Here is a 72,089-nt window from a genome sequence, read left to right as displayed (position 1 = left end):
ACCCCTTTTTTATGTATTATTTCATGTTGTTCAAAAGAATGTTATACCTAGCTCGAGTAAATTGTCTCATTTACAACTCTCTAGGGCCGGTTAATTTTATGGGTCATGTTCGAATAATAAAAGTGGTCCCTTTTATATACATGTAACTATAATTTTTTAATTATTACCTATAAATTGATGAAATCGATGTCGGAGTATTGGAGCTGAGTATTGGATTACGAAATATTCGACATTGATTATGTATATTATTTTTTTAAAATTTTAAATTATTAATCAACAAATGAACCTATGTATATAAAATGGGCATAGGTATGTAATGTTAGAATATATTTTTTGGGCCCTTATAATTATTACGTCTTGCACGCCCCAATATCCGGCCTTGCAACTCCCCTAAATATAAACTTTGGGTGTGTTTGGTAGAGAAGCTTATGGGAGCTTATGGGAGCTTATAGGAGCTTGAGCTTATGATTTTAATAAGCTCTAAGTAATAAGCTTTGTTTGGTAGACATAAAAAGTAGATCTTATGAAAATCATATGCTCTAGAAAAATAAGCTACTTCTAGTAGCTTATGAAAAAAAGTAGAGCTTATGAACTAGAAAATAAGCTCCAGCTAATTTACCAAACACTTATAAAAAATAATAAGCTCCAGCTACCAACTTAAAAAATAAGCTCCAGCTCTAGTCCATAAGCTCCAGCTCCAGCAGTAAGCTCCAGCTCCAGCTAGTTTCATCCAAACACACCCATTGTTAGAGATAATTTTACTAATTTAGAAATGAATTTTGCCAAAATACATTAGTGAACTTGCGAAATGACATTTTATTGTACTTTAATAAATGTTGCAATGTAATGTACAACATTCAAAGCAATATGTATAATAAATACAATACAAAACAATCAAGACTCAGGTTCGCAAATAATCTCCTACAATGTTTTTTTTTTTTCTTAATTTTTTTTTTTATTTTTTTTTTTGCAAAAAAACTATAACTTTATATAAACGGAACACGTTTCTAAAAAGAAAACGAATTCAACAAGAAGAACAAAAAGGGTTTTGATGAAGCTCGTACATAGAAAGCAACTACCAACGAACTATCTATACCGAGATTCACCTACCTAAGACATTACTAACCAAAACTATAAGCATACGAATATAACAAACTACAAAATCGAAAAAAATACAACAATAAGTAACATTGACCAAACTAAAGGACTCAAATGTCCTTAATGAAGATGCCGAATTTTGTCATTTCAGCACCTTGAACCACTCTATCTTTTCGCTTTTGGGGTTTCTTGTTCTTAACCGAATGACGCGGGATTTCACTAGAATTAATAGGGTTAAGCTTTACCGGTTCACTTTCGGCCACACATGTCATCATGTTATCAAAAGCCACAAAAGCCTCGTCGGATATAATAGGAATTTTTGGGCCCGTAATGCCATTTTTGTTATCAACCTTGTCCGCCGTGAACAAACTTTGAATGGCGTCGCCGTAGTCCAAATTTTCGACGTGATCAATCAATTTCAATGAACCCGAAGTAGGAGCAACGTTCCTTCTTAATAATAGCAAATTCACTTCTTCAAATTGATCCCTAAAACACTTTTATCTAAAACAAACCACCACTTGCAATCTCCTACAATGTTTATTTTTGTTTGGTAGAGTAATTTAAATACTCTGTAATCTGTGTTATACAACTTCGCCACCATTCACCGCCGCTAGCTCACTTCTTCTCCGAATACTTTCGGATCTCATCATCTGTATCTATACATTGTAAGTATCTAACTAATTAAGTAACGCGTGCTCATTTCAATTTACCATTAAGCTTCATGCCCGTTGTTTTTTAATCCTTTTATTTCTAATTTTGATTATTGTATGTGTAAGTCATGTTCTATGATCGATGTGACTAACTTAGGGTTTTAATTTATCTATTTCTTCGATTTTGGATTGGAAGCATAATTTACATACTGAAAGTCCTCATCCCTAATTTATACTTAGATTAACTGTCTATTTCAATCATAGGTTATATACATTTTTTTAATTCTGGATTTGTGCTTGATTTTAGGGTTCTGAACTTCTGATGTAATAATATTAATATCTTTAGCTGTTCAAAAATTAAAATTAAAATAAAAATTGTTGTATATTACCTCCTAGTTTTAGGTTTTCAATGACTGGTAACTGGTGCCGATCTTAATGAGTCCTTATATCTTATTATAGTCAGTCCATTGCTAATTTATGATGATGTTCTTTTTTAAGATCAGTCATTCAGTCACACTTGATTGTGTGTGTATAAATAGTAAGATTAGGTGGAAAATATTTGTGGTTTATGCATTTTTTGCTATGTGTTGTTTGCTAGTTGCTAGTAAGTATTGGATTTGTTTCTTTCGAAAACCATATCTACGTAGGAAATGGTTCTTTTAAGTTAAACTTTTGATGTTGTAGCTTCAACCTTCATTGCTTAATTTGTCTTCAAATATATATCGTATAACACACATATTAATTTATAGACGATTTGTATATAGCAAACTGAAATACAGGAGTCCATCTCTGTGGTTTCAAGAAGTTTCTTATCCCAAAGTTGATCATTAAAGGAATGGCAAATCAAGAAAAAGCAAAGCATATTGAGGATTGCTCTGTTTCCAAGTAAGTACTTCAACTAATGAATGAAAATGTAGTATTCGACACTTGTGTTTCCTTGAGGTAGCTTATATTTTGTTATACATGTTACATAGCATGGGAATGTGTTTGTATTTGGTTTACCAATCTGATGTTACTAAAAGATGCTAATATTTAGATGTGACAGATGTGCATATGTTAATATGGATATGGATATTCATCAAATAAAACATCATACAACTTATATAAAGTATATTTCTCATATATATCCTTATTAGGCGCGGTGATAGTCTTTTTTATTTGGGGTATGTGTGATAGATGGCTTACGAAGTTCATATAAACATGTCTTTATGTTTTAATCTTTGGTCTTCAAAGACTTGCGACTTGCATATTCTTCAATCCTTATCTTTTTCCCCATGCAAGTACCTTGCTTAATTGCTCAAGAAGATGTGCACGGTGCACATATCAAATTTTGATTACTCTTAACGGTTAAAAGTATTGTGTATGAAAAATATTATCTTATCAAATATGGATATTTGCAGTGCATTGGGTACGTGGGTGTTTTCTGTGGCAGGTGCTTTGGTTGCAATACCTGTTGGAATAAAGAGGAAATCACTTGCACCACTTGTGTTTTTTGGGACTACCGGTACCATGCTTGATATTATTTTGGGCATTAGTGCCTGTGAGAGAGAACATGCTGAACGCCAAATGAAAATACTTGAAGAACAGAATGCTGTTACGGTTACTACTACCACTGCTTCCGACGATGCGTTCTGAGTCTCAAGGGTACAGTTGATCAAGTTATATGAGTCTTTCGCTCTAATTTCGAGACAATAATGGATAGAAAGGATCGTGACTAAAACAATAGTATGAGATATATGTAAACCTTCTCGGTTTAACGAATAACAACGCTAACCTTCTCGGTTTAGCAAAAGATAAAAAGGCTACGGCCTTTATTAACTTCAACTTTTTTTATTAATAAAAAATCCCGCCCCTAAAAATAAACAAAGCAAGCCTATTTAAACACCAAAAACAAAGATACGAAAATAACAAACTAATCAAAATTAAGTTTGGATAAACACATGCATTCCATATTATTCTCCAATTTGTTGAATTGTAGCAAGCCTTATCCTTGGCCAGATTGTTGTTGCTACCCTACACCCACACGCACATTTAGAACGATATACAAATTAATTTGATAAGCCCAAAAGTCTTGTAAACCAAACTTGGTCAGCCCATTATTCTTCACGGAATATGCATCATCATCTCCTTCTTCGAAAAGACTCGTCCTTGAGTCTACAAAATCGCCGCTACAATCGATAAATGGTGACAAATTAGCAACACTAAAAGTGGTGAATACATGATAATGACCCGGGAGTTCACTCGTGTATGCGTTTGCAATAATCTTAAACGTGTAATCATTAACGTTTTCTAACACACGAAAAAGACTATCAACTGTCTCATCTTCACTCTCATGACCGATTGGCATGTTCAAGCCATCCTCTTGTGACTCGTCTTCCTCTTCCTCAACGTCAGTATCATAAACCGGGACGGTATCTTCAACCACACAAAGTTCAGAAACATACTCCATGTTAAAAACTTGATCAACGGAATCAACAAAGTCATCCGGTTGAAGCTTTCTTGAAAATTCAAGATTTTCAAGCTTCATCTCTATATTACGCAAGAGATGTTGCATGTCTTCTAACTCTTGAATCTTGCGATTCAATCTCTCGAACTCAGTTTGTTTCTCAGCTTGTTTAGTCATGCCTGGAATCTGATACCACATAATGGATAGAAAGGATCGTGACTAAAACAATAGTATGAGATATATGTAAACCTTCTCGGTTTAACGAATAACAACGCTAACCTTCTCGGCTTAGCAAAAGATAAAAAGGCTACGGCCTTTATTAACTTCAACTTTTTTTATTAATAAAAAATCCCGCCCCTAAAAATAAACAAAGCAAGCCTATTTAAACACCAAAAACAAAGATACGAAAATAACAAACTAATCAAAATAATAACAAACTAATCAAAATTAAGTTTGGATAAACACATGCATTCCATATTATTCTCCAATTTGTTGACTTGTAGCAAGCCTTATCCTTGGCCAGATTGTTGTTGCTACCCTACACCCACACGCACATCAAGAACGATATACAAATTAATTTGATAAGCCCAAAAGTCTTGTAAACCAAACTTGGTCAGCCCATTATTCTTCACGGAATATGCATCAGACAATATATACATTGCCTTACCCTTTACATACTAAACCCCATGAGGGTTTTGGTCGTTTTGACCACAACCCCCAAAAAAAAAAAAAACCTCAAAACGACAATAGTGCAAAAGGAGTAGACAAAAAACAAACACCCCTCAACTTTTTCCCAACTTTCAAATCCAACCCCTCTTTCAGGGTTTAAACATGAAACTTAATATTTTAATTAAAAATCTAAATTAAACTTCACCCATATTTTCAACGGGACATATCTTTCCGCTCGCCTCGCGTTAAATTTTTTCGAACACACCGTTCAACTCAAAAAAACCTTATGAACACAACGGGACTAACTATACGCGAAACGGACACTTCTAAAAAAAACGCTAAATATCTCAGATATATTTAATACATACACACACCTAGGTACTATCTATTCTGTAAATACATAACGCTCCGTTATCTATGAATGCGCAACCCAGAAGCCCCGCAGCATCGTGCGGGCCCATTTTGCTAGTTACTTAATAAAACATGTGTTTTCTGGCTTGATCACATATCTTTTTGCCCATTCAAGCATGCATTTTGCTGTTTTATTGTAAATGACTTGGTCTGCTGCTAAGCACTCTTTGTTAAAAAGACCCAATTTTAATAGGTTATATAACCTTACCCTTATATACTAAACCCCACGAGGGTTTTGGTCGTTTTGACCACAACCCCCCAAAAAAAAAAACTCAAAACGACAATAGTGCAAAAGGAGTAGACAAAAAACAAACACCCCCTCAACTTTTTCCCAACTTTCAAATCCAACCCCTCTTTCAGGGTTTAAACATGAAACTTAATATTTTAATTAAAAATCTAAATTAAACTTCACCCATATTTTCAATGGGACATATCTTTCCGCTCGCCTCGCGTTAAATTTTTTCGAACACACCGTTCAACTCAAAAAAACCTTATGAACACAACGGGACTAACTATACGCGAAACGGACACTTCTAAAAAAACGCTAAATATCTCGGATATATTTAATACATACACACACCTAGGTACTATCTATTCTGTAAATACGTAACGCTCCGTTAACTATGAATGCGCAACCCAGAAGCCCCGCAGCATCGCGCGGGCCCATTTTGCTAGTTAGTTAATAAAACATGTGTTTTCTGGCTTGATCACATATCTTTTTGACCATTCAAGCATGCATTTTGCTGTTTTATTGTAAATGACTTGGTCTGCTGCTAAGCACTCTTTGTTAAAAAGACCCAATTTTAATAGGTTAAACATATAACATATCTTAAATTTATAGTTAAATTTGAATCTAATTAAAATGGTTTATGTCCCCAATGATAACCGCTATGTGTGAAAAAATATAAGTACCAACATTCAATCTCTAGAAATTCATCTAATGATGAAATACATATTAAGAAAAATTAATCAAATCTGAAATATAGATGAAAAAGTTGAAACATTTTGTTGTTCAAAGCTTTCTTATGCTGTTCTTGAGCTGAGTGAAATAGTCAGAAGCTAATCAGATCTGGCAAAGGACCATCTCTGACATTGTTCTTAACAGGAGCGCTAAATGTATCGATCAGATTAATCGATTGGTTCTGTTCTTCGTCAAAAACCTCCCAATTATCGGTAATTACTACAGGCTTCAAACTTGACATTGAATTATTGTGATCACATGTTTTCATTACATTGTGTTGCTCAACAACGATAACCGGTTTCATCTGTTCTTCTGGAGATTGATCAGTTTTCAATTGCTCTGGATCTCTCTTTATTCTTTGCTCGAGTTCTTGAAATACTTCTTCGGGAATTTCTTCCATCTTAGGGCATTCGAACGCGTTACCCACTCCAATATCCTTACAGAACTTGAAGAAACCCGATACTTCGTCATCTTGAATTTTGGCTTTTTGCATAATCGACAAGGCCATTTTAGCCTCGTTTTCGCCACAAGAGGTAATCCTTGCAAGCACATTTCCAATTCCGTTACTAATTCGACTGTAGATATCATATAGCTCAATAACGATGCAGTCCATGGCTTCAAGAATGAGCACGCTGACCATTTGACTTGAGTTCGGTTGGGTTTCGAGCAATGTATCGAGCAGGCCTTGTAGGTGTTGTAACCAAACAAAATCGTGTATCGTTGAGTTCTGTTTTTCTTCATCATTTGTTTCTTCTAGTGACAAAACCGCCAGTTTTCTCTGTTCCTGCGAATGAAGAAATATGAACCTTGATTTCGCATCCAAATATGCATAATACGCATGAATAAACGCATTCAAACCCGAAAATTTCCTATGCTTAATACCCATATCCTTAAGATTCAACACGTCATATGGTAACCGTCCGATATCTTGAATCCCAGAAACCTTGCAACAGAAAATTCCGTGCAAAAGCATGATTCCTTTCAAAGCTACCGCCCAGTTGTGGGTCCTTTTCATCCTGCCAAAAAGGGCCCACAACACACGGTATAAACAGTCATCGGAGATCCTAACCCATGCGAATATGCGTTGAGCACTTTGATAATCAACGCGTGATTCATCATGGCTAGTCGCTCTAATGACTGCTTTTTCTATATTTGGATTTCGGAGTGCAGATCGATAAGTCAGACTCGCTTTGAGAAGACTTTTTTGATCTTTTAGGGCACCTGATGCCCTCTTCCATAGTTTCATTTTTGATTGTTTGAATTTTTAGAAACTTTGTTTCAATGATTATTATAGTGACAAATGGTGGAGTGGGGATTGAGTGCCGGCCTGTTTGGTTGTTAAAATGGTAGTCAAATTTTGGTTGGAAAAAATTATGTATTGTTTGGTTAAATGAAGTTGACTTTGACGAACTTGTCATTAGAGTCGTGCCTTAAGTTTTGGGTTTCAACTCTTCTAGTTAAAGTGTAAAAGCACCCATTTAAAAAACGGGTAAACGGATAATAGTTTTTCTGTTTAAACTATCCAGAGAATAAAAGTATTTTTACTCAGATGTAGATGTAGAGAGCTTAAATCCGGCTATTCATAATTGTTGTTAGCTTCTTTTTTTTTTCTGATCATCTCAAGATACATTGCTAGTGAGGTTTGAACCTTACCTCTTGTGAGGACATCAAAAGCCCAACTATTAGGTTATCTTGTTCTAATTCAATCATACTGTTCTAAACGTAAAGAATATGGCATATTATTCTTGCTAATGTACAATATATAAAACATATAACATATAATATATAATAGTAGTAGTATATAAAAGAGTGATGCTTAAATTAAAAATAGTATGTGCTAAAAGAAACGTTAGTATCCTTTAAAATAATTGTGTTATGCTATGCATACGCTAGCTCTTTAAATTCACAAATATGTTCATGATAGGGTTTGAACCTCCAATCTCTTTAGTTGAAAGGCTTATCGAATACGGGTAGGCTCGAAGTCATTTGGTCATACAAGCTACTTTAACACGCAAATAAAAGTCTTGTCGTTCGCTTGTTTCATATTATATTTTAAATTCTTTTTATGTATTTAAAATTAGAATTAACAGTTGTGACTCTTGGAACTAGTTTATTCATATAAGTGCTTGAGGTTATGTTTTATACTCTTGGATGTTACTATTAGTAAATTCACAAAGTGCTTAAAGTGAATTAACAGTTGTGACGGGTGGTGATCAACAAATTGCTTGGTCAAAACTGGTGGTAGCTTTGCACTTTAGTGATTATATTTAGTTTATTTATAATAATAATAACTATTAAAAACTAACCATGATGCCACCATCCATCAAGCATACCATTTAATTTAATAAGTTCACAACGTCAAGGTTAATAAGTTTTATTTGATAACTTCACAAGGTCAAGGTTAATAAGTTTTCTTGATACTACTAAGCCAAACGCTCTTTAATAAAAGAATTTATATATGATATTTTGAAAGATGATTAAATTAAATCTCTTTATCTATATTGTTAAAAACTTAAAATCTATTTGGCATGTTTTTCTAAATGTTTCTTTTTTCTTATGGTGCATTTGATAAAACAAAATTATTAAATTTTGAATGGTTTATGAATAAAATGATTCAAAACTTTTATTTAAACTTCGTTCTAACAATAACCTATTTGATAATAATTTTTAATAAACACTAAAATATTATTTATTATTTAAATTATCATATTAACCTTTTAAAAATTGATAATTATTAAATATAAGAGTATAGTTGTTCAATAACTATTTTTGATATAATTTGGAATGTTTTAAACAAAATGTTTAACAATACCCTTAGATATACTATTTTGATACGTGTTTAATAATGAACTTAAAAGAATGAACACATGTATACATTTTCAAGTGGTTACAATTTTACAAAGCCAGCCTAGGATTTATAACCTGTTTGAACTCAAGTTGTCATCTACAATGGTTGTCGAACAAAAGGTAACATCATGTTACTAACATGGAAGATTAAAAACACATATCGCAACAAATATAGAAACATAAGCATTACCTAAAGAGAGTACAAACAAGTTCTCATGACCATAAATAACCAAGTAACTAGATTCGGAAGCCCGCGCGTTGCTGCGGTTCTCAATGTTTTTGTCATAATGTTTTTGCAATAACGTGTTTTGACAAAACATTTGTTGTACGCATTTAGCGTTGATTATTTACTCATTTATCCCCACTATAAATTTATAGACATTTATTTTTATTATGTTTTTGAGAGCAAAATATATGAAAAATGAAAGGATTTATACTCCGTAATATTGCAGTTTTTTTTTGATTAAAAAAAGTTGGAAGATGTAACGGCCAACTGGACTTCGTATTTGGTAGCCACATGATTTGGTCAACAATTACTTTACTACTTTGTCTTACCCCTTTACTCTCAATTAATCGAATAGTTGGTTTCGGTCGTGAGATAAAAAATTAGTTTTCCAACCCGATATCATATTTCGCTGCGGGATGATTTTGATCGGTTAACGATAAGTTAATTATACGAAAAAAGAAAACGGTTACCGGTAATATTAACATACTCTAAAGTTTATATAGAGTATAATATAAGAATTTAATTTAATTGATGTTCGAAATATAAATCTTTACAATTTTATGTAGGTTCAATGTTTTGTGTAACACATATTGAAGCTAAAAAAAAGAATTTAAAGTGGTAATGTTTATAACTTAGAGGTTCAGTTGTGACGACCCGGGAATTTCCGACTAAATTTAAACTTAATCTTTATATGATTTCGATACGATAAGAAAAGTCTGTAATGTTGAGTCTTAAAACTTTTGAACTGTTTACATTGATTCAATTGACCTTCGACTGTTCTCGATGAATCACGAACAATTATTTGTAAATAGATATTTATATTTATAAATAAACTTGAAACATGTTAAAGAAATATTATTAAATTTATTATTACTATCACCAATAATATTATTATTATTATTATCAGTTTTATAATTATTATTATTAATTATTAATAATTATTATATTATTAATATTATTATTAGGGATCATTATTAATATTATCACAAAAATAATACAATTTATCTCTAATATTATTAATTAAATCATTCTTAATACCGAATATTATTATTATCATAGATGTTAATATTATTATTATTACATAATTATTATTATTATTATTAGTAATAAATTTATTATTAACATATTTATCTACTTATTAATACATATTCTACATATAGATGGATTCAGTAAGCATCCCAATCAACTGTACTAGATTAGTACTATATGTCTTCAAATTATTTTTCATATCTTTATCATTGTACAAATTAAGCGTAAGCAGATTCGATCTTTATTGTTTTATATATTTTGTTCTGTCCTTCTTTTCGTCTTATTGAGAAAATTACAACCACCACTTCTCTTCTTTCTCTCTCTCAAACTAAAACCTGCTTCTGTTTCCATTCTATATTCAAACAAGGTCACCAAAAACAAACCTCCTTCAAATTCTTACTGCTACGTTACTGTTTCTGCTATATTCCTGTTCGAATGAAACCACGAACACCATCACCATGTCACCTATTCTCTCTCTTTTCTCTCTCTGTCATGCCTATTATTTTTTCTGTTTCTGCAACCCCCGAAATTATCAACCAAACCCAATTGAAGAATTCATTACCTGCTACCTCCTGTTTTGCTTTGTTTCATTTGAAAAACCAAACGAAACCACTACTTTTCTTCCTCTCTCTCTTACAAATTCTGTCTGTACGTATTGATTGATCAAAACAGCTACAACGGAAGGAGTTAATAAAGTATGAAGATGATTGCACGTCTTTTTCTTTTTCCCCTTGTGGCCGACATCTATTAAAATAATTAACCCACTTGTGCTATTTTTTTTTTTATTCGCATGCTAAGTCTTCTTTTACAATCGCCAGCAAATCCGATAACCCTACCACTTATTGAATTATTTAATTTTTTTTTTGAAAAGGACTGTGTAAATTGTTGGTCGAAATCTTTTCTCATGTTGGGCCATGTTCCTTTTTCTTGTGGGCCGTGATCCAGCATCTCTTGTTACTTCCTGTTAGAATGTTCGACGACAATGAGTAATTTGATATTGAATCGTAATAAATTATGATGATGATCGTGATAACCGTATATGATTATGATCATGTTATGATTATGATTGTGATATGAATATGGTTATGATTATAATTTGATCATAATTCATGATGAATCGTTGATGATGTAATGAAAATAGAACAGAAACCCTTACATTTTGTTTATGATCAGTATTTCGTAAATGTATCTGGGCAAAGAAACTTTAATCAATCTTGGGCCAAATATACTACAAATGAATTGGGCTTATGAATTGTTATTGAGTTGTCATGATTTCCTGTTGAACCGAAAGCAGCTGAACCACACGAGTAATATACATTTAAGTCAAGAATTAATCAGATAAAGAGAGACAGATGGATGGTTATGTGTATTGTTGAGTTAACAGGAGGTTGTAGGTTCAATCTTGATCTGTGGCGTTTTTTTTTTTTAATGAAGAAGAAGGAGAAACAGATTTGGGTAAATAAAAATTTAGTTACGAATTATAACATAAAAGGATAAGTGGAGCAGTTGGTTAAAGTGGTGTTGAGTTAACGAGAGGTCGTGGGTTCGAGCCTAGGCAAGGGCATTATTTTTTTTAAAGACCTACTCTTGTGAGGTAATTTCCTTATTGTTATCATTATTAGTATTTTTTATTATTAGTATTGTTATTAATAATATGATGGATATTTAATATTATGACTAATATAAAAGATAATTAAAATTATGAAATATTAAGATGAATAAGATTATGGTTATGATCACGAATATAGTTAAGATAATTATAATCGAGAAGTGTAAATATATGTACGATTATGATTAAGATGATATAAAGATATATGATTATGAATATGATTATAATTAAGTCATGATTAAATGAATTATCATTATCATTGTCATTATTATGATTATTATTATTATTATTATTATTATTATTATTATTATTATTATTATTATTATTATTATTATTATTATTATTATGAAAATGATTAACCCTAAAACTTATTTATGATTTAAATGAACTATTAATATCATTATTATTATTATCATAAGTATTAGTATTAGTATTAGTAGTATTATTATCATTTTCATTATTATTATAAGTACTATCATTAAAAATATCATTAAAAATATCATTTTTAATATTATTATTATTATTATTTTAACATTATTATTATTGTTATTATTATAATTATTATTATTATAAAAAGATACAACTTCTTATTTATCATTATTTTATCAAATAAATATTAGTTATATAAAAACTAAACTTAATACATATAACATAACCATACTTTCTATATTTAAAATCCATAAAATGAATATATTTATGAAACATATAAGTTATTAATATAAAAATGATATCACTAATAATACATAAATTTATTCGATTACCATTATATGTGTTAATATATATATATATATATATATATATATATATATATATATATATATATATATATATATATATATATATATATATATATATATATGTGTGTGTGTGTGTGTATACATGATATAGGTTCGTGAATTCGAGGACAACCCTACACTTGTTCAATGTCGTTATATGTATTTTTACTATAAAATGCATTATGGTGAGTTCATTTGATTCCCTTTTACTCTTTACATTTTTGGGACTGAGAATACATGCGCTATTTTTATAACTGCTTTATTAAATGCTTTTGAAATATATTTGGAACTGCGAATACATGCAAATGCTTTATTAACTGTTTTACAATATTTATATACGTGAGTTTCATTTGCCTTTTCACCCTTTATATTTTTGGGCTGAGAATACATGCGCAATTTTTATAAATGTTTTACGAAATAGACACAAGTAATCGAAACTACATTATATGGTTGAATTATCGAAATCGAATATGCCCCTTTTTATTAAGTCTGGTAATCTAAGAATTGGGGAACAGACACCCTAATTGACGCGAATCCTAAAGATAGATCTATCGGGCCCAACAAGCCCCATCCAAAGCACCGGATGCTTTAGTACTTCGAAATTCATATCATGTCCGAAGGAGGATCCCGGAATGATGGGGATATTCTTATATGTAAATTGTGAATGTCGGTTACCAGGTGTTCAATCCATATGAATGATATTTTTGTCTCTATGCATGGGACGTATGTTTATGAGAAATGGAAATATAAAATCTTGTGGTCTATTAAAATTATGAAATGATTATGTATGTTAAACTAATGAACTCACCAACCTTTTGGTTGACACTTTAAAGCATGTTTATCCTCAGGTACGAAAGAAATCTTCCGCTGTGCATTTGCTCATCTTAGAGATATTATTTGGAGTCATTCATGACATATTTTAAAAGACGTTGCATTCGAGTCGTTGAGTTCATCAAGATTATTGTTAAGTCAATTATAGTTAGATATATTATGAAATGGTATGCATGTTGTCAACTTTCGATGTAATGAAAGATTGTCTTTTCAAAAACGAATGCGGTGTTTGTAAAATGTATCATATAGAGGTCAAGTACCTCGCGATGTAATCAACTGTTATGAATAGTTTATAATCGATATGGACTTCGTCCGAATAGATTAGGATGGGTCTCTACAGTTGGTATAAGAGCGGTGGTCTTAGCGAACCAGGTCTTGCATTAGTATGTCTAACTGATAGTTGTTTAGATGCATTAGTGAGTCTGGACTTCGACCGTGTCTGCATGTCAAAAGTTTTGATTATCATTCGTGTCGAAAATCATCTACTTATCCTTAGGAAATTACCTGCTTATCATTCCTAGTCTAGACACATCTTACTGCATTGATTGCATGAATAGTGTATAGACAAAATCCATATCTTAGCGTATCTGCTAATTCATATCTTAGCGTATCCGTTACTGTAAAATTTATCTGACACGTTTCCTTAATTTCCTCCGCAATTTATGGGATCTTCTGTACTATATTAAATATTCTATATAATTAGAATATTATCCGATAACCGAAAATCATTTCATATCGAAAATCCTCTAAAGAAATGGATCCTACACCTAGCTTGGATTCCATTAGTTCCGGAAGCAATTTTGAAATGCGTATTGAAGTAGACTCCGAAGTCAATGAACCCAAAGTGTCTCCACCGTTTAGCTATTTTTCTTTCTGGAGGAGATGGGGGTGGGTCCGAGACTTACTCACTCGATGGAGAAATGAAGAAGGCGAGCCCTACCGCAAACCAAACATACCTCCTAACATCCGAGAAAACGATGTACTCACCGGTGAACCTATGCGCAACACTGTATTCACCCTTCTTGCTAAAGTTTTCCACCTCGAAGGTCGCATTACTGCAATCTCAGAAAATATTCAACCTCTACTTCCGAATACCAATCGAAGGGGAATATTAGAAGAAGTTAGGGAACTTCGAATTGATAATCAAGATCTATCGAATCAGATGAGTGGATGGATAGATATGATAGAAGGTATGATAGAAAACCTGACAAGATTGGTGCGTGATCTACAAGCTATACTTACTACACCAACATTATCACCAACCTCAGCACCAACAACACTTGTATCACCGACAGCAACAGTACCACCATCAGCAGCACCAGCAGCATAACCAGTACCAACAACAACAACATCATCACACGTCTCAACCTCGCAATCTATACCTCAAGCATAATCATCGTTCTACGAATCATCCTACATAAATTATCTTCGTCCTTCATGGTGATTATGTAATCTCTAATGTTTTAGAGATTATGTACTCTAGTTCTAGCCGTAAATCTGATGAGTTTAATATCACATTGACTCATTAAATCCATGATTACGTCTGAAGAAAATATATATGTATATATGTTTTCATAAAGATTGTAATTAGAATTTTTATTGTACAAACTGTTAATGGTGGAAATATTTTAACGGGTAGGTAATACCCGAAGAATATTTAGATTTCGTATTAATAAGTTACACTGTACATTCTTCGAATCTGATTCAACAGTCATTTACTATCCTACTTACATCTACCGATATACGAATCCGTTCACCATAGAATAACCATTTTCATTCAATTTCATATTTGGATTTTGACTTATCAAGAATCCAACAAGTGGCATAATGAAGAAAACATTTGACAAAATAAAATTGGTTAGAAACAAACAAATTAACTATGAGAAATTTTGTTAAGAATCCACGCTAACTGTTCCTAGCTAATTGTTCCTAGCTAACTGATTACATTTTATTTATCGCAATTTAATTATCGCAATTTACATTCTCGCAATTTTATTTATCGTCATTTAATTTCTGTTATTTACTTTACGCATTTTATTTATCGTCATTTAATTTATGTATTTATTTTTCGCACTTTAAATATCGGGACACGTATACAAGGTTTTGACATATCATATCGACGCATTTATATATATTATTTGGAATAACCATAGACACTCTATATGCAGTAATGATCGAGTTCTCTATACAGGGTTAAGGTTGATTCTCAAATAATATATATAATTTGAGTTGTGATCGAGTCTGAGACGAATACGGGTCACGATACGTATTAATTAATTCGAATATTATATATTAAACTATATATGAATTATTGAATTGCTAAGTGTGGACTATCAACCGTGGACTACCAGCATTGGACAATTAAAATGAATTAAAATATTGACTATAACATATGAAACTAAACAATTCTTCAAGTTTGCCACTTGATTTCATCTTAAACCTCATTTGTATCTTGACGATTACAATCTGCGTTCAAACCTTTTATGATTCTTGAAAACACCTCAATCGAGAGGATGAATCAACCACACTTCATCTACAGAAAGAAAGATTGATGCGTATAGTTATGCACCCGAAAACTCTCAGAAACCGAGTAAACGTTTAACGCGTAACTGTGCTAATTCCTTTAGCGTTATTATTACCGAAAATAACTTTGCAATCTCTTTCCAAATTAGCCAATTTTGTCACAGCTCCAGTAAGCCAACTTCGACTTTTCATTCGAAGTATCCTTACTATAATCCTGATATATACGATTACCCTTTTGATACCGGAGAATTCTTTTATATTCCACCATATTACCAGCAGACTTACCAGCAACCTCGTTGCTTCTTGGCTTAAATCTCTCTTGCAAATCATTATATTTATTCATTGAAACCCTATCGTATAATCATCCGCATCTGGTAACGAGAACTGCCATACCAATTACCGGGAATCAGCAATCAGTACTTTGAAAACTCACAGCATATCTACATCAACAGTTATATGTATGATATTTATCTCTTAGAATTATGATATCTCATTCTGAAATTCTGAAAAGCACTCAGTCACAAATCAATACTCTGAATGTTGAAAAAGCTGAGTGAAGCAGCAGAAACCATAGACAACCGTAAACGACCTTAATCATCAGAAGTTTGATGATAAAGAATAGTATGTTGGAAAAGCTCAGAAAAGTTGGAATTGAAAAACGGATTGAGCTAACCAAGAAGGAGACCAAGGACAAATACAAGGACCATACCCTATATTCAAAGAATCCAGGTAATTCTGGATCCGATGAAATCTTTAGAGAATATCTTGCTCCGAAGTCATGTTAAAATCTTGCGAAAAATTTTTCTTCAGCAACCTTCGAACTTAGAAATTCCAAAATATCTTCGATATTTCTGAGGATATTTTCATAAATATTCTCGTCCGAAATTATATACCTCTTCGTGCTTCTTGTGTTTTATTATATTGGATACCTCTGTAAAATTTAAGTTTAATTTATGAGTGAATTCTGGAGAAATGTAAAGAAATTGATGCATGAATTAAAATAATATAATGACACTTGATCAACGTGATTATATTACAGTAAGTCATGCTGAGTTTCTAAATGGAATGTGATGATTCACAGATCATAACGTCATCATGTGCCATGTTACACGACTCTTACGTTCTGTCTAATCTATAAACATATCAAGAACATATTTTTCTTGATAGTCCTATCTTTCCTTGAATTCTGGTAATTTGACAAGTCAAATTGTGCTATTACCGTTTCTTTCTTAGGACATTAACAATGTTCATTCTGAAACTTATACCTACGAATTCTGGACCATTATTCGCTTGAATTAAATTCGGGAAGAGAAAACAAGAGCATGAAGCTCCGATATATAAGGGAAAATATAAAGCCCAACAACAACACCGAAATTACAAACTGTGGATATCAGTGCGTATAGCAATATAAAGACACGGGAGGATTATAAATACAATAATCCCTAGAGCATAGTAGAAGTAAGCAGATTCTTCTGGTGGAAGATTGAAAAGAAGGAGGACAGAAATGATAATTAGGAAAATATCAAGGATTAGAACTGGATTAAGCATTTTCACAATCTTTTGGATGTATGAACTAAGGAAGAAATTATAGGAATGGTGAGAATAAAGGAACGGAAGAGTTTAAATTATAATGGAAATATCAGACAGAGTAATCAAGGCAGATCACCGTATTTAATTATAGAGATCTTAATTTCCTTATTCGTCGAAGAATCAAATCTTTTAGATTTCGAAGATTTTCTTTAAATCCCTTGAATTCCGGAATTCAAGCAAGACAACGTCAAAAGTTAAGATGCACCTTATTCTCTAAATTCAACCGTGACTACGTCATTGGTTAAGACGAACTTGCATTTACTCATTTCACTCTTTTGTGATAACTTCACTAGTACGCTTCGAATAATCGAATCATTTTATCCAAATTATTCAATGGTGATAAAACTCTATTTATCAACTCATATCCGTCATGAAAACATTTTTATTGTTAGCCATGACCACCTCTCAAATTTCGGGACGAAATTTCTTTAACGGGTAGGTACTGTGATGACCCGGGAATTTTCGACTAAATTTAAACTTAATCTTTATATGATTTCGATACGATAAGCAAAGTCTGTAATGTTGAGTCTTAAAACTTTTGAACTGTTTACATTGATTCAATTGACCTTCGACTGTTCTCGACGAATCACGAATAATTATTTGTAAATAGATATTTATATTTATAAATAAACTTGAAACATGTTAAAGAAATATTATTAAATTTATTATTACTATCACCAATAATATTATTATTATTATTATTATCAGTTTTATAATTATTATATTATTAATATTATTATTAGGGATCATTATTAATATTATCACAAAAATAATACAATTTATCTCTAATATTATTAATTAAATCATTCTTAATACCGAATATTATTATTATCATAGATGTTAATATTATTATTATTATTACATAATTATTATTATTATTATTATTAGTAATAAATTTATTATTAACATATTTATCTACTTATTAATACAGATTCTACATATAGATGGATTCAGTAAGCATCCCAATCAACTGTACTAGATTAGTACTATATGTCTTCAAATTATTTTTCATATCTTTATCATTGTACAAATTAAGCGTAAGCAGATTCGATCTTTATTGTTTTATATATTTTGTTCTGTCCTTCTTTTCGTCTTATTGAGAAAATTACAACCACCACTTCTCTTCTTTCTCTCTCTCAAACTAAAACCTGCTTCTGTTTCCATTCTATATTCAAACAAGGTCACCAAAAACAAACCTCCTTCAAATTCTTACTGCTACGTTACTGTTTCTGCTATATTCCTGTTCGAATGAAACCACGAACACCATCACCATGTCACCTATTCTCTCTCTTTTCTCTCTCTATCATGCCTATTATGTTTTCTGTTTCTGCAACCCCCGAAATTATCAACCAAACCCAATTGAAGAATTCATTACCTGCTACCGCCTGTTTTGCTTTGTTTCATTTGAAAAACCAAACGAAACCACTACTTTTCTTCCTCTCTCTCTTACAAATTCTGTCTGTACGTATTGATTGATCAAAACAGCTACAACGGAAGGAGTTAATAAAGTATGAAGATGATTGCACGTCTTTTTCTTTTTCCCCTTGTGGCCGACATCTATTAAAACAATTAACCCACTGGTGCTATTTTTTTTTTATTCGCATGCTAAGTCTTCTTTTACAATCGCCAGCAAATCCGATAACCCTACCACTTATTGAATTATTTAATTTTTTTTTGAAAAGGACTGTGTAAATTGTTGGTCGAAATTTTTTCTCATGTTGGGCCATGTTCCTTTTTCTTGTGGGCCGTGATCCAGCATCTCTTGTTACTTCCTGTTAGAATGATCGATGACAATGAGTAATTTGATATTGAATCGTAATAAATTATGATGATGATCGTGATAACCGTATATGATTATGATCATGTTATGATTATGATTGTGATATGAATATGGTTATGATTATAATTTGATCATAATTCATGATGAATCGTTGATGATGCAATGAAAATAGAACAGAAACCCTTACATTTTGTTTATGATCAGTATTTCGTAAATGTATCTGGGCAAAGAAACTTTAATCAATCTTGGGCCAAATAAACTACAAATGAATTGGGCTTATGAATTGTTATTGAGCTGTCATGATTTCCTGTTGGACCGAAAGCAGCTGAACCACACGAGTAATATACATTTAAGTCAAGAATTAATCAGATAAAGAGAGACAGATGGATGGTTATGTGTATTGTTGAGTTAACAGGAGGTTGTAGGTTCAATCTTGATCTGTGGCGTTTTTTTTTTTTTAATGAAGAAGAAGGAGAAACAGATTTGGGTAAATAAAAATTTAGTTACGAATTATAACATAAAAGGATAAGTGGAGCAGTTGGTTAAAGTGGTGTTGAGTTAACGAGAGGTCGTGGGTTCGAGCCTAGGCAAGGGCATTATTTTTTTTAAAGACCTACTCTTGTGAGGTAATTTCCTTATTGTTATCATTATTAGTATTTTTTATTATTAGTATTGTTATTAATAATATGATGGATATTTAATATTATGACTAATATAAAAGATAATTAAAATTATGAAATATTAAGATGAATATGATTATGGTTATGATCACGAATATAGTTAAGATAATTATAACCGAGAAGTGTAAATATATGTACGATTATGATTAAGATGATATAAAGATATATGATTATGAATATGATTATAATTAAGTCATGATTAAATGAATTATCATTATCATTGTCCTTATTATGATGATGATTATTATTATTATTATTATTATTATTATTATTATTATTATTATTATTATTATTATTATTATTATTATTATTATTATTATTATTATTATTATTATGAAAATTATTAACCCTAAAACTTATTTATGATTTAAATGAACTATTAATATCATTATTATTATTATCATAAGTATTATTATTAGTATTAGTAGTATTATTGTGACGCCCCGTACTAAATCATCATGTACGGACCATCAACAACAGGATCATTACAAGGTTAAGTACTATATGCGTTTTCAAAACAGAGTTTGTATTCATTAATAAAAGTGACGTCATAACATACGTCAATTGTTTTACAAATCAAAGTATGCTTCACTAAGTAGAAGCATTAAATAAGTGTACGTGACCATAATGGTCGTTACATAACATAAATTCGTAAGCAAAAAGTTTGAATGCAACATAAGTAGTCATGCGATAACAACTCTAGGCAGCGGGTTCTACAGCACGACTAGTAAGATAGCGGAAGCGACTTCAAGCACCTGAGAAAATACATGCTTAAAAAGGTCAACACAAAGGTTGGTGAGCTATAGTTTAAGTATAACAGTAATGTAAGTAGGCCACGAGATTTCAGTGCTCAACGAGCGTTTCAAACGTATGTAAAAGTATATGCTTAACCGTGGGCACCCGGTAACTAACTTAACGTTTAATGTACCCCCTTAAAGTGCACTTGGCAAGTGCGTATAACCTCGAAGTATTAAACACTCGTTAAATGCTAGCGCTACTAGCCCGAGTGGGGATGTCAAACCCTATGGATCCATATCTAAGATTCGCGTTCACGGTTCAAAAACCAATGATTAAACGTTACCGAGCTAAAGGGAATGTTTCTGCCGTTATATAACCCACACATATATAAAGTTTAAGTACTCGTGCCTAGTATGTAAAACATAAAATCCGCATGCATTCTCAGTTCCCAAAATAAGTTAAAGTAAAAGGGAATGCTATAACTCACAATGATTAGTAGTAATGGTAAGGTAGTAGTCGGAAAGTGGTGTGCAAGTAACGGTCCAAACGTCCTCAACCTAAGTCAAATAGCACTAAGTCAATAAGTCGTCTCAAAAGGTTTACAAGTACGTAATTAAGGTCATAAGGGTCATCATCAATCATCATTAAACAAAAGGTAACAAGTAAGACTCGTTTATGAAAGTCGTGTAAAACAAAGGCTGACTTCGGTCAGTCACCACAGCCTCTACCCTTACTGAATTAAGGTGAGACCAGTGGTCATGGCTCCGTCTACGAGTCCCTTAAGTGTGGTAAAATTTACAGAAGCAAACTCGTCTTGGTTTGACCGTGGCGACGGTCTAAGTGCGAGTAGGTCAGAAATTTCTGCACAACGTTAAAGGACATGGTAACGATCGGAGGGCCATAAATCCTAAAACGTAACTCGGATTAAGACGAGTCCTATATGAAAAGTTATCTACTCAAAAAGTTCTATCTAAAAATCAAGGTTAGAACAGCCCAGGTCTACTGGTCTGTTCCAGAAGCAGTAGGTCAGAAACTTTTGGACAGAATGCAGTGGGTTTTGGAGAGTTCCGGTTGTCTCGGTGCTTGATGTTCATCACGGTTCTCATCCTTGATGCGTATAGCTTCAAGTGTACAACTCGTTGATGTGTTAACATCATTTTGACCAAGGTTTGTCCATCATAACTCAAGTGCAAGTGTTGTAAGTGTTTGATGAACCAAGGTTACATGTAAGTTTATGAACAAGTTCATGAATACTAAGAAAGATCACAACCAAGTGTTGGATCCATGATACTTGCACCAAAGTGTAAGCTCTTGTTGGTTTCATGTCCTTGTTCAAATGTGTAGTAAGCAACTAACAATAAGAAATAAAGAAAATGAATGATAAGCCTAAACCAACCATGAAGGTGGTATTCTAGTAACATACAACAAACAAGAACACAAGTAACAATTATAAAGATTATAAACTTTAAATCTTTTGAAACAAAATAAAGTAGAAAACTAACTAAATAAGAAAATGGTTCATAGTTGCTCATACTTTTAAAGATTCAACCCAAGTTGATCTTTAAGTGAAGTAACTTTAAAGTTACTTCAAGAACTACAAGTAATGAGTTTATACAACTATGAACTTTAATCTTTTGAAACAAAATATGTAGAACATAACTAGATAGATTATGTTCTTGATGTTCTTGTTATAACAAGATAAAGATGAAGAATCAAAACTAGAAAGTTTGATCTTGTAACTTAGTAAATAAAGACAAGTAAGTAAGTAAATAATAACTAGTAACTTACAAGTAATCAACCTTAAACAAGAACAAGTAACAATTTAACAACAAAGAATGATGATGAAGATGGATTGGAAATCGGTTTTGGTTGAAGAAAAAGAAGAGAAATAAAGTTCATACACTTACAAGAACTAGAGAAAGTTTGAGAGAAAATGAAGCAAGTTTTGTGTGTGTGTTTGAGTGAGAGATTTCAAGTGAACAAGTAATGCAAAATAATAAGTGTGGACTCCTTTGAAGCCACAAAACCCCACGGCCTGCAGCAAAATCAAGGGGAATGGGTTTGTTTTGTGGTCTCTTGCAAGTAAAGATCATAAAAGGTGGTTAATGCATGGGGTTTCATGGGGATAATGAGCCAACAAGATTCCTAAAGCCTCTAACTAGCTAGTTCCATTTAAATTTGCTACTTACAAGTCATCATGGGCTAACTAATTCATAAATATAAGTAGGGTGGGCTTACACAAGTCCATTAACACTAAAAGGCCCAAGTTTGCAAGTAATCCAATAAAAGTCCAACTTAAGCCCAAGTAACTAACTAATAGCTTTAGTTAAATAAAATGATTAATAAATTTAATCATGAATGTAAATAATATCTAAAAATATTATTCGTGAGAGTTCCGGGTGTCACAAAGACGTTTCGGGCCCTTAAAAGTCAAGTACGGGTAATCAAGGCAACATGTAAATGTAATAACGTACATTCGTTTAATCACACGTATTAATAATAATAATTATTAATAAATAACGTTGGAAAATCTAGGGTCGTTACATTACCCACCTGTTAAAGAAAATTTCGTCCCGAAATTTAAGCTGAGGTAGATGGAGGAGTCGGGAAAAGATGAGGATATTTCCGCATCATTTGATCCTCTCGTTCCCAAGTAAACTCAGGTCCTCGTTTGGCATTCCATCGTACTCGTACAATCGGAATCTTGTTGCGTTTCAAAGTTTTGATCTCACGATCCATAATCTCAACAGGTTCCTCCACAAAGTGGAGTTTGTCATCAATAGTAAGTTCTTCCAATGGTATGATGAGTTCGGGTGCAGCAAGACACTTCTTCAAGTTTGACACATGGAAGGTAGGATGAACTGAGCTCAATTGCGCTGGTAGATCCAAACGGTATGCAACTGGTCCAACACGTTCCAAGATCTCGAATGGACCAATGTATCGTGGGTTCAACTTTCCACGTTTTCCAAAACGGATCACACCTTTCCAAGGTGCAACCTTCAACATTACACGATCACCAACATTAAATTCAAAGTCTTTCCGTTTAAGATCGGCATAGCTCTTTTGGCGATCACGGGCAGTCTTAAGTCTAGCTTGGATCCGAGCAATCTTCTCCGTGGTTTCGTGAACTACCTCGGGTCCGGTGATTTGCTTTTCGCCTACTTCGGCCCAACAAATAGGAGATCGGCACTTACGACCATACAATGCTTCAAAAGGTGCAGCATTAATGCTTGAGTGATAACTGTTGTTGTACGAGAATTCGGCGAGTGGCAAATGCCTTTCCCAGGCCTTTCTAAAATCAATGACACATGCACGCAGCATGTCCTCCAAGGTCTGAATCGTTCGTTCACTTTGCCCGTCAGTCTGAGGATGATAAGCAGTACTCATGTCAAGACGAGTTCCCATGGCTTCTTGCAAAGAACGCCAAAATCTGGAAGCAAAACGGGGATCGCGATCGGAGATGATTGATAAAGGTACACCATGACGAGATACAACTTCTTTGATGTACAGCTGAGCAAGTCTTTCCATTGTATCAGTTTCCTTCATCGCTAGGAAGTGTGCAGATTTGGTGAGGCGGTCAACAATAACCCAAATAGTATCGCATCCGCCCACCGTCTTCGGCAGCTTAGTAATGAAATCCATTGTGATCCTTTCCCACTTCCATTGTGGGATTTCCGGCTGTTGAAGTAACCCAGAAGGTCTCTGATGTTCGGCTTTAACCTTCGAGCAAGTCAAACACTTACCAACATAAGTCGCAACGTCCTTCTTAAGATTCGGCCACCAATACTGTTCTTTAAGGTCGTGGTACATCTTACCTGCACCGGGGTGAATCGAATATCTTGATTTGTGTGCTTCATCAAGTATCAGGCTTCGTAGATCTCCATAGTAAGGTACCCAAATTCTTCCGGCATAACATCGGAGTCCAGACTCTCTATCCTCGAATCGAGAGACAAGTATGTTCAAATGCTCGTGAGATATGTTCTCCTCCTTGAGAGCCTCAACTTGGGCTACTCTGATCTGGTTGTTGAGGTTCGAATGGATGGTGATGTTCAGAGCCCTAACACGGAGAGGTGCCGTCCTCTCCTTTCGGCTTAAAGCGTCAGCTACAACATTGGCCTTGCCAGGGTGATAACGGAGTTCACAATCGTAGTCGTTGAGCGTCTCGATCCATCGACGCTGTCTCATATTCAATTGCTTCTGATCGAAGATGTGCTGGAGACTCTTGTGATCGGTGAAGATAGTGCTCTTAGTTCCATACAAATAATGTCTCCACAATTTGAGTGCAAAGACAACGGCTCCAAGTTCAAGATCATGTGTAGTGTAGTTCCGCTCGTGAATCTTCAATTGGCGGGAGGCATAGGCAATAACCTTTGATCGTTGCATCAGTACACAACCAAAACCACTCTTCGATGCATCGCAATAAACAACAAAGTCGTCACTGCCTTCAGGAAGTGATAGGATAGGTGCGGAGGTTAACTTCTTCTTCAAAATTTGGAATGTTGATTCGTGTGTGGGTTCCCAAATGAACTTCTTGCCCTTGTGAGTCAGTGCGGTCAAAGGACGCGCAATCAGAGAAAATCCTTCGATAAACCTTCGATAATAACCGGCGAGACCTAGAAATTGGCGAATATGCGTTGGAGTAGTGGGGGTCTCCCACTTGCTGATGGCTTCAATCTTGGTGGGATCAACTTTGATACCCTGGTCGCTTACAACATGACCCAAAAATTGTACTTCCTTCAACCAAAATTCGCACTTGGAGAATTTGGCGTAAAGTTGCTCTTGTCTTAAGAGTTCAAGCACTAATCGGAGGTGTTGCTCATGTTCTTCTTCGCTCTTAGAGTAGATGAGGATATCATCTATGAAGACGATAACAAACTTATCCAAGTAAGGCTTGCAGACACGATTCATGAGATCCATGAACACGGCAGGTGCATTTGTCAAACCGAATGGCATCACGAGGAACTCATAATGACCATAACGGGTCCTGAATGCAGTTTTCATCACGTCATTTTCCTTCACCCTCAGCTGGTGATATCCGGATCGCAAATCGATCTTTGAATAAACGCTCGATCCTTGTAGTTGATCAAAAAGGTCATCAATTCGTGGAAGAGGATATCGATTCTTGATAGTCAATTTGTTGAGTTCACGGTAGTCGATACACATACGGAAGGATCCATCCTTCTTCTTTACAAACAACACAGGTGCGCCCCAAGGCGAGAAGCTTGGTTGGATAAACCCTCGATCTAATAGCTCTTGTAGTTGACTCTGTAATTCTTGCATCTCGGAAGGTGCGAGTCTATAAGGTGCGCGAGCTACAGGTGCAGCTCCTGGCACTAAGTCAATCTGAAACTCTACTGCCCTCTGCGGTGGTAATCCAGGCAATTCCTCTGGGAAGACATCAGAAAATTCGTTCACAATTCGTACGTCGTTCACGTTCTTCACCTCAGTTTCTACCGCTTTCACATGTGCTAGGACAGCAAAGCGTCCCTTCTTCATAATCTTTTGCGCTTTCACGCAACTAATGAGGTTCAACTTCGAGGTATATCTCTCTCCATAGATAACCAGTGGTTCGCCATCTCCTTGTGGTATGCGAAGTGCTTTATCTCCACAGATAACATCGGCCTTTATCTTGCTCAACCAATCCATACCGACGATCGCGTCAAAACTTCCCAGTTTGATAGGTATCAAATCAATTTCGAAATCTGCACCAGCTATGTTGATAATAGCTCCACGACTAATATGGTCAACCTTTTCAAGTTTTCCATTGGCGACCTCGACAAGCATACTTTCCTTCAAAGGAACTAACGACCAATCTAACTTATCACAAAAATGTCTACACACATAGCTCCTATCGGCACCAGTATCAAATAGGACAGAAGCTAAAAGATTGTTGATCTTAAATATACCTGTCACCAAGTCGGGGTTGTCGCGAGCGTCCCTTGCATTAACATTGAAGGCTCTAGCACGTGGTGGTCCGCCATCCTTACGCTTGTTAGGACACTCGTTTCTGAAATGGCCCGTCTTTCCACATTCATAACACTTCTTAGGCCCATTGTTGTTGTGGTTTGGCTTCACATTCAAAGTGGTAACCTTGCAATCCTTGCCAACATGTCCAGATCGTTGGCACTTCTCACAGATAACATTGCAATACCCAGTGTGGTGCTTGTAGCACCTATTGCATTGTGGTAAGGTTCCTTTGTAGTTCGGATTGGTGCGGTTGTTGTTGTTGGGGTTGGTGTTGTTGTTGTGTATGTTGTTGTTTTGCCTGAACCCTTCATGTCGTTTTGCCGGGTTTTGATCATAGTTCCTACCCCTGTTGTTGTTGTGGTTGTTGTCCCATTTCCTCTTTTCACCACTAACAGTTTCAAACTTAGCCTTCTCCGGCTCGTCCAGGATGATTTGATTCAAGAGAGTATGCGCCATGCGCATTGCTTCGGGAACGCTTGGTGGCTTGGATGAGGTAACATTACCCTTGATGGACTTAGGAAGTCCCGAGAAGTATTTCTCCAAACGCTTAAATTCGGGGGTGACCATGGTTGGACACATAAGAGCCAATTCCAAAAACCTACGGTTGTAGTTGTTAAGGTCGTTCCCTACGGTTTTCAATTGCATAAATTCGATTTCCATCTTTTGAATCTCGGTTCTCGGACAGTATTCCTCGATCATAGCACATTTAAATTCTTCCCAAGGCGTAGCATACGCCTCATCAATTCCTTTCGCTTGGGCCATGGTATTCCACCATGTGAGCGCGCCATCAGACAGCGTGCAAGATGCAAATTTCATTTTGTTAGCCTCAGAACAATTGCTAACCCTGAATACCGATTCCAACTTTTCGAACCATCTGGTGAGACCGACGGGTCCCTCAGTGCCACTGAAGTAGTGTGGCTTGCAGTTTTGAAATTCCTTGTAAGTACACCCATCTCGGACGACAGGTGGATTGACAGGCGGTGGTGGTGGAACTTGGGGTTGTCTTTCAGCTAGTGCAGCAGCGACTCGCTCGTTAATCATTTCCTCAATTTGTGCCGCGGTGGGGATAGATCTCCCGTTGGCCATGATGTTCTATACAAACATTTTGACTCAAGTCAAAATCCATTATGCAAATAGTAATAATATAGTATATAACAACCAACATGAAAACAGCACAACACATGTTGATTAAGTAATGCAAGCATATATAAGTACCACAAAACCATGATATGATAACGTAAATAGAACACTTGCGCACAAAGTAACAACACAAATTCCATTCATTAATGATAATAAGTTCATACATTACAATAAGTTCGTACATTACATAAGTGAAATATGAAATTACAAAAAGAGATTACAATACAGAATCTAGTACAAAGTCCTACGGCGATGGTGGGTACAAGATGTCCAAAACATGAGCCAACTGCTCCTCGAGCTCAGTAACTCGAGTCTGGAGAATCTCAATCTCCCGCCTCATTTCCTCATTAGAGGAAGATGATGGGGCAGGTGGTGCTGGCGGTGCAGGTGGAGCCGGTGGTGCTGAAGTGGATGGTCCGGCTCTGGGTGGAGACGGTAATATCTGTGGGTCGGCGGGGTACGGCACCAGCCGTTTACGAGCAGTGATCCTACGACGCCGACCATAAGCGTCAGTGACAGTACGACCAGGAATTATGCCAGCGAAGCGATACCGCTTCTTCGGCGGGGTAGAAGGTGCCTGAATCGGTCGGTCAGCGGGATCCTCCTCATCACTGGAGTCGTCAGATGAGGTGTCGTCTGAAGAAGCATCGGTGGAAGAACCGTCGTCTGAATCATGCGGTGGTGGCGCGGGTGGCTCAACATATCCGAAAGCGGCCAACATCTGTCGGTGTCGGCCTGGCGTAATCACGGCTAAGCGGCCGTCGGCAGTGCGTCGGCAAGGTGTGCGCCAGTGATTACGGAAGGGACCTTCCCCGAACTCCGCGGGGATCTCCATGCCACCAATGCGAGCCAGTTGCCTCAGGGGTCTGGAAGAAGACGCCGGGATAGGCACACTAGAGCTAGCTCCAGAACTAGAGGCGTCGGGGTCGCCAGTGGGTGTCGGGGCCGGAATGTCGGCAGCAGCAGCAGCAGCAACAGGTGCAGTAGTGGGTGGAACAACGGGGCCTGAGCCGCTCGGGATGTCAGTAGGTGGAACGTCCGACATCTGAACAAGGAAAAATAAATTTTCCATGTCAGTATGTCATAAAGCAAGCAAATAATAGGCCAACAGTTTAAATCATGTATAACAATAAGTAGCATGGCAATATCAGTAATCGTACGAAACTAGCATGCAATCGAAAGCAAGTAATAGCATGCAGTAGTGATATCACGTAGTAGCATACGGCATATAGCAGTAACAGTAAGCAGCAGCATGCAGTAAGTTCAGCGGAAACAAGTAAACTAACAAGTTGTAGATTAGCCCTATTAGTGAATCCTACTCGGGTCGGTCTTAGACTCACTAATGCATCCTAATTCCCTACTGTAGTGACCCGAACTTTTCCATGTTTATATATATTAATTGAGATTGATGTTTACATGATTAAATGTTTCCAACATGTTAAGCAATCAAACTTGTTAAGACTTGATTAATTGAAATAGGTTTCATATAGACAATTGACCACCCAAGTTGACCGGTGATTCACGAACGTTAAAACTTGTAAAAAAAACTATATGATGACATATATATGGTTATATATATAGTTAACATGATATTATGATAAGTAAACATATCATTAATTATATTAACAATGAACTACATATGTAAAAACAAGACTACTAACTTAATGATTTTGAAACGAGACATATATGTAACGTTTATCGTTGTAACGACATTTAATGTATATATATCATATTAAGAGATATTCGTACATCATAATATCATGATAATATAATAATTTAAAATCTCTTTTGTTATTATAAACATTGGGTTAACAACATTTAACAAGATCGTTAACCTAAAGGTTTCAAAACAACACTTACATGTAACGACTAACGATGACTTAACGACTCAGTTAAAATGTATATACATGTAGTGTTTTAATATGTATTTATACACTTTTGTAAGACTTCAATACACCTATCAAAATACTTCTACTTAACAAAAATGCTTACAATTACATTCTCGTTCAGTTTCATCAACAATTCTACTCGTATGCACCCGTATTCGTACTCGTACAATACACAGCTTTTAGATGTATGTACTATTGGTATATACACTCCAATGATCAGCTCTTAGCAGCCCATGTGAGTCACCTAACACATGTGGGAACCATCATTTGGCAACTAGCATGAAATATCTCATAAGATTACAAAAATATGAGTAATCATTCATGACTTATTTACATGAAAACAAAATTACATATCCTTTATATCTAATCCATACACCAACGACCAAAAAAACCTACAAACACTTTCATTCTTCAATTTTCTTCATCTAATTGAACTCTCTCAAGTTCTATCTTCAAGTTCTAAGTGTTCTTCATAAATTCCAAAAGTTCTAGTTTCATAAAATCAAGAATACTTTCAAGTTTGCTAGCTCACTTCCAATCTTGTAAGGTGATCATCCAACCTCAAGAAATCTTTGTTTCTTACAGTAGGTTATCATTCTAATACAAGGTAATAATCATATTCAAACTTTGGTTCAATTTCTATAACTATAACAATCTTATTTCAAGTGATGATCTTACTTGAACTTGTTTTCGTGTCATGATTTTGCTTCAAGAACTTTTAGCCATCCAAGGATCCATTGAAGCTAGATCCATTTTTCTCTTTTCCAGTAGGTTCATCCAAGGAACTTAAGGTAGTAATAATGTTCATAACATCATTCGATTCATACATATAAAGCTATCTTATTCGAAGGTTTAAACTTGTAATCACTAGAACATAGTTTAGTTAATTCTAAACTTGTTCGCAAACAAAAGTTAATCCTTCTAACTTGACTTTTAAAATCAACTAAACACATGTTCTATATCTATATGATATGCTAACTTAATGATTTAAAACCTGGAAACACGAAAAACACCGTAAAACCGGATTTACGCCGTCGTAGTAACACCGCGGGCTGTTTTGGGTTAGTTAATTAAAAACTATGATAAACTTTGATTTAAAAGTTGTTATTCTGAGAAAATGATTTTTATTATGAACATGAAACTATATCCAAAAATTATGGTTAAACTCAAAGTGGAAGTATGTTTTCTAAAATGGTCATCTAGACGTCGTTCTTTCGACTGAAATGACTACCTTTACAAAAACGACTTGTAACTTATTTTTCCGACTAGAAACCTATACTTTTTTTGTTTAGATTCATAAAATAGAGTTCAATATGAAACCATAGCAATTTGATTCACTCAAAACGGATTTAAAATGAAGAAGTTATGGGTAAAACAAGATTGGATAATTTTTCTCATTTTAGCTACGTGAAAATTGGTAACAAATCTATTCCAACCATAACTTAATCAACTTGTATTATATATTATGTAATCTTGAGATACCATAGACACGTATACAATGTTTCGACCTATCATGTCGACACATCTATATATATTTCGGAACAACCATAGACACTCTATATGTGAATGTTGGAGTTAGCTATACAGGGTTGAGGTTGATTCCAAAATATATATAGTTTGAGTTGTGATCAATACTGAGATACGTATACACTGGGTCGTGGATTGATTCAAGATAATATTTATCGATTTATTTCTGTACATCTAACTGTGGACAACTAGTTGTAGGTTACTAACGAGGACAGCTGACTTAATAAACTTAAAACATCAAAATATATTAAAAGTGTTGTAAATATATTTTGAACATACTTTGATATATATGTATATATTGTTATAGGTTCGTGAATCAACCAGTGGCCAAGTCTTACTTCCCGACGAAGTAAAAATCTGTGAAAGTGAGTTATAGTCCCACTTTTAAAATCTAATATTTTTGGGATGAGAATACATGCAGGTTTTATAAATGATTTACAAAATAGACACAAGTACGTGAAACTACATTCTATGGTTGAATTATCGAAATCGAATATGCCCCTTTTTATTAAGTCTGGTAATCTAAGAATTAGGGAACAGACACCCTAATTGACGCGAATCCTAAAGATAGATCTATTGGGCCTAACAAACCCCATCCAAAGTACCGGATGCTTTAGTACTTCGAAATTTATATCATATCCGAAGGGTGTCCCGGAATGATGGGGATATTCTTATATATGCATCTTGTTATTGTCGGTTACCAGGTGTTCACCATATGAATGATTTTTATCTCTATGTATGGGATGTGTATTGAAATATGAAATCTTGTGGTCTATTGTTACGATTTGATATATATAGGTTAAACCTATAACTCACCAACATTTTTGTTGACGTTTTAAGCATGTTTATTCTCAGGTGATTATTAAGAGCTTCCGCTGTCGCATACTTAAATAAGGACAAGATTTGGAGTCCATGCTTGTATGATATTGTGTAAAAACTGCATTCAAGAAACTTATTTTGTTGTAACATATTTGTATTGTAAACCATTATGTAATGGTCGTGTGTAAACAGGATATATTAGATTATCATTATTTGATAATCTACGTAAAGCTTTTTAAACCTTTATTGATGAAATAAAGGTTATGGTTTGTTTAAAAATGAATGCAGTCTTTGAAAAACGTCTCATATAGAGGTCAAAACCTCGCAACGAAATCAATTAATATGGAACGTTTTTAATCAATAAGAACGGGACATTTCAGTTGGTATCCGAGCGTTGGTCTTAGAGAACCAGAAAATTTGCATTAGTGTGTCTTATCGAGTTTGTTAGGATGCATTAGTGAGTCTGGACTTCGACCGTGTTTTCTTTAAAAATGATTGCTTAACATTTTTGTTGGAAACTATATATTTTTAACATATGAATATTATGTGATATATTAATCTCTTAACGTGTTTGATATTATGTGATAGATGTCTACCTCTAGAAAAAGTCCCATTGACTCACCTAATAATAATGAAGAGTCAAATGTAAATTGGAATGATTTGTGGACTGATTCACAAGTTCCCGAAGAGGAACCGGAAGAAGAGTCGGAACCGGAAGAAGAATCGGAACCGGAAGAAGAATCGGAACCGGATGAAGAAATAGAACCGGTGGGGGAAATAATAAAACGGTTAAGTAAAAGAAAATCCTCAACCAACCGACCAAAGTTAATTATGGTCAATGGTGTTTCCGCCAAGGAAGCAAAATATTGGGAGGATTACCAATTCTCCGATGAATCGGATTCCGACGAGAATTCCGATGATGTTATAGAAATTACCCCAACTGAATTTAAAAAGGCAAAAGAAAATAATAAGGGAAAGGGCATAAAAATAGAGAAATCTAATTCCAACCCCGATGAACTTTATATGTATCGTCAACCCCCGAAGTCCTTAAGTTGTAACAATGACCCGGGAACCTCTAAACCACCAGGTTTTTCTAAACCAATGTGGACAACGACGGTTCGTATTAGGGGAACATCATATATCCCTAGAAACTTGGCAAAACGAACCAAAACCGAATAAGAAGAAACGAGCGAGTCGGAATAAGATAGTTGTATTCGTGTGGTGTAATATATGGAATATAGTGTTCTTATGCTTTATGATATATGTAAAAATTGCTTGTATTAATAAGTATTTTTTTTTATGAATCTAACTCTTGTCTATTTTACAGTTTAAAAATACAAAATGGATAGACAACCCAATATTTTAAGAGACCTACCCGGAGACATGATTGATGAAATCTTGTCTAGAGTCGGCCAGAATTCTTCGGCACAACTATTTAAGGCGAGATCAGTTTGTAAGACATTCGAAGAACGTTCCAAGAATGTCTTGGTTTATAAGAGACTTTCGTTTGAAAGATGGGGGATATCACATTGGGAAACCCATAAGTTACGATGTGTTTACTTTGACGCATATATTGCGGGGAACCCAAATGCTATTTTACGCAACGGGTTAAGAAATTATTTTGACTCAATATATCCGAATATTGGACTTCGTGATTTAGAAAAAGCGGCTAACATGCAACATAAAGAAGCATGTTATGCTTACGGATTAGTAATGTTCGCTTCTCACCAAAGTGAGAACAAGAACATCGGGCTACAACTATTAAACAAAACATTTCCACAAGTGACGGAGTCGGTAATTGGGGTAAGAAATGAGGTTTTTAGATTATTACGGGACTGTTGGACATTACGTAACCCTCGTCCCTTTGATGACGTTACAACACGCTGTCTTATCAACGGCCATAACGGTTATGTTGCACAAGACCAAGGATGGGAAGTAGTCCTAGTAAAACCAGAATGCATGACTTGTTTCTGGACGTATGAATTACGTGTATTTATTGCCTTTGCTGAACGACTTGTGTACTAGCTAGAATTGTCTTCACAACTATCTTGTATCAAAGCTATTGTGTGCTATATTTCATGCTTTATGTAAAATAAGCGGTATTGTAAGTTTGTAAAATATTGTATAAAAGTTTGAACGCGAAATATTATTATAATCAGTTTTTCATATAGAATTGTAGTAGTTGAATTGTATATTAGCTACTAAGTATGAACTTAACGGGTAGGTACTACCCGAATTTAAACTTATAAAACGCTAATATGAAGAAAAAGCTTTTATAAATGAGTTCATATTATGCTACGAAATACTATTAACTACTCTTAATATTCTGTATGATTAACTTGTTCCATTTAACTATTTTGAAGGAAATGGCACCGACTACTCGACACACCGTGAATATGAATGAAGAGGAATTCCGTACTTTTCTAGCTTCAAACATAGCCGCAGTACAGGCTGCGCTACATACCAACAATAACCTTGGATCTAGCAGTACAGGAAATCGTGTAGGATGCACCTACAAAGAATTCACTGCCTGCAAACCTTTGGAATTTGATGGAACCGAAGGACCGATCGGATTGAAACGGTGGACCGAGAAGGTTGAATCGGTGTTTGCCATAAGTAAGTGTACTGAAGAGGACAAAGTGAAGTACGCTACGCATACCTTCACAGGTTCTGCGTTAACATGGTGGAATACCTATCTAGAGCAAGTGGGACAAGATGATGCGTACGCACTACCGTGGTCAGCATTCAAGCACTTGATGAACGAGAAGTACCGTCCCAGAACTGAGGTCAATAAGCTCAAGACAGAACTTAGAGGGTTACGAACCCAAGGATTTGATATTACCACGTACGAAAGACGATTCACAGAATTGTGCCTATTGTGTCCGGGAGCATTCGAAGATGAGGAAGAGAAGATCGACGCGTTTGTGAAAGGATTACCGGAAAGAATCCAAGAAGATATAAGTTCACACGAGCCCGCCTCCATACAACAGGCATGTAGAATGGCTCACAAACTAGTGAACCAGATTGAAGAAAGAATTAAAGAACAGACTGCTGAAGAGGCCAATGTGAAGCAAGTCAAAAGAAAGTGGGAGGAAAACGGTGATAAGAATCACCAATACAACAACAACAGCAATTACAACAATAATCGCAACAATTATCCCAACAATCGCAACATCAATCGCAACTACAACAAACGGCCCAACAACAACAACAACAACAACAACAACAGCAACTACAACAATCATCCCAACAACAATAATAACCGCAACAACAACAACAATCAGAAGCAACTATGCCAAAGGTGTGAAAAGAATCACTCGGGGTTCTGCACCAAATTTTGCAACAAGTGTAAAAGAAATGGTCATAGCGCGGCGAAGTGTGAGGTCTACGGACCAGGGGTTAATAGAACGAAAGGAACAAATGGTGTCGGAACGAGTAATGGCGGAGCAAGTAGTGTCGGAGCAAGTTATGCCAATGTAGTTTGTTATAAATGTGGAAAACCAGGCCACATTATTAGAAATTGCCCGAACCAGGAGAACACGAATGGACAAGGCCGTGGAAGAGTTTTCAATATTAATGCGGTAGAGGCACAGGAAGACCCGGAGCTTGTTACGGGTACGTTTCTTATTGACAATAAATCTGCTTACGTTTTATTTGATTCGGGTGCGGATAGAAGCTATATGAGTAGAGATTTTTGTGCTAAATTAAGTTGTCCATTGACGCCTTTGGATAGTAAATTTTTACTCGAATTAGCAAATGGTAAATTAATTTCAGCAGATAATATATGTCGGAATCGAGAAATTAAACTGGTTAGCGAAACATTTAAGATTGATTTGATACCAGTAGAGTTAGGGAGTTTTGATGTGATAATCGGTATGGACTGGTTGAAAGAAGTGAAAGCGGAGATCGTTTGTTACAAAAATGCAATTCGCATCATACGAGAAAAAGGAAAACCCTTAATGGTGTACGGAGAAAAGGGCAACACGAAGCTACATCTTATTAGTAATTTGAAGGCACAAAAACTAATAAGAAAAGGTTGCTATGCTGTTCTAGCACACGTCGAGAAAGTACAAACTGAAGAAAAGAGCATCAATGATGTTCCCATTGCAAAAGAATTTCCCGATGTATTTCCGAAAGAATTACCGGGATTACCCCCACATCGATCCGTTGAATTTCAAATAGATCTTGTACCAGGAGCTGCACCAATAGCTCGTGCTCCTTACAGACTCGCACCCAGCGAGATGAAAGAACTGCAAAGCCAATTACAAGAACTTTTAGAGCGTGGTTTCATTCGACCAAGCACATCACCGTGGGGAGCTCCTGTTTTGTTTGTCAAGAAGAAAGATGGTACATTCAGGTTGTGTATCGACTACCGAGAGTTGAACAAACTTACCATCAAGAACCGCTACCCACTACCGAGAATCGACGACTTATTTGATCAACTACAAGGCTCGTCTGTTTATTCAAAGATTGACTTACGTTCCGGGTATCATCAAATGCGGGTGAAAGAAGATGATATTCCAAAGACTGCTTTCAGAACACGTTACGGTCATTACGAGTTTATGGTTATGCCGTTTGGTTTAACTAATGCACCAGCTGTGTTCATGGACCTTATGAACCGAGTGTGTGGACCATACCTTGACAAGTTTGTCATTGTTTTCATTGATGACATACTTATTTACTCAAAGAATGACCAAGAACACGGTGAACATTTGAGAAAAGTGTTAGAAGTATTGAGGAATGAAGAATTGTACGCTAAGTTTTCAAAGTGTGCATTTTGGTTGGAAGAAGTTCAATTCCTCGGTCACATAGTGAACAAAGAAGGTATTAAGGTGGATCCGGCAAAGATAGAAACTGTTGAAAAGTGGGAAACCCCGAAAACTCCGAAACACATACGCCAGTTTTTAGGACTAGCTGGTTACTACAGAAGGTTCATCCAAGACTTTTCCAGAATAGCAAAACCCTTGACTGCATTAACGCATAAAGGGAAGAAATTTGAATGGAATGATGAACAAGAGAAAGCGTTTCAGTTATTGAAGATAAAGCTAACTACGGCACCTATATTGTCATTGCCTGAAGGGAATGATGATTTTGTGATTTATTGTGACGCATCAAAGCAAGGTCTCGGTTGTGTATTAATGCAACGAACGAAGGTGATTGCTTATGCGTCTAGACAATTGAAGATTCACGAACAAAATTATACGACGCATGATTTGGAATTAGGCGCGGTTGTTTTTGCATTAAAGACTTGGAGGCACTACTTATATGGGGTCAAAAGTATTATATATACCGACCACAAAAGTCTTCAACACATATTTAATCAGAAACAACTGAATATGAGGCAGCGTAGGTGGATTGAATTATTGAATGATTACGATTTTGAGATTCGTTACCACCCGGGGAAGGCAAATGTGGTAGCCGATGCCTTGAGCAGGAAGGATAGAGAACCCATTCGAGTAAAATCTATGAATATAATGATTCATAATAACATTACTACTCAAATAAAGGAGGCGCAACAAGGAGTTTTAAAAGAGGGAAATTTAAAGGATGAAATACCCAAAGGATCGGAGAAACATCTTAATATTCGGGAAGACGGAACCCGGTATAGGGCTGAAAGGATTTGGGTACCAAAATTTGGAGATATGAGAGAAATGGTACTTAGAGAAGCTCATAAAACCAGATACTCAATACATCCTGGAACGGGGAAGATGTACAAGGATCTCAAGAAACATTTTTGGTGGCCGGGTATGAAAGCCGATGTTGCTAAATACGTAGGAGAATGTTTGACGTGTTCTAAGGTCAAAGCTGAGCATCAGAAACCATCAGGTCTACTTCAACAACCCGAAATCCCGGAATGGAAATGGGAAAACATTACCATGGATTTCATCACTAAATTGCCAAGGACTGCAAGTGGTTTTGATACTATTTGGGTAATAGTTGATCGTCTCACCAAATCAGCACACTTCCTACCAATAAGAGAAGATGACAAGATGGAGAAGTTAGCACGACTGTATTTGAAGGAAGTCGTCTCCAGACATGGAATACCAATCTCTATTATCTCTGATAGGGATGGCAGATTTATTTCAAGATTCTGGCAGACATTACAGCAAGCATTAGGAACTCGTCTAGACATGAGTACTGCCTATCATCCACAAACTGATGGGCAGAGCGAAAGGACAATACAAACGCTTGAAGACATGCTACGAGCATGTGTTATTGATTTCGGAAACAGTTGGGATCGACATCTACCGTTAGCAGAATTTTCCTACAACAACAGCTACCATTCAAGCATTGAGATGGCGCCGTTTGAAGCACTTTATGGTAGAAAGTGCAGGTCTCCTATTTGTTGGAGTGAGGTGGGGGATAGACAGATTACGGGTCCGGAGATTATACAAGAAACTACCGAGAAGATCATCCAAATTCAACAACGGTTGAAAACCGCCCAAAGTCGACAAAAGAGCTACGCTGACATTAAAAGAAAAGATATAGAATTTGAAATTGGAGAGATGGTCATGCTTAAAGTTTCACCTTGGAAAGGCGTTGTTCGATTTGGTAAACGAGGGAAATTAAATCCAAGGTATATTGGACCATTCAAGATTATTGATCGTGTCGGACCAGTAGCTTACCGACTTGAGTTACCTCAACAACTCGCGGCTGTACATAACACTTTCCACGTCTCGAATTTGAAGAAATGTTTTGCTAAAGAAGATCTCACTATTCCGTTAGATGAAATCCAAATCAACGAAAAACTCCAATTCATCGAAGAACCCGTCGAAATAATGGATCGTGAGGTTAAAAGACTTAAGCAAAACAAGATACCAATTGTTAAGGTTCGATGGAATGCTCGTAGAGGACCCGAGTTCACCTGGGAGCGTGAAGATCAGATGAAGAAGAAATACCCGCATCTATTTCCAGAAGATTCGTCAACACCTTCAACAGCTTAAAATTTCGGGACGAAATTTATTTAACGGGTAGGTACTGTAGTGACCCGAACTTTTCCATGTTTATATATATTAATTGAGATTGATGTTTACATGATTAAATGTTTCCAACATGTTAAGCAATCAAACTTGTTAAGACTTGATTAATTGAAATAGGTTTCATATAGACAATTGACCACCCAAGTTGACCGGTGATTCACGAACGTTAAAACTTGTAAAAAAAACTATATGATGACATATATATGGTTATATATATAGTTAACATGATATTATGATAAGTAAACATATCATTAATTATATTAACAATGAACTACATATGTAAAAACAAGACTACTAACTTAATGATTTTGAAACGAGACATATATGTAACGTTTATCGTTGTAACGACATTTAATGTATATATATCATATTAAGAGATATTCGTACATCATAATATCATGATAATATAATAATTTAAAATCTCTTTTGTTATTATAAACATTGGGTTAACAACATTTAACAAGATCGTTAACCTAAAGGTTTCAAAACAACACTTACATGTAACGACTAACGATGACTTAACGACTCAGTTAAAATGTATATACATGTAGTGTTTTAATATGTATTTATACACTTTTGTAAGACTTCAATACACTTATCAAAATACTTCTACTTAACAAAAATGCTTACAATTACATTCTCGTTCAGTTTCATCAACAATTCTACTCGTATGCACCCGTATTCGTACTCGTACAATACACAGCTTTTAGATGTATGTACTATTGGTATATACACTCCAATGATCAGCTCTTAGCAGCCCATGTGAGTCACCTAACACATGTGGGAACCATCATTTGGCAACTAGCATGAAATATCTCATAAGATTACAAAAATATGAGTAATCATTCATGACTTATTTACATGAAAACAAAATTACATATCCTTTATATCTAATCCATACACCAACGACCAAAAACACCTACAAACACTTTCATTCTTCAATTTTCTTCATCTAATTGAACTCTCTCAAGTTCTATCTTCAAGTTCTAAGTGTTCTTCATAAATTTCAAAAGTTCTAGTTTCATAAAATCAAGAATACTTTCAAGTTTGCTAGCTCACTTCCAATCTTGTAAGGTGATCATCCAACCTCAAGAAATCTTTGTTTCTTACAGTAGGTTATCATTCTAATACAAGGTAATAATCATATTCAAACTTTGGTTCAATTTCTATAACTATAACAATCTTATTTCAAGTGATGATCTTACTTGAACTTGTTTTCGTGTCATGATTTTGCTTCAAGAACTTTTAGCCATCCAAGGATCCATTGAAGCTAGATCCATTTTTCTCTTTTCCAGTAGGTTCATCCAAGGAACTTAAGGTAGTAATGATGTTCATAACATCATTCGATTCATACATATAAAGCTATCTTATTCGAAGGTTTAAACTTGTAATCACTAGAACATAGTTTAGTTAATTCTAAACTTGTTCGCAAACAAAAGTTAATCCTTCTAACTTGACTTTTAAAATCAACTAAACACATGTTCTATATCTATATGATATGCTAACTTAATGATTTAAAACCTGGAAACACGGAAAACACCGTAAAACCGGATTTACGCCGTCGTAGTAACACCGCGGGCTGTTTTGGGTTAGTTAATTAAAAACTATGATAAACTTTGATTTAAAAGTTGTTATTCTTAGAAAATGATTTTTATTATGAACATGAAACTATATCCAAAAATTATGGTTAAACTCAAAGTGGAAGTATGTTTTCTAAAATGGTCATCTAGACGTCGTTCTTTCGACTGAAATGACTACCTTTACAAAAACGACTTGTAACTTATTTTTCCGACTAGAAACCTATACTTTTTTTGTTTAGATTCATAAAATAGAGTTCAATATGAAACCATAGCAATTTGATTCACTCAAAACGGATTTAAAATGAAGAAGTTATGGGTAAAACAAGATTGGATAATTTTTCTCATTTTAGCTACGTGAAAATTGGTAACAAATCTATTCCAACCATAACTTAATCAACTTGTATTATATATTATGTAATCTTGAGATACCATAGACACGTATACAATGTTTCGACCTATCATGTCGACACATCTATATATATTTCGGAACAACCATAGACACTCTATATGTGAATGTTGGAGTTAGCTATACAGGGTTGAGGTTGATTCCAAAATATATATAGTTTGAGTTGTGATCAATACTGAGATACGTATACACTGGGTCGTGGATTGATTCAAGATAATATTTATCGATTTATTTCTGTACATCTAACTGTGGACAACTAGTTGTAGGTTACTAACGAGGACAGCTGACTTAATAAACTTAAAACATCAAAATATATTAAAAGTGTTGTAAATATATTTTGAACATACTTTGATATATATGTATATATTGTTATAGGTTCGTGAATCAACCAGTGGCCAAGTCTTACTTCCCGACGAAGTAAAAATCTGTGAAAGTGAGTTATAGTCCCACTTTTAAAATCTAATATTTTTGGGATGAGAATACATGCAGGTTTTATAAATGATTTACAAAATAGACACAAGTACGTGAAACTACATTCTATGGTTGAATTATCGAAATCGAATATGCCCCTTTTTATTAAGTCTGGTAATCTAAGAATTAGGGAACAGACACCCTAATTGACGCGAATCCTAAAGATAGATCTATTGGGCCTAACAAACCCCATCCAAAGTACCGGATGCTTTAGTACTTCGAAATTTATATCATATCCGAAGGGTGTCCCGGAATGATGGGGATATTCTTATATATGCATCTTGTTATTGTCGGTTACCAGGTGTTCACCATATGAATGATTTTTATCTCTATGTATGGGATGTGTATTGAAATATGAAATCTTGTGGTCTATTGTTACGATTTGATATATATAGGTTAAACCTATAACTCACCAACATTTTTGTTGACGTTTTAAGCATGTTTATTCTCAGGTGATTATTAAGAGCTTCCGCTGTCGCATACTTAAATAAGGACAAGATTTGGAGTCCATGCTTGTATGATATTGTGTAAAAACTGCATTCAAGAAACTTATTTTGTTGTAACATATTTGTATTGTAAACCATTATGTAATGGTCGTGTGTAAACAGGATATATTAGATTATCATTATTTGATAATCTACGTAAAGCTTTTTAAACCTTTATTGATGAAATAAAGGTTATGGTTTGTTTAAAAATGAATGCAGTCTTTGAAAAACGTCTCATATAGAGGTCAAAACCTCGCAACGAAATCAATTAATATGGAACGTTTTTAATCAATAAGAACGGGACATTTCACCTACAACCAATGCTCTGATACCAAATGTGACGCCCCGTACTAAATCATCATGTACGGACCATCAACAACAGGATCATTACAAGGTTAAGTACTATATGCGTTTTCAAAACAGAGTTTGTATTCATTAATAAAAGTGACGTCATAACATACGTCAATTGTTTTACAAATCAAAGTATGCTTCACTAAGTAGAAGCATTAAATAAGTGTACGTGACCATAATGGTCGTTACATAACATAAATTCGTAAGCAAAAAGTTTGAATGCAACATAAGTAGTCATGCGATAACAACTCTAGGCAGCGGGTTCTACAGCACGACTAGTAAGATAGCGGAAGCGACTTCAAGCACCTGAGAAAATACATGCTTAAAAAGGTCAACACAAAGGTTGGTGAGCTATAGTTTAAGTATAACAGTAATGTAAGTAGGCCACGAGATTTCAGTGCTCAACGAGCGTTTCAAACGTATGTAAAAGTATATGCTTAACCGTGGGCACCCGGTAACTAACTTAACGTTTAATGTACCCCCTTAAAGTGCACTTGGCAAGTGCGTATAACCTCGAAGTATTAAACACTCGTTAAATGCTAGCGCTACTAGCCCGAGTGGGGATGTCAAACCCTATGGATCCATATCTAAGATTCGCGTTCACGGTTCAAAAACCAATGATTAAACGTTACCGAGCTAAAGGGAATGTTTCTGCCGTTATATAACCCACACATATATAAAGTTTAAGTACTCGTGCCTAGTATGTAAAACATAAAATCCGCATGCATTCTCAGTTCCCAAAATAAGTTAAAGTAAAAGGGAATGCTATAACTCACAATGATTAGTAGTAATGGTAAGGTAGTAGTCGGAAAGTGGTGTGCAAGTAACGGTCCAAACGTCCTCAACCTAAGTCAAATAGCACTAAGTCAATAAGTCGTCTCAAAAGGTTTACAAGTACGTAATTAAGGTCATAAGGGTCATCATCAATCATCATTAAACAAAAGGTAACAAGTAAGACTCGTTTATGAAAGTCGTGTAAAACAAAGGCTGACTTCGGTCAGTCACCACAGCCTCTACCCTTACTGAATTAAGGTGAGACCAGTGGTCATGGCTCCGTCTACGAGTCCCTTAAGTGTGGTAAAATTTACAGAAGCAAACTCGTCTTGGTTTGACCGTGGCGACGGTCTAAGTGCGAGTAGGTCAGAAATTTCTGCACAACGTTAAAGGACATGGTAACGATCGGAGGGCCATAAATCCTAAACCGTAACTCGGATTAAGACGAGTCCTATATGAAAAGTTATCTACTCGAAAAGTTCTATCTAAAAATCAAGGTTAGAACAGCCCAGGTCTACTGGTCTGTTCCAGAAGCAGTAGGTCAGAAACTTTTGGACAGAATGCAGTGGGTTTTGGAGAGTTCCGGTTGTCTCGGTGCTTGATGTTCATCACGGTTCTCATCCTTGATGCGTATAGCTTCAAGTGTACAACTCGTTGATGTGTTAACATCATTTTGACCAAGGTTTGTCCATCATAACTCAAGTGCAAGTGTTGTAAGTGTTTGATGAACCAAGGTTACATGTAAGTTTATGAACAAGTTCATGAATACTAAGAAAGATCACAACCAAGTGTTGGATCCATGATACTTGCACCAAAGTGTAAGCTCTTGTTGGTTTCATGTCCTTGTTCAAATGTGTAGTAAGCAACTAACAATAAGAAATAAAGAAAATGAATGATAAGCCTAAACCAACCATGAAGGTGGTATTCTAGTAACATACAACAAACAAGAACACAAGTAACAATTATAAAGATTATAAACTTTAAATCTTTTGAAACAAAATAAAGTAGAAAACTAACTAAATAAGAAAATGGTTCATAGTTGCTCATACTTTTAAAGATTCAACCCAAGTTGATCTTTAAGTGAAGTAACTTTAAAGTTACTTCAAGAACTACAAGTAATGAGTTTATACAACTATGAACTTTAATCTTTTGAAACAAAATATGTAGAACATAACTAGATAGATTATGTTCTTGATGTTCTTGTTATAACAAGATAAAGATGAAGAATCAAAACTAGAAAGTTTGATCTTGTAACTTAGTAAATAAAGACAAGTAAGTAAGTAAATAATAACTAGTAACTTACAAGTAATCAACCTTAAACAAGAACAAGTAACAATTTAACAACAAAGAATGATGATGAAGATGGATTGGAAATCGGTTTTGGTTGAAGAAAAAGAAGAGAAATAAAGTTCATACACTTACAAGAACTAGAGAAAGTTTGAGAGAAAATGAAGCAAGTTTTGTGTGTGTGTTTGAGTGAGAGATTTCAAGTGAACAAGTAATGCAAAATAAGAAGTGTGGACTCCTTTGAAGCCACAAAACCCCACGGCCTGCAGCAAAATCAAGGGGAATGGGTTTGTTTTGTGGTCTCTTGCAAGTAAAGATCATAAAAGGTGGTTAATGCATGGGGTTTCATGGGGATAATGAGCCAACAAGATTCCTAAAGCCTCTAACTAGCTAGTTCCATTTAAATTTGCTACTTACAAGTCATCATGGGCTAACTAATTCATAAATATAAGTAGGGTGGGCTTACACAAGTCCATTAACACTAAAAGGCCCAAGTTTGCAAGTAATCCAATAAAAGTCCAACTTAAGCCCAAGTAACTAACTAATAGCTTTAGTTAAATAAAATGATTAATAAATTTAATCATGAATGTAAATAATATCTAAAAATATTATTCGTGAGAGTTCCGGGTGTCACAAAGACGTTTCGGGCCCTTAAAAGTCAAGTACGGGTAATCAAGGCAACATGTAAATGTAATAACGTACATTCGTTTAATCACACGTATTAATAATAATAATTATTAATAAATAACGTTGGAAAATCTAGGGTCGTTACAATTATTGTCATTTTCATTATTATTATAAGTATTATCATTAAAAATATCATTTTTAATATTATTATTATTATTATTATTATTTTAACATTATTATTATTGTTATTATTATAATTATTATTATTATAAAAAGATACAACTTCTTATTTATCATTATTTTATCAAATAAATATTAGTTATATAAAAACTAAACTTAATACATATAACATAACCATACTTTCTATATTTAAAATCCATAAAATGAATATATTTATGAAACATATAAGTTATTAATATAAAAATGATATCACTAATAATACATAAATTTATTCGATTACCATTATATGTGTTAATATATATATATATATATATATATATATATATATATATATATATATATATATATATATATATATATATATATACATGATATAGGTTCGTGAATCCGAGGACAACCCTACACTTGTTCAATGTCGTTATATGTATTTTTACTATAAAATGCATTATGGTGAGTTCATTTGATTCCCTTTTACTCTTTACATTTTTGGGACTGAGAATACATGCTATTTTTATAACTGCTTTATTAAATGCTTTTGAAATATATTTGGAACTGCGAATACATGCAAATGCTTTATTAACTGTTTTACAATATTTATATACGTGAGTTTCATTTGCCTTTTCACCCTTTATATTTTTGGGCTGAGAATACATGCGCAATTTTTATAAATGTTTTACGAAATAGACACAAGTAATCGAAACTACATTATATGGTTGAATTATCGAAATCGAATATGCCCCTTTTTATTAAGTCTGGTAATCTAAGAATTAGGGAACAGACATCCTAATTGACGCGAATCCTAAAGATAGATCTATTGGGCCCAACAAGCCCCATCCAAAGCACCGGATGCTTTAGTACTTCGAAATTTATATCATGTCCGAAGGAGGATCCCGGAATGATGGGGATATTCTTATATGTAAATTGTGAATGTCGGTTACCAGTAGAGATGGCAATGGATACCCGATCCAGTGGATATCCATCCGATCCACCCGATTATTCGTGGATATGGACGATCTAAATGGATATGGATATGGATATGGACGAAAAAATTTCATCCATGGATAAACCCGCTTCCATCCGAAATAACTAAATATAAAAATTTATCACTCAAATTAGTATCATTTATGTAGTGATATTTCATTAATTATATTCATATTCATCTTTCGTTATATTTTCTCTAAAAATATAACTTTATTCTTATATTTTGTTTTGTTTAATTTAAATGTATTTATCGTATTTTGGTGGTTTAAATGTGATTCCATGTAATTAAAAGTAAACAACTTACATGTCGATATCTTTACACATTTAATAAGCTATTTATTGAATATTTGTTGTATAGATTAGTAAAAATATGACTTTCGGTCGCATAAACTATTAAAAAATATTACTTTTGATCGTATATAATGAACCACCGCTTATAATTGTTAAAAATAAGATAAATTTAAACGGATATGGATAATTATCCATTAACCCGCTTCACCCGACGGATATGGATATGGATGGATGATAACTAAAAAAAATAAATGGATATGGATATGGATACGGTCTCACCCGATCCATATCCGATCCATTGCCATCCCTAGTTACCAGGTGTTCAATCCATATGAATGATATTTTTGTCTCTATGCATGGGACGTATGTTTATGAGAAACGGAAATATGAAATCTTGTGGTCTATTAAAATTATGAAATGATTATTTATGTTAAACTAATGAACTCACCAACCTTTTGGTTGACACTTTAAAGCATGTTTATCCTCAGGTACGAAAGAAATCTTCCGCTGTGCATTTGCTCATCTTAGAGATATTATTTGGAGTCATTCATGACATATTTCAAAAGACGTTGCATTCGAATCTTTGAGTTCATCAAGATTATTGTTAAGTCAATTATAGTTAGATATATTATGAAATGGTATGCATGTTGTCAACTTTCGATGTAATGAAAGATTGTCTTTTCAAAAACGAATGCAATGTTTGTAAGATGTATCATAGAGAGGTCAAGTACCTCGCGATGTAATCAACTGTTGTGAATCGTTTATAATCGATATGGACTTCGTCCGGATGGATTAGGACGGGTCTCTACATCAGTTTGTCATTTTCATCGTAAATGGGGGTGTAAATAAAAAAAAAATAAAGTAAAATGGGTTGATTTCATCCACATATCCATCCTACCCTATCTTTAGTACTCCGTATTCTCTCCTTTAACAGCTTATTATCCTCTCCACCGATCTTCCCCAATTTTCCATTCTCATTTTCACTACCATTATAATATCTTACACTAAAATCATAAAAAAAATATCAAGAAAAATTATATCGATGGTTGCGGTTGACTCGGTGGTTTCCAGTAGTTCCGACCACCTGAACTCGATTTAGTTTTTGGGTTTTTCTAACACCCCACTCTCAATAGAGTTGTACTATTTGTATGGTTAGTTGTACCGTGTGCAAAAATTATTATTTTTGATGTTTTTTTACAATAGTAAGGTGTTGGCCGACGGTGAAGGTCGACGGCGGCGTCGGCTGTTGTGATCGTAACTGTTGCCGGAAGTAGCTTTCCACCGCCACTCTCGTGGTGTGTTGGGCTATTGTAGTTGTTCTCCTACAGGAGGTCCAGCGCTTGACATTTATCAGAGCCACGGTCGTGAAAAACCCGACTCAAAAACTTGACTTTTCAGGTATGTGTTTTTTCTAACCACTACCAAACCGTCCTACGTTCAGATTTGTTTATTGGTCGGTTGATTTTTAGATTTGTTTTTGTTCCTTTAATATATATGTTTATCGTTTCCCCCCCCCCCCCTTAAATCAGACAATTGGGTGGACTCGTGAGGTATTTGATATGCTGGGTGTCTTTTAAGTTTTCAGATATGTTTATATATTTCATCAAACACTAAATTGCCCTTTATTCCAGAAGTTTGTCTCATGTGTGGATCTGGATGTTTTTTCTTTAGATCAGATTTGATGGTGGTTGAAAGTTGTGGACGGTGACGGTCGTAGCCGGCCGTGAAATCGGCGGTGGTAGGTGGCAGTGCATGGTGGTGTAAAGTGACTGATGGTGGCGGTTGCAGGTGGTTGGTGGACATGGAATGCTGGTGTAGATGGAAAAGAGACCAAAAAATTAATAAGTTTATGATTTTTTTTTCTTTTTTTTTTTTTGAATATATATAAAAAGACGAATATTGGTCGTTGTATAAAATAAGAAGATTAAATAAATTATCAAAAAAAAAAAAAAAAAAAAAACTGTAGCTACAGTGCGCTACAGTTGCTGCAGTGTTTTTGAGTATGTGGCGGGTTATGATTGGAGTAGCTACAATGTTTTTGAGGTATGTGACGGGTTATAATTGGAGGGTGTTATGTGACGGGTTATGATTGGAGGGTGTTGTCCATATTTATAATATAATATAATATAATATAATATAATAAAATAATATAATAAATGATCATTTTACAGTCAACAAACACCAAAAATATTCCCAAACACTCCGTCACAACCTCAATAGCAAAAAGAATATCCAGTAACATTTTCTTGGGCTACCATCAAGAAAATAAAGATTAATTAAAAACACAAAAAATGAGAATCCGGACTCTGTATGCATGACATCACATACCCAACCCACAAGGGTACGTACTTTGTTTATCCTCATTGGGGCAATTTGACCCGTATACACCAAACCTACAACCATCACCTGATCAAGAACCAAGTACAAAACTAGACTCACCACACAAAACCGACATCCAGAACCCCAATCTGTTGAATTCTTAGTCGAGCGAAAAAACTCTTCATGGTAGTCACCGTTGACCACCAATTTTGACTTTTTCAATGGTTCTTGAATGTGGACTAACAAAGAATTGATGGCAGACAAAATCAATTTTTTTGAATACGAGCATATACAACATCACGATGCACCTGCTGCACCTGATTCCTTCTCCAACCTCTCTTTCTCAATTTCGACTCTTCTAACATCTGCATGTTGAGAAATACCGCTTGCAAGTGCCTGATAACGGAAGTCGAGTGTCTGCGACAGATTTTGGAACCGTACTTGATCGGCAATTTGCAAGGCTACACATACAAGACATCAAATAACCAAACAATACCATGTTAGACAAACTAATTTTAATATCGGATACCATGTAGTGGTTAAGGAAATTAAATTACCTTTTGCAGTATCCATAAAGTAAATAAACGGATCAACTGCGTCAATAGGTGATTGCAATTCCTCGTCATCGCTGAAGTCGTCGTCAGAGTCATCATCGTCATCATCAGTTGGGCGGAATGACCTAGCCTGGAGATACAATTTTACACACGGTTTGATAACATAATTAGTTTTGTCTCACTTAAATCAAGGTTGCAAAAATCGCTACTCGTGAGTACTCGGTCAGGACTTATTAACTAGTAGGCAACTCAGGGAGTACTCAGATGTTGACTAGGTTTGACTTTGACTGATTTCGAGCAAATTTTGCCCAATTTTGACTGAATTCCAAATTTGGACCAATTTTCCAAGTAATTTCAAGTTTGACCGAGTTTGACCAACCTGTGCAGCCAATCTCTGAAGTCTCAAACTATCAGCTTCATCACCATCTTCAGCATCATCATCATCTCCCATATCATTATTATCTTCATCGTCATCTGTTTCCAAACCATCATCCATGTCATCATCATCTTCAGGTTCTTCCTTTGCAGCTTCTGATCATTAGAAGGTACAGTACACATAAGATATTATAGACATATATCAATGATACGAGTAGCTTTGGCATTGGTAGTTTATTAACAATATAGTTGTTTTGAAAGTATAATACCTGCTAACTGATCCTTGTAGGCAACAAGCAGTTCAAGTGTTGCTTTAAAAACACGCTCCAACGCCTCACCAGGTAACACTTCAGGAGGAAGTGAAAGCAGAGACGTCAAACCCAAACTGCACACCTTTTTATCGTGTTCCCTGAAATTATTTATATAAAAAATTTACATTAAATATGACAACAAACCTATATGTTATTACAATAATAACCTAAAATCTTAAATTAGGAGCTTGGAACGTTATATGCATTTGAACACGTTTCAGATGAATTTCATCTGGTCTGACCAGCTAGACCATCCATTTCATCTTTAGTTAATCTTTTTAGCATAATCCATTTGATGTGCTAGATATAAAGCATAACCTAAATATGCCCGTCTGTATATAGATGAAACAAAAATTGCCACCTGTAACATCAAGTGTTCTTAGGGAACCAAAACGGATGAATATTTACCTCTTAAAGTTGGCCCGCGTGCCATTCTTCTTAGTTTGTTGCAACATCTGGAACCAAAGATTGAAAACTTCTGTCGCAACGCCAAGTTTTTGCAATATGTTGAGAGTTAAAGATGCATTATAGTAAAGAGCATCAGCAATCTGCATAGCATACACAAAACTAAAATTGAAAAGCAATACAGATTTATCTTACAGTGATATTATTGGGTTCTTTAGTTTAACAAGATAAAGTTCTTGGGGCTATTCAATACGATAGAGAAGGTGGTTACTTACAACTTGTATCAAAAGGCATTTCAAGTATGGTCTCTCGGTTACACGCAAACGCTCAACCGTGAGTCTAATATACGGTTCGACCCAGTGGTCCACCTGGCCCCTGCAGTTTTGGAACACCACTTCAATAAGCTTAGGTGCAGGTTCAATGTCGCTGTCCTCCAAGTTTTTATCGTTCATTATCTGACACAACCAAAAGATATAATGTAAATAGAGAGACAAGTCAATATTAATACGTTTATACGCTGATATTTACACCAAGTATGTAAAAATGTACATGTATAACACGTTTTTAGATACTAACGAGCACCATTGTTTTTGGTTTGTCTATACTCTATAGTCTTTAAAAAAACATTAATGGAATGTTACAAAATAGATACTATGCAAAAGAGCTATATCAAGAAACTATGTAAGAGTTTTAGTTAGGGTTACATTAAGTATAACAATAACACAAACTTACAAAATTTGGAGAAATATGTTTCTTGTAAAGTTTACAAATAATATAATATAAAATGCCATAACCAAAAGACATACATATGGAAAGCAACTTACATTCGAAAGTACATTCCACAAGCTTTGTTGGTAGTCTGGCTCCTTACATGTCAAATAATGCACTGTACTCCTAGAAATATAGTTGTCCAAGGGAACAAGTATATCTAGACCACAATAGTATTACAAAAACAACAAAAATAAATAACATATCAATCAATCAATACTCCATAGATAACATATATATATATATATATATATATATATATATATATATATATATATATATATATATATATATATATATATATATATAATTTTTAGAAATACAGTGTTTATTTGAACAGTGGAAAGAGGGGAAAAACATACTTGGGAAAAAATCAATAGCCCAATCAGTAAGAGCTTCTGTCAGCAATGGCCAAAGACTCCACATATCCATGGATATTGTTGGTGAGAAAAAGGTCATGTATGATACAATTTCCAAAACTTCTTCAAAGACATCTGTACCAGTGTTGTAAATAAGCTATGACTAAATGAAGCAGGTGTTAAACAATATATCTTGAGGATGAGTGTGCATTATCAATGTCGTCAAATAATTACATAAAACTATAGATGATGATTAATCAAGTGAAACTTCATAACAGTTTACAAAAAGTTGCAAACTTTGTGAAGAGAAGTAGTATGTAAAAGATTTATGTTACCTTGACCATCAGTTGTAAGCATTCGGCGCATAATTGGTAGTAAAGTTGGCTCAATGTGAGCAAAGATGTGAGGGAGCCTGCTCACAGATTCAAGAATCGTACTAATCGCACGTAAGCAACCGGCAGCGGCTAACGCGCCGGGATCATCTGCTTCCTCATCAGCTTCAGATGTATTAATGCATTTCCAAAATGCAGCAGCCTATAATATTACAGTTGCACACAAAGTTATATCAAGAATAACAGTTTGTTGCATATTTGCATTTCAGATTTGGATTGATAAATTAACATTACCAGACTCTGACATAAACCAAGAGCATAGGGTGCCATTTCTTCTCCAAATTTGTCAACAATAGTTTCAAGAGTAAACACCAGATCCTCATTTTCAACTTCATCCATTAGCTTGAAAAAATCTGGAAAAAAAAAACAAACATGCAAGAAGAAGTAGGTGGTAACCAATCCCATGATATCATTTTACAGAGAGAGTAAATTACTTAGTTGGTCCTTATTGTTGTATCAAAATTACTGATTCAGTCCTTTAAAATTTGTAATTATGTCAATAGTCCTTTAGTTAAAAAGCTGTTACTTAGATAGTCCTTCAATCCAATGAATGTTAATAATATAGATGTTAGTAATTTAGATCAATAAGTTTCTAAATAAAGGACTATCAACATAATTAAAAGTTTTAAAGGACCATATTAGTAGTTTTGATACAACTATAAGGACCAACAACATAGTTTACTCTTTCAAAAACAATTAAATGAACATACCATCAAGTAGCTGTGGAAGAATTGGCCTGATTTCACTTAGATCTGCAAATTACAACAAATATAATTCGGTCTTATTTAATTCAGGATGTTTGAAAAATAAAAACCACATCAAGAAAATAAACTAGCAATATATCTGCATTTTACCTTTGCACGATTCAACAAAGGAACGTAATGCAAAAACGGAGTCAACACGAACTGGAAGCTCAGGGTCCCGCATCCCAGTGACGACACTTTGTAATGCTTTGCGGTAATTATTCGGGTCAGAGAAATTAACATGGGCATATTGTCCTGCAACCCATGCAGCCTAAAAAATTTCAAAGACACTTCTCTTAGAATACAGTTTCTACCAAATAAGATAGCATAAACTGATAAGAAAAGATCACATATACCAATATTGCAAGATGAGGTAATAGCAAAACGGGTAAAAATAGTCACCTTGGCTCTGAGATGGCCAACAGGACTGGCAAACTCAGGGAAAACATGCTGCACCAACATGGGCTCAAGTTCAGACTTATATGGTTCAGTCTGTTTCAGTTTATCACACAGTGCTCCAATGGCAAGAAGTGCACCATCCTTTTGTCGATAAGGCTTAAACTCAACAGATGCCGCTTCATATCTAATTAAGTGAAGATAGTAATTAGATAAAACTGTAAGCAAAACTGTACACTATCTCATATGCAATACATTGTATTCTTTTGAAAGATTATTATTAAGATACCTCTTAAAAATCTCCACAATGAATAATATGAACTTCTGAAGATTCTCCTTGCCACGTTTTCTTACCAACTCGCTCACAAAGTCCATTGCTGCAGTCCTTGGACTGTATAGATCTTCAATAATATCTGCAGATATGTACCAGACATTAAGAATTTTATTTGATAATTTAATAATCTGACATTAATAACTTAATAATGTGACATTGGTTTACGTTCTTTCTGTCCTGTGAACTGGGTTAACAAAGTTCTGTAATCATACTCGACATGCACCAAACGGGTCAACAGTTTTTAGAAGTGTTTTATTGCATAAAACATCCTAATCATTTCATGCAAAAACTAAGTCATGATGGAAAATGATTGAATTCTGCAATCATACACGTTAGCTATATATTAAATATTCAAAACAAGACAACAGTGTATTGAAAAGAAAAAAAAAAGACATGAACAAAGACGCTACCATTTTTACCTATTGCCCAAACTGCCCGACCCATACTTTTTTCTCTAGTACAGAGCAACCATATGTAGAAGACTCACCATAACCCTTTCTCACATACTCATGTGGATCTTCCTCCCAAAGAATTTGATCATTGTCATTAAAGCACATAAGTGGAAAAATTATCTCAAAAAGAACAACATCGAGTCTTGGTTGAAGCAGATTGTACATAGTGTTCTTCGAAATACTGCATCACAAATGGAAACATGATATGAATAAATCTAATAAGAGAAGTCAAAAAAGAAATATATTACACCTCACACTAAAAGGAAAAAAAACAGAAAAAACGGCAATTAGTTTTTCAGGCTTAGATATGGACTCATCATATCAATTATATGAAACACACCTGTTGCTCAAGTATTGCAAAATGAGGTTGGTAACCCTATCAGGTAAATAATCACCGATACGGATAGCATTCAACAAGTTAAGATGGCACTCCAAAATTTTTCCAGCATAGTTCTTCTGAAAGTGTTGCGCAAAACCTTTATTCTCGGGATTTTGCAATTTTAAGTCCCCAAACCTGATAAACGTTACATAAATGAGATGTTAAAAATTCTCCTAACTAAACATTTAGAAATAATTTAATCCATGACTCACCGAGTGTAGAGGCGGTTTAATATATGAACTGTCCACTTCTTTACCTTCCACCATCCCCATGATTTGCGAAGCTCGGGATCGGTGGGTTGGCCCTCGGATGGCACGGGTCGCTCCAGCATAGTTAAGAACAGAACCATCCAAGCATTAAAAACATTTGGGTCAAACAATTTCTTTGGAATCTCCAGCTGATTGACACGGTAAATAACATTTTTTATGTTAAGAGAGGTTCGATAAATATTTTATACTATACTTAATGATGCTATTTAATATTCTACTATCTGAACAAGCTTAGTAAGTACAGATATAGGGACTTACGTATATGGACGACCAGAATATTTTGCAGATGAGCTTAATAAGATCTGCTATTTCGATTGATGGATTTCCTATCTGAACAAGCTTTCCAAATATATTAAGTAAATGAGGAAAAGTCTCATCAACAACATGGTAAACTGGAATCCTCTCCTCATCTGACTTGAACCTAAAAAGAACAAATGCATATTATATTAATCAAAATACTGCATGTTTATAATACTCTGCAGTAAGACTTGAACATGTCATGATATGACCAAATATAATGAGTTGAAATGTTTGAAAGATATTATCTCAATATCTCATAGCATAAACATTTGAGGAACTTACAGTATGACAATCAAAACAAAGATCTGTGGTGACAAAAAAACTAGATATACAGAGCTTAGATATAAAGTAATTATCTTGATCAAAATCAAGTAACTTTATCAATCATCTTCTGCATTAACACAATGAATTAAGACACACCGTCTAAATCTGGTCCGTTTATCAAACAAAAGTAAAAAGTATCATAACAAAGGTATGTCAGGCTGCACCTGCCCCCATTGGCAAACTGTATGAATAAAAAACTTTAGCTCATGTATTGCTGCTGTTGATTCATAACAAACTTACTCATATTTTCGAGAAAGAATTCTAAGCACATAAAGAGCTCCATAAACTTGCTGATCTTGTAAGTTATGAGTGACCCAATGCAAAAGAGCTGGCCATTGTTCAGGATAATCCGCATGTATAATCGTCTTGAGACACTCACCCAACTGTGCCCTGTACACAATCACAACAACCGTATCCATTACAAATCTCACAAGTCAACAGCAAACAGGCACAACATTCTAAAGACACCATTTATACCTCAACAACGGAGGAAGTTGCGGTACAAAAACAAGAATATTCTGCCTAACCAAGTCCTTATCACTTGGCAAGATCTTCGACTGTTCATCTACAATGACATAAATCAAGTATCCAATATATTATGTGTACATATATCTTATAATTAACTCATCTGTCTGTATTCTAATTTCAAACTAGTTGAAAAAACGATGTACCTGGATCATGAGGTGACCAATTTTTAGCAATAAAGTTTTTAAAATGAATACTAGCAGCCTGCCTAACAGCAATATCACAATTTGCATCAACAACAATCTGCAACAGCGTGACCAGCTGCTGAGGAGCATACTGATACTGAATTGACACAAAAATTGAAAACAATCAATACAAATACAAATCAACCATTAAATAAACTATAAAAACACAATCGATACACATAATTGTGAATCGTAATCCAAAACTAATAATAATTGGATAAATAATTATACCTGATTGAGGCTATCTTCAGCAGCTTTGCGTTCAGCAGGATTAGGGCTAAGTGCTGCTTTGAGAACAATCGCGAGATTAGGAAGATCCATCGGATTATGATGACTGAATCGGAGATTAATGATTTCTAGGGTTTACAGAAAGTTGGAAGATGTTTTAAAGGAAATGAAGGCTGGCTGGAAACATGTAAAGAGGAGGAGTATTATAAATCATTAGGGTTTAGAGACACGATGTAAACTTTTGGGTCCGTTTGACGACACGGGTGGTTGAAATCGGATAGGCGCGTGATACTCACTCGTCTGTTATTATGTGTGTTTACCGTAGTAAATGTTATAAGTGGTGGTGGTGTTTACCGTAGTACGGAGTAAATGTTATAAGTGGTGGTGGGTTTGCTTAATTGAATGATTTTTAATCCTAATCAAACAGGGCATGCTTGTTTAATTGAAGGGGGATGATTCTCACACACACTTTTTTGATCTTCACATACACTTTTTAACCTTTTACTTTTCTAATAATACTCAATTGGTGTGTGAGGATCAAAAAAGTGTGTGTGAGAATCATCCCCCTTAATTGAATGTTATTATTATTATTATTATTATTATTATTATTATTATTATTATTAACAATTATTAACAATATACATAATAGTCAACATGAATGAATAGTTTTTTGACGACATCATTATAACGTTAGCAATTTTGTCATTTAGTGCCTTTTTTTACGAAAGTTTGTTTTCCCGGCCCAACGGAGTGGGCCAACCGGCCACTTCCTAGTTATTACTATTACTATAGGAAAAATAAATAGTACATATGGGTACTTTCGACTTTTCACTTTTTTTTCCTTTTCAAATTGCACAACAAAACCCCCACACTTTATCCAAAAAATCAAACCTACCCCCAACCAGGGGGATAAATTGTCAAATACTCATTCTCATAAAAAATCTTAAACAAACTCCACCCAAATATTCAACGGGCCATATCTTCGCGCTCGCAACGAGTTAAATTTTTCCGCCACCATCGTTAAACTCAAAATAATTTTATGAACACAATGTCACTAGCTACACGCAAAACGGACGCTTTTTAAAAAGCGCTAAATATTTGGAGTACTTTTCATACACGTTAATTCTCCGTTAAATTTTTAAAAGTCGACAATTCCATAGCGAAATGCGGAGATGCACATATATTGTTAATTTAAAATAACATTTAAATCTTTCACGGGTTATACCTTTTAGTTCGACTCGAGTTGCGCTTCAACGACATCATCCCACAAAATGATTTTACAAACTAAACGCAATAAAATACATTGAAAACCGAACATCCGCCGCGAAACGAGGGCTCGAACACTAGTTCAAACCAAACAGAGCATAAATCCGTTGGATTTGTGGTTTTATTAGATATATCGTTTGAACTATTTTGAAGTCTAAAATGAATTAACCATATATACTAATAACAACCCAGTTTTTGATCGTTTCTTCTTTTGGTCAATGTAGTTTTGGCCAAGGGAAATTTTTGTCAAATGGATAATACTTAGGGGTAGAAAATATAAATATTCGAGGGTAGAATTTTTAATTGTTTAGGGGAATGAAATGTGATTTTAAGGGTTAAAGTGTAATTTTTTAATTTAATATAATAATCATTAAATAAAACTCACTCAATATTTTAACGCGATTTATTTTTTTTTTCGCCGCGAGTTAGGTTGCTTCGTCATCACCGTTCAACTCGTAATAATTTTATGAACAAAACGTAACTAATTATATTCGAAACGCAGTTCATTTTTTAAGGGAACATTATATATATAAACTCAACCAACTATATCAAATAGATGGCAAGAACAAGTGGTAAGTTATGGGATTTATCAGTCACGACCAAAATTCACGAGATCTCAAGATAATTATTTGCGACCTTGCAACTTGTGAATGCTTATTTTTTTATTTATTTTTTTCTTTTTTTTTGTAACTTATGACACATACGAAAATAGGAAACCTACAATCTGTATCATATTTGTGATTTTTGTGATCTTTGTCACGGCCTGTGATTTATTGGTCATGACCAAAGTTAACGAGGTCTCATGATAATTATTTGCGACCTTGCAACTTGTGAATGCTTATTCTCATTTTTATTTATTTATTTAATTTTTTTTTTTTTTTTTACTTGTAACTTATAAGAGACCTATGCAAACACGAATCCTTCAATCTATATCATATTTGGTGATTTTTGCGATCTATGTAAATTTGCGACTAGTACAAACATCTAACTTTAATCGTATGGGATTGGTGCGGTTTTCCTCCCGTGTACGCAGTTGGGGCGGGTATAGCAACTGTGGGAGATATGCGTGGGATTGGTGCGGTTTTCCTCCTGGGTACGCAGTTGGGGGCGGATATAGCAACTGCGGGAGATAAAATCGCGTGAATTGGTGCGGTTTTTCTCCTGGGTACGCAGTTGAGGGCGGGTATAACAACTGCGAGAAAAGATAATTGCGTGGATGGTTAAGTCACATATGTTCCCAACTAAAAGCTGTCCAAAAAAACATAAAACAAATAAAAATATTTGAAATTAAAGTTGAAAAAAGAAGACTTTGGAAAATAAATACTCCGTATTGTACAAGAATATTTCACCGGCTTTTGTTGTTGTATTCGGGTCGGGCCAAGGTTTTCAGTTGTGAGATGAAAAACTAATCGACAAGAATTTGCATTTCAACGTACTTTCCTTTTGAATTGATAAAACCCATCTTTACAATTCACACAAAAATAACTACAGCACTCAAATAAATTAAATACATTGTAGAAAAAATGACACAAATAGACAGTGGGTGTGATCTACAAAAGCAAATATCAAAATGGAGCTTCAACCGAAAACGGTTTTTTTCTAAGGTCACAAAGATGGCCTCCTTGAAACTGGCAAGAGTTCAAACCTTGTTGTACATTAAAAGAATAATCCTTTCTTTTTCACCTTCTTTTTCTCGACAGCCTGCAACAGTTCCAAAAATTAATATCGGCTACGTTGAAATACAAATCACGCTACCAAACATTTATGATAAGTGTTATAAACCTATTACGGTTGGCCTAAGATAATAAATTATGAATCCGTAATTATTAAGCATCTTAGCATGCATTACTGATTCGGAGAGATTCCATATATTTTTGCAGCTCAAATCTCAATGATTATTTCATTATGCATATATGAAATACAATCTAACCAACCACGCAGGCTTGCCTGAGTGGCCACCGAGTTGCCCAATGAAGCACACCACCCGGGTTCGATTCCTGGCTATGCCAAATCGTTCAGAAAGGGAGTGTGACTAGAGGGTACGCATAATACGCAATTCACCCAGTATCAGGTCTCGCGCCCGGGGGCTTGATTACCTGAGGTTTACCCTCTATGGGGAGCCAATGTGCTCGTTCATAGGGGGGTTTCCTCGCTAATCCAAAAAAAATAAAAATACAGTCTAACCACATATGATGGAGATAAAAGAGTTGATAGTTTAAGGTTATAAGCATTTTTTATGAAAAGGCTAATTTTTTTCTTGGATTTATTCATCTTTGAATCCAGTTTTGGAACATCCACTGCAGGTGTGAAGTAAAGGTTCTCGAGATCATTTAAACACTTGTTAAGCTAAATTTTGGAATGAAGACGTACCCGTTTGATAAAGTATCTCATGGTGAGAACAATTATATCCCTCAAACTGCAAAGAGATATGGAAATACAATAATGCATCAACATTAGTTACTGAAATATATACCAACAGTGTCATAAACATCTAGAAAACTATATATTTTCTATTTGTTATAAGGCAACTGCACTTTTATATGAGAATATAGGTTGATCTGGTTGTACTTTATTGATAACTGGCCATAGGGCTTATTAACTAGAATTCTTACTTGAGTACTTGACAAAGAAACCGATCATACAATTTGAAGTCACTTAAAGTAGAAAATGTATAATAATAATAATGACAATGACAAGATTTAAAAAAAAAAATCATATTTTCATTTGGTAAGAATTACTATCTTGGATTTATATATGTAAATATAATATAATGTAGAAGGGAGTTTATAAACCCTGGGCCTACCTATCCATTATGACCCATCACTTAACCCGCCCAATTTGCCACCCACAACTAGAATTGTAAAACAGGATGTGCATGTGCATGGGCAAAAGACGGAAAACATAAGAGAAATACTTTATTTATGCATATAATATTCACACCAATGTGTGTGTGTGTGTACACAAGCTTTAATAATAGTAATATTACAAAAATTACCACCTGATAGCAACTGATTGTTGCTCCACTCGAAGCCGCCTCTCTACACCTCCCAAACCAATAAAAGAAAACTCTAAAGGATTTCCACAAGGAATGAATACCTGAAAATGTCATTAAATTTTAATCTAGTATTAAATTAAATTGAAAAGGATCAAAGTACAAGAACAACTTTACTTCCTACAACCATGGACCAAGAAACCTTTACTGAATTGATAACTGATGAAGAAAAAATGGACCTAACCAATAAATATAGCCATATACAGTCAATATGAGCAAATTCAAACTCGGAACACTCTTCCATTACATTATATAGCTATATCATAAGTTAGATGTGATGTACTATGTTTGAACAAATAGAACTATAACCATCTTTTATAAGGCAAGGTTGTAAAAGTCGCGATCCGGGGACGAGTCGGTCAGGACCTTAGAGGGACGAGTCGGGGCGTTGACCAACGTTGACTTTTATTAATATATAAATTAAACATATATATATTAAACATAAATATATCGAACATAAAACAAATATTTCAAATATAGATATAGAGCACAAAATCTAGTTTTAAAAAAAAATTAAAATTTTGACCAACATTGACTGACTTTGACCGACTCAGACCTGACTTTTTAGCGTTGGCTGACTTTTTAGGCGTTTTTAGGCGACAGGGACGACGGACTGACTCGGGGCGACTTTTACAATAGTGTTAAAAAGCAAGAAAGCATACGCTTGTGGCTGAAGAAAATTTCTCATATATCGAAGTGCCGCCACCCTTTATGCTAATTCCATCCTTCTTGATCACTAATATAACTGGGTCCCATATGTCAAGGAATCCCCTCTGAACATTAACAAAGAATAAATAATTCAGATTATGTGTAATAAAAATCTAAGATGAGAATAAGTGGAGGCAACTTTGACCCATCGACTTGCGTTACATTATCTCTGATAGGTCAACTGAGTAAACTTTAAAAATATAGCCAAGAAGAAGCTGGGTAAACTGGATTAAACAAGTCAAACGGCGCCTGGAATTTTTATTTATATATACAACCTCCAACATAGCTGATACTTCAAATTTATTCAAAGGATTATTATTTGTTATGGCAAAGAAAGGGTTTGTGAGTCAACCCATCCTGACTCGACCAGCTTTGACCTTCACAAAAGTTGCTTGTTTTAACCCAATACCTAACCCGCCCAAATTGCCACCTCTAGCTACTAGTAACTTAAAGAGATGTACCCATAAAGACAAACTGTGTTCAGCATGACCAGCTTGAAGAGCTTCTCTGATACGGTCATGCATTTCAGGATCTGTAAGCATCCAAGGGTTATAATACAGTAACTTTAGGAGTGATATATAAACCTTTTAGACCTTATGGTCACAAAATCAGAAATTCATAAGAAGATAATGATGATTAAAAATAAAAAATAAAATGAACTAGTAATTTGTAAATTGCAAGTAAACTGATATTTGGAGGCCAGAAGGGGGAAAAAAAAAAAACGGAAAGCTTACCGCACACAATTTTTCTGTGCTCATTGGCAAAAACCTTTACGAGTTCACCCTGAAAAGGTAAGCCAAATAGAGTCATTATAAACAGAGTCATTAAAATGTCCTGATTTTCTAAGCAAAGTTGCTAAATCGGATATGAAACATCACACATACGGATATTAGTATGTATTTGGGTAGGGTGGTCACATCAACTTCTCCTTCTATATTTTATATGAATTAGAAAACAAAAACATTGAGTAATGATATGATATATTAATCAGATTCTCACAATATTTTATTTGACTAATTTCTCGCTACAGGGACTTCCTCACGAGATTTCAGTAATTTCTCACAATGTATTTATTTGAACACGTTCTCGCAACATATTAAAAAATTGTATGACATCTAATCGTTTTTGTTGCTATTATATATATTTAACATAATTAGTTTTTGAAAACATATAGTTACCGAAATTATTGTTACAATTTATATTTTGTTTATGGTGGGCAATAAAGTTTGTTTGTCTCAAAAACCGAGTAAATGAAAAGCAAAAATCAAGTGTGGGTAAAATAAAAATAAAAACACCTTTCGCTTTCTATTATCCATGGGTTGGACTTCTATTGCAAGGTATGTATCGACATCATCTGCCGTAACAATATACGTTGGTTGCTTTGCACCTGCATGATAATTTCTTAATGAATACATACATACACATACTACATATATATAAACAAAGAATGAAAATAAATAAACATAAAAGCATGAGGAATACCATCAATATAGCTAACGGATCCATCTTCCATATGCCGTACCCACTGCAAAATAACATGTAAATATGCTACAAATTATTGAAATTGGACATAAAGTTAAAATGAGCAAATGAGAAAAAAGCTTAAAATGCTGACACGAGTAACACCTCAAAATTACAACTTGTAGTTCCATTAAGAGAAAATCCGCTAGCCAAAAGTTCCCGCCCCGGGAAAGCATCACCAGAAATTTGGAGTGATTCGACTGCAGGCAATGGATCATCATCTGCAGCAGCTGAACAATGTAACAGACAAGTCAACCCTTGACCAACTTATGTTAAAATTATAATCCAGTTCACACATGGTTATTACTAGAAGTGGCAAATAAGTAGATGTAAACCCTAATTGGATAACTTTGTCTACAAGCAGCAGGTTGGGATATCGAGGACTATATTTCGTCTAAAGTTTACAATTTATATATGTATCTATCTATATCTTTGTGCATGTGTGTTGTGTGTGTGTTTGTTGTTTTGTGTGTGTGTGTGTGTGTTGTGAGTGCGTGTTGGGTGTGCGTGTTGTGTGTGTTGTGTGTTGTATATGTTGTGTGTGTGTGCGCGCGCGTGTGTGTGCGCGCGCGTGTTGTGAGTGTGTGTTTTGTGTGCGTGTTGTGAGTGTGTGTGTGTGCGTGCGCGTGCGTGTGTTGTGTGGTGTGGTGTGGTGTGTGTGTTGTGTGTGTGTGTTGTGTACGTGTTGCTGTGTATGTGTGTTGTGTCAAATATGACCACATAAACTAATGATCCAAGTATTTATCTAATATTTTGGACAACATTATTCAAGAGGTTCTACGTGTTACAAATACATTATGGGTGATTATTGATCTCTCTGATACATTTCCTTATAAGCTAAAGTACTGATTTTTACCCATTTGAACTGTTAGAAAATAATATAATTAACCAGCCACTGCAAATTCTTAAGTGAACAGGTTGAAATTGCAACACCTAATTGTTACCTTCGGAGTAAGAAGAACCAGGTTCTTCGAGAACTGGAGTTAAATACGGTGAATAGTTGGGATCTTCAAATGTGGTTGTATAAGGTGGGTTCTTCGAATTCAAATAGGCAAATTGTTCTCTGGCGTTTCCTTCATTACGGTTTCCGTCCCCATCTAAATCATCATCGTTATTGATAACGGGATCACTGAATGTAACTTGTTTGTGGGCAGTTTCATTATTCTTACTTGTAGGATACAAATTACCCTGGTCCCCGCCAATATGTGCATTTGGCCCTAGCGAGTGATCATTTCTGCAAAAATGCAAAATGAATATCACACCCAAATGACTACAAACTAAGGCTGCATTTGATAAAACCGAATGATTTAGCGCTGGATGGTTTATAACCTGAATGATTCAAAGTCTCTGAATAAACTTGGTTTTGAAAATAAGCTATTTGATAATCGTTTTAAATGAACAATATGAATTGGGAAAGTTTACCTTATTAACTAATGTGCTATATTAATAAAAACTTCAATACACTTGTTTGTTAAGTGTTGTAGATATGATTTGAGAAGAATATTACAAAAAAAAAAAAATAGGTGCTTTATGGTTAAGAGAGTGTTTCAACTCTTAATGGTCTGAATGCTGAACCATTCAACATCATTATTATATGTCATTCAGAGGTCAGAAACAAACGTGTTGAATGCTAAATGCTTCAAGCCGAACCATTCAATTAAGAGGCAAACAAACACACCCTAAAGAAAATCAGATGGTTGTAATATGATATTCTATTGGATGAACAGGCATAATAAAAATATTAGATAGGTTTTGGGTTTGAACCTGTTTAAGTTGGGTGAATACAACCCTGAATCAGTTTCCAAATTTTCTGCACCACGACCCGAATGACCCGGTACATCCCAGCCTCTTGCATTCAGCTGGTCTGATTGTACTTGTCCATCAGAATACGGTTGTGTGACCAATTCAAGCCCATTCTTGTTCTATAAAAATGAAGAACTTTGAGATCAATAGTACATATTGGCATATATAATAATGAAATCGTGAGCATTTTGATAAAGTTACCATACCCCAAAAGTATACAATGGTGATTGTGCATTACTTGAAGGGTTCAAATCAGGACGCCAAGCGGCTAGTTGATATTGAGACTCTTTTAGCTTTGACTGGCAGACACATAAGAGTGAGTCAAAAGTCAACTCAGGTTAGTTTTGTAAGTCAAATCATTAGACACGTCCATATCATACCTCGATACCTATGAGACTCTCTTGTAAATGTCTAAAAAGGACCTATAACAAAAAAATAAAAATAAAAATTAACAATCATATAAAGAAGAATATCCAAACCACAAATAAGGTAATTACAAAAAGTAGACGACAATGGCACGTTTAATTAATTAGTAGAAACCTTGACGTTACTAACGATGGACTGTGCATCAACAGCTGGTGGCTGAAGAGAATATTCAGCAAGAAGAGGCATTAAAGATGATATAAACATTGATCTTTCTTCGTGTGCATCCTAAAAACAGCATTTTTCAAAACTCAAATATATTTCATATATGTATGTATGTATATATGATTAATCAAAAAGTTAGTACCTTTAATGCATATGTTAAGCGTATATTTTCTTCCACAATGTCTTGTCTGTAAGAGAGGGCTTTAGCTGCTGCATCAATGAGGTCCTGCTGCTGCTGATCAAAGGCCTACAACAACTATCATAACTTCTAGCATACAGTCATGAAATATGACATCATAATTAATTTAATAATAAAAAATGTTGCTGACCAAACGCATGTATGCAATTCGTTTCTCCAGAGCAAACTTTTCATTGTGTATTTGGGTTTCCTAATGAACCATACAGCTTTATTTAGTATTAATACATACATAAAGAACAATGCAATTGTAACCATATGAACCTACTATAGCACTATAACAAATCTCTACCTTGATTGAATAGTCAGCAAGATGTTTTCTCAGCAGTAAAATCTCTTGCTCCTGATCTCGAGTGTCAACAACAACCTATACACAAGTGCCGCGTATAACAGCAGACTATTTTAGAGGCGGTGCATTCCAAAATAATAATAATAATAATAATAATAATAATAATAATTTAAGAGGTGGTAAATTGGGATGCTTGAAGTATTGGATAGATTTGGTAACAGAATAAACTGTTTCAATCGAGACTGGTAAATTTTGGCACGGGTCTGTCTAGTTGACCGAAAATAATCATTGGCAATTTTACTTTTCAGAAAAAAAATAGTGTGTCAAATATGATTAGAGAAGCAATATAATATTTCAAGATAGTATACACTATCTATTAAAACAAGTTTAAAGGTTTTATGTATCAAAATACAATTTGGTGCAGTGGGTTTTCTTTAACATTATTTTCTATGTTACCAGTTGGAACAGTTAGAGGTCAAACATAGCACAAATGACCCACTCATAAGTATATGTGTCACAATTACCTCACTTTACAGAAAGAATATCATAAATGTAACACCAAATCAAACTCAGGCATAAACAAATGTAAAAGAGCATAGTAAAACCGGCAATTAGGAAACTAAATCTAAAACAGCAAAAGTATATATGCATAAACAAAAACCATGACAATAATAGATACACGAATATACCTGATTTCCAGACATTGGTACCAACCCATGACTATTTCCAGACACGTTAAATTGCGGGTCATATTCTCCTTCAAGTTGATACCTAATAGTATGTGTATGAGTGTGAATCGGTTCTTTTCGATATAGCTAAACAAAACGAATAATCAAGGGTACATCTATACTTGATCAATTATGTCCAATCAAAAATACCTTGAAGGAGAAAATGATGATGTGGATGCTAAAGAAAACTGGCTCATCATACTCCCATTATTTAGAACTGTGTGACCACTAGGAAGCATTTTAACCGCACCGTTTTTCTTTTCGGTTTCCATAGGATCGACAACATTTCCATCCTTATTGAAAACTAGAGTGGATGAATTATAGAATGTGGTTTCATTTTGCATCTTATTACCCTCGTAACCATTATCATTCCACTGACGACTTTCAGCCTTTGTATCCTTCAATTTCTGCCAGAAAGAAACTAACACTCAATTCATCTACAAAATTGAATTCAAATTTAAAAGATACAACCAGTCCGGGAAAATGTGCAACATGACTCATGAGGGACGATTAGTCAAATATGTAAACTAAATACAACGGGGAATAAAGAAGTAGAACACGTGTCCTCCTTAATGGGTCAATTAGGGTAATAGGGTTATATTTAATCTTAAACGGGTAAAAAATACAAAAAAAGATCAAACCGAAATGGATTAAATAGGTAGAAGTAGAACAGGTTGAGTATGAACCAAAGTGATGCAGAAACCTACCGAATCACTCTACTTTAAAAAGATAGATTATTATCGTAAAAAATTATCAGTTTTGTGAACATATATGAAACACTAATCATCCATATATTCATTTCAAAATACTAGAACACAAGAGTTATTAGATAAAGTGCTCGTACCATACATTACACTATTTGACCTACTATCTACCGGCCCATTTTACCACCTGAAACATAGAGTATTATACACATCAAGGGGATATACCTTGAATTCTTATGCCCTATTCCCAGTTATCATTGATTTAATATCTGGATTTGATGCTATGTGCTTGTGTCAATTTAGTGTCAACCTTTAATTAGCTCGATGACACTCCATTACAAAAGAAACTTTATGCTGATCACTGTAGGTGTTTAAGTTAACAAAGAAAAGGAATATAAATACAATTCCCACATGAGAATTTGTTCTCAAAACTGAATATCCTTCCACCTCAGTGTTCCTTTATATAAGACACTGCTAACCAGAAACATACCTTGAAAACTAAGTAGCTGTAATATTAATCAAAAATCAAAATTACCCAAAGTGGCGTTTATGATGGTTAATTGGTTTGTTAGACTCACTTTTTAGAAACATGTTCAAAAGAGATGTCTATAACAACATATAAATCCTATAAGCTGCTGCACGAACATTGAACAATTAATGCACCTAATAATGAAGATTTAAATGTAACCATCCAAAGAAGATAACACATACATAGTTTTGGAGTTCCTGAATCCTCTTTTGAAGCTCAGACCTCAATCTATTATTCTCTTCAACCTGCCAAAATAAAAAGTATATATAAAAAAAAAAAAATAACAAAACAACATAAATGTAAGACAACATTACTGAAATACATAACCAAAGCAATATAGTGGTGAACATATAAAAGCAAACTAAAAAATGAAATAACAAATAACCTGTTGTTTAATGGTTGCTTCAGCAGCTTCAACTGCTTTCATAACCTGAAACAATCCATCACTCTTGTTGCTCATACCATTAATATTACTATCCTCACTATTGCTATATCCATTAACACTCAAAGTAGATAACTGTTGCACCAAATTTCCATTTTCCATCTTCAACTAACTGATCCGCGCTGCAATAGCAAACTATATCAGAATTTTACTCCATCAATCGTATTACAAAACCTAATTTTCACAGTAATATCTTAAATAACATGTAGATAATACATACAGATATACATATAAACGTATATGTATGACCTAATTACCTTTAATTTTGCTGGTATCAACAGAAGAGCATCGATTGTTTACAAATTACAAACATAAATAATAATTAATGATTAATGATGAACCTGGATGAAACTGAATATTATACGACACATACAGCCATTGAGTAATTTTTAAAAACTAAAATGAAATAATTATAGTGATCGAAGACATAGATGTTTACGAAAAGAAGAAAGTGAAGAGAAAATTTGGGGATTTTTAAACGTATGAAAAAAACACTGTTGACTTCTTTGACTTGTTCGTTACTTACACTACGTATATTCTGTATGTATTGCAACTTTTGTTAATCATAAATTTAATTTTTAATATTGAGTAACACTCTTAATACTAGTTAAAGGACCCGTGATAACACGGGGTTTTAAAGGAAAAAATATTAAATCACAACTTTTATTTGAAGATGATTACTTAACCATGATGTGTATTTTAATGTTTTGTAATTAACATGTAAATAAAGTAGAATAGTTGCTCAAGATGGATCAAATAAAAAACTAACAATGTTTAATTGAAAATTAAAAACAACGAAAATAAAAAGTTGCAATACAAATGAAGTCTTAAAGTTTCAAATGTTCACAAACAAAAGGAAAAACATCTTAAGAATTCATTCGTTTCCAAACCATCCCAATAATCCTCACTTATATTTGTATACAAACACACATACATATGTATAATAAGCTCGATATAATAACTAGCTAAAGGTAACAGATTGTGGTACGAAGAATGTAAACAGCAACAATGATAAAAACCCAGATAACCGTAATCAAACCTTAAATTGACGATCACTTACATATTATGAGACGGATCATACTTCGAATTTGAGAAGAGTAGATATGTAATATTCATTCTTCATGAAATATTCACGAACAAAACTTCATTGGGAATATTATATTATGAGACGGTTATATTGCATATTTCTTCCCTTCCTGCAACAATCGTAACGCACGTTTTTTTTTCTTGTAAGAATAACACACAGAGTATAAATAAATCAAAGATGCATTGATAAGTAAATCTCATGTGAAAATCAAAGATGCATGAGCAGCATAAAAATAAAAATAAATTATAATTATATAAGAATAACTCCCAACTCGTGCAAGTTCAAATGTATACTAGCATTGAAATACTTTGGTTTTTGTGATCATAATTGACGGATAAGTCGTTTTTATACAATTTTAAATGGATATAAATGTTTCAGATTCACGCAACACACATCATATTAAAAGCTTGCGCATTTGGACTGATACTCAACCCGCCACCTTGCAAGTTTTAAAGCCTAAGAGGCTAAAAAGATAAGTGAACTATTTTGACGGAACTATTTACCTGACAGCCCAGGTCTCAAGGCCTAAGATTCTTTCACCATATGTGACAACTATAACTTGAATTTTCGTCTGAGGCAAAATTTTCAGAATCTCAAGAATCTTCCCCCTCTATACATAGAATTACAAGCTCATTGGATCAATGAACATCAAAGAAGTGTACGAGGTTCAGTTTAAGCTTAAAGATAATGCATATAACCTGATTATCGTTCTAAGAAAACAACTTAGTCGTAATGTGTTTCTTCATCTAGAACAATATCCTAAAATTTACCAGTGGTGTTTTTTCCGTATTTGTACACCTTGCTTCTAAAAGCCAAAACGTTTCATTAAAAAAAAAAATCAAGTTTGTTGAATTAAGGTTTCTAATCATCCTATAACCCAATTCAATTCGTCATTTCCTCAAACACCATGTGTGCGTCTAAGAAGATGAATATCTTACCTTTATACACAACATCATTAAATAAATGAATGCTAATATATAAATAAAGATATTGAATAAAGTCCTTCGAAATTACAAAAACATGAATGAATGCTAATGTATAAATAAAGATATTGAATTATTAATTGTTCAAATAGAACTAAAATACATAAACTAACAAAATCAAACCAAACAACACTATAATCAAACAACACTAAAATCTCTAAGCTTTATTTTGATTATATAAGCACTTCTTAATAACCTGAATGATAGTCATTACTTTAACCAGCATTGAAACACGAGACAACATTCAAATAAATCATTAACTATATGCCAAAACATGTAAAAATATTATTTGCATTACCTGTAGATATAGTGTGTATTCACTTGTGAAATCTTTCTCCATCTTAATTAGATTTGTCAGCAACAACATAGATTAACAGAGTAAGATTTTTTTTTGAAAAAAATCACAAAGAAAGAAAATAAATGTAAATACGTTTACAGAGATGATGATGATGATGATGATGAAAGTGCAGTCTGATATCGGCCAAAAAGTCACGTTTTTACCCCCGATATTAAGCCCTAAATCAATAAAGTTTCAAACTTTGTCGGTAAAATTATCATTTTTTTGGTTGATTTTGTAGATTAAGTAATTACGAGGGCGATGCAAAAAATAATCAAATAAAACGGAGCTAAAACGAAGATTCTAGAGCGAAAACGGTGAAAGACAAGAAATCAAGTTACGATCCAGTGAATTTCAGCTGACCAGGCAAGCCAAACGGCCTGCCAAACGTCCTGCCAAACGGCTTGCCTGTATGTCAAACGGCCTGCCACACGGCCTGATCAAACGGGCACCTTAAACGGGCAAACCAAGCAAACGGGCCTAGCAAACGGCTTGTCAAACGGGCTGCCAACCGTTTGCTGGCAAAAATCAAGTCTATTTAAAGGGCTCTCTCCATCCATTTCAACACACACTCAATTTGTAATTCACTTTATATTTTCAAGCTTTTAGTTAGTTTTTAGTAGTAGTTAGCTTAGCTTTTATTTTTCAGAGGATATCCCGGCGAGTCCCTGCGATCTCGGGCAGATTTCTTCAGCCTTTTCAGGTTTTTATCCGAAACGCTTGTCTTTTGTATTAAACATGTGTTCTTACTTTTTATGTTTAATAATGCGTTCCGATATTACCATGATAGCTTAAATAATCTGTATGTTTCCATGATAGAAGTTTGGGTTAGCGTAATTATGTTAATTTAGTACGGTTATTGTCGAAATATTGAACTAGTGAGTCTGATAGATTTGTATGCTAGCATCTTAAGGATTGACCAACATAGGTTGTGATCAGGACTTGTCCACCTATTGAACTTAGCTACTTTATAGGATTAAGACCCCTGGTTATACTGTATCTGAAGATTCTATGAACTCGGTATGGCCGGAGGTCCCTAGAGGCATTTAATGCGCTTTTAGGACACGGAACTTAGGAATTGAGACATGAATGACCTAGTATGCCTATTGACTGTTCCAAAAAGACCTCTTAGGAGCTGTTAAGATCTAGTTACAGTAGCGGAGACAGGGAGGGGACAGAGGGGTGCTCAGCATCCCCCAATAGACCCGATTCCAATGAATTATCAATAGCTTATATTTAATTATTTTGGCTAAGCCTCCCTTAATTATTCATCTAACCCAATAGTTTGAGTTACCTACCTAGCTTCCAAACCTAATTAGTACATAGTAATATTAACCGAAACATATCGTACAAATTTACTTATCAATTTTTAGATGGACCATATCAATTCATGCTACAACTTTTATAGTAACATTTTTATTGTTTAATAGTTACTAAAGTTTCGTAAAATAGTTATCTATATATGCATTAAACAAATAAATTAGGTTTTACGTAGGAAGTTGGCCTCCTTTAGTTTTATTTAGTTTGCCTCTTTTAATTGTAGAGTAAGCCTCCCCTATCGTAAAATCCTAGCTTCGCCCCTGATCATAATCAATCATTTTCATCATTTTAATAGACCA

The 72,089-nt window shown here is 34.5% G+C and overlaps 4 protein-coding genes across 5 annotated transcripts; 1 reads left to right on the top strand and 3 right to left on the bottom strand.

Annotated features, from left to right (window-relative positions):
* Positions 1-1,605: 1,605 nt before the first annotated feature.
* LOC139858203 (uncharacterized) lies at positions 1,606-3,638 on the top strand. The gene is made up of 3 exons (XM_071847056.1): positions 1,606-1,763; positions 2,513-2,633; positions 3,149-3,638. Exons 2-3 carry the CDS (start codon positions 2,584-2,586, stop codon positions 3,381-3,383), a joined length of 285 nt encoding a protein of 94 aa, XP_071703157.1. The 5' UTR covers positions 1,606-1,763; positions 2,513-2,583; the 3' UTR covers positions 3,384-3,638.
* Positions 3,639-6,189: 2,551 nt separating this feature from the next.
* Positions 6,190-7,567, bottom strand: LOC139858552 (putative clathrin assembly protein At1g25240). The gene has a single exon (XM_071847386.1). The coding sequence runs from the start codon at positions 7,479-7,481 to the stop codon at positions 6,327-6,329; it is 1,155 nt and encodes a 384-aa protein (XP_071703487.1). The 5' UTR covers positions 7,482-7,567; the 3' UTR covers positions 6,190-6,326.
* A 41,208-nt stretch (positions 7,568-48,775) lies between these two features.
* Positions 48,776-56,404, bottom strand: LOC139858050 (importin beta-like SAD2). Its single transcript, XM_071846901.1, has 22 exons — positions 56,241-56,404; positions 55,971-56,106; positions 55,777-55,864; positions 55,540-55,689; positions 54,934-55,096; positions 54,619-54,803; positions 54,368-54,541; positions 54,063-54,208; positions 53,531-53,654; positions 53,248-53,428; positions 52,957-53,116; positions 52,813-52,854; positions 52,337-52,455; positions 52,046-52,244; positions 51,714-51,845; positions 51,408-51,511; positions 50,859-51,038; positions 50,587-50,726; positions 50,137-50,276; positions 49,872-50,023; positions 49,496-49,622; positions 48,776-49,399 (listed from the first exon to the last, which is right to left on the bottom strand). The coding sequence occupies exons 1-22, from the start codon at positions 56,328-56,330 to the stop codon at positions 49,236-49,238; spliced, it is 3,096 nt and encodes a 1,031-aa protein (XP_071703002.1). The 5' UTR covers positions 56,331-56,404; the 3' UTR covers positions 48,776-49,235.
* A 2,469-nt stretch (positions 56,405-58,873) lies between these two features.
* On the bottom strand, positions 58,874-68,472 carry LOC139857344 (uncharacterized). 2 transcript variants are annotated; one of them, XM_071846090.1, is made up of 23 exons: positions 68,321-68,472; positions 68,007-68,185; positions 67,804-67,866; positions 66,539-66,795; positions 66,350-66,431; positions 65,664-65,738; positions 65,505-65,564; positions 65,318-65,422; positions 65,128-65,238; positions 64,968-65,009; positions 64,794-64,886; positions 64,549-64,706; positions 63,954-64,018; positions 63,729-63,881; positions 62,890-63,014; positions 62,746-62,788; positions 62,559-62,650; positions 61,998-62,046; positions 61,725-61,795; positions 61,218-61,328; positions 60,502-60,599; positions 59,874-59,919; positions 58,874-59,204 (listed from the first exon to the last, which is right to left on the bottom strand). In XM_071846090.1, exons 2-23 carry the CDS (start codon positions 68,163-68,165, stop codon positions 59,160-59,162), a joined length of 2,103 nt encoding a protein of 700 aa, XP_071702191.1. In that variant the 5' UTR covers positions 68,166-68,185; positions 68,321-68,472; the 3' UTR covers positions 58,874-59,159. The 2 variants fall into 2 exon arrangements, with proteins under 2 accessions (XP_071702191.1, XP_071702190.1); XM_071846089.1 differs by having other exon boundaries at positions 58,876-59,204; positions 63,729-64,018.
* Between the last annotated feature and the right edge of the window lie 3,617 nt (positions 68,473-72,089).

Source organism: Rutidosis leptorrhynchoides, chromosome 7 (assembly GCF_046630445.1).
Source record: "Rutidosis leptorrhynchoides isolate AG116_Rl617_1_P2 chromosome 7, CSIRO_AGI_Rlap_v1, whole genome shotgun sequence".
Taxonomy (NCBI): Eukaryota; Viridiplantae; Streptophyta; class Magnoliopsida; order Asterales; family Asteraceae; genus Rutidosis; species Rutidosis leptorrhynchoides.
The sequence above is the reverse complement of the archived record's forward strand: the minus strand, read 5'-3'. Positions and strand labels throughout refer to the sequence as shown.

Excerpts from the sequence above, each read along its gene's own strand:
- LOC139858203 (XM_071847056.1), top strand. The coding sequence starts at position 2,584 with ATGGCAAATCAAGAAAAAGCAAAGCATATTGAGGATTGCTCTGTTTCC. Across the intron at positions 2,634-3,148 it reads GAGGATTGCTCTGTTTCCAA|TGCATTGGGTACGTGGGTGT; the intron begins GTAAGTACTTCA and ends GGATATTTGCAG.
- LOC139858552 (XM_071847386.1), bottom strand. The coding sequence starts at position 7,481 with ATGAAACTATGGAAGAGGGCATCAGGTGCCCTAAAAGATCAAAAAAGT.
- LOC139857344 (XM_071846089.1), bottom strand. The coding sequence starts at position 68,165 with ATGGAAAATGGAAATTTGGTGCAACAGTTATCTACTTTGAGTGTTAAT. Across the intron at positions 66,432-66,538 it reads TCATCATTTTCTCCTTCAAG|GTATCAACTTGAAGGAGAAT; the intron begins GTATTTTTGATT and ends ACATACTATTAG. Across the intron at positions 62,789-62,889 it reads CTACAAGTTGTAATTTTGAG|TGGGTACGGCATATGGAAGA; the intron begins GTGTTACTCGTG and ends GTTATTTTGCAG.
- LOC139858050 (XM_071846901.1), bottom strand. The coding sequence starts at position 56,330 with ATGGATCTTCCTAATCTCGCGATTGTTCTCAAAGCAGCACTTAGCCCT. Across the intron at positions 55,690-55,776 it reads CAACTTCCTCCGTTGTTGAG|GGCACAGTTGGGTGAGTGTC; the intron begins GTATAAATGGTG and ends GATTGTGTACAG. Across the intron at positions 53,117-53,247 it reads TTGGCCATCTCAGAGCCAAG|GCTGCATGGGTTGCAGGACA; the intron begins GTGACTATTTTT and ends GAAATTTTTTAG.